This window comes from Camellia sinensis, chromosome 3, assembly GCF_055761805.1.
Source record: "Camellia sinensis isolate YWXY chromosome 3, ASM5576180v1, whole genome shotgun sequence".
NCBI classification, from domain to species: Eukaryota; Viridiplantae; Streptophyta; class Magnoliopsida; order Ericales; family Theaceae; genus Camellia; species Camellia sinensis.
Window position 1 is genome coordinate 48,766,956 of NC_138963.1, and position 72,089 is coordinate 48,839,044.

Sequence of the window (72,089 nt, forward strand, 5' to 3'; positions counted from 1 at the left end):
TTTGGGGTCCCTCCACATGTTATTTCAGTCCCATTTCCATGCTTGTTTGATTGCCTTGCATGCCTCTTTAATGCTTTGGAAGCATGTGTTGTATGCTCCATGTTTTGACCATAGTGCATGCCTTGAAATTGAGCCACTTAGATGCCATCTAAGTAGTCCATTAGCCTTGCTTTAACATGCTAAAAATATGTTTTTTTAGTTGTTCGATGCATGCCGTGATTGTTGTGCTAAAGGTGCTTCAAAGCCCCTTTGAATTGCCTCAGGTATTTGGACCATGCTTGCATGCATTGGCTTATCTTGTTTAACAATGATTTGGCAGCATTTTATAGCATGATTTTAGAGCTTATGTTGCATGCTTTTAGTCCATGAAGACCTCTTTCAAGTGTGCTTGAATGTTGCTTGCTTTGTACCTAAGGCTTGGACCATGACATGTGTATGTGTGCATGTGTGCTTAGCCTTCATTTTTGGGCATTTTGGCTACTGTTTTAGGCCTATTTTAGAGTTGCCTAATTCATGCATAAGTCCATCTTTCCATATATTTGCATCGCCATATGTATGCTTGTATGCTTGCATAAATGCCTTGCCATGCCATGTTGCATTCTTAGCTTGTATGCTTAGGTTGCATTGCATCTTGCATGCATGCCTTGTTCCTTGAATTGGTGATAGGAATTGGGCCTAATTTGTTTGATTGGTTTGCATGCATTTGAAATCAAAGTTGCATACTTGGTTCTTTGGGCCATCATGCATGGAAATGCGTGATTGGTGGTCCGAGAACCGAGGCACATGTCCCATTGAGTCATTACAATGATGAGAGACATGGTTGGTGCATACATGCCTTGAATTGTGCTGCCATGCCTTGTTTTGCCCTCTGTTCCTGTGAGTTGCAGGTTCTGCAGGCTTTCTTTGCCAACCGGCAGTGTAAGGTGCCGGCCGGCAACCTTTTCTCTGCCGACAGCTTCAATTTTGTGCCGATGGACACATACCAGTGCCGGTGATGATCCCACTCAGCCGGTGGTACTCTCCAGTGCCCAGGGATGTAACCCTGAGGTTTTGACAGCCTCCAGAGGAGTGAAGGAAGGAAAACAGAGGCAGCTTGTGCATGGCGGCGCGCTTCTCGAGGCGTTTTACTGTTTTCTTAGTCTATTTAATTTGTTAATTAAATTAGGCAATTTGTAATATTAATTAGCTTGCGTAGTTAATTAATTTGTAATATTTATTCGGTGCCTCCGAGCGAGGGCAAATCTGTAATAAGTGTGCGTGAGTGTGTGTATGTCTTCCAACCTCACGTCTTTCTTCACTTTTATTTACCTGCTTATCATGGTAGATTAAGGCATGTTTAAATTCAGCATACCTTATGCTATGCATGCGTGCATTCATGCATTTTGTATTACATGCATTAGGCTCGGTACATCACGCTAACTGCATTTGTACTTCAAATCAAAAGGTGAATATGTGATAATTGTGCATCTTCACATGACATGTTTAGGATAGCCGAGTCTATTCTAGCAACATTTTGTATGCAATGCATTAGACACTCAACATGGACTTGGATCATGCATGTTTGCTAACGAGTTCTTTGTTTTGGCACGGAGTACGATGTAAGTATTTCCGCTTTAGCATATCGCATGAGTGTGAATGTTGCCATGACAGCATGCTTAACATGTGGCTAGATGCTTATGTGTTATAAACTGCTTGGATGCCTGTGGGTGGAGGTTGGATTGTTTGAGTTGGAAAAACTCATTAAAATCCGTGTTTTTGCCTACTTGCGAGTAGCAAATTCCAAAGCATTTTCAAAACAAACGGATATGCAATGTTTCCTTTCCAAATTAGGCAATCTAGTCTATACTTGTTTGCTGCGCGCATAACATAGTAATTCTAGGCTAATAAATGGAATAAGAACACATAAAGTTTTCAAATACGGATATCACGGTTAGTAGAGGCCGGTCTTCGGACCGGGCGAAGGGGGGTGCTCATAGCTGACCTTCCCCGATCGTACCCAAGCTCCCGAGCCGAGACAACTCCGGTGATGACGGACATGTGGCCTTTGGCACCGAGTCAGGGTTTCCTAAATTCCCCCATTTTAAAATATTTAGGTGGCGACTCTGTATCTGGCAAAGCAGTCCATGTTTGGCACTACTTTTTCGAAAATCTGTTTCTCAAAATGATTTGCCAGATTTGGAGTCTTTGGTTCAGATTAAGAACCGCGACAACAAAAATCGCGAGTCCGAACTGTAGTAGCGTGAGGCCCCTCCGCGGGCGCGTCTACAGTTTCTGGAGACTCTGCTGGGGACTTTTAGAGAGCTTGACTCGAACTCATGATATCCTGTTTTGATTTCGCTTATGTGTTTCTTAGCATTGCATGTGCATTGGTTCGTCTAGGAACACAGTGTTTGCCATCTGCCATTCCTGAACGGTTTGTCGGAGGCTTGCCTTGTCAAGGCATGTCCATAAGGCTGACCGGCTATGGGCTCTGACAGCATGGGAACACAAACCCCGGTTTACCGGGGCACCCTTTTTGACCATTCGACCTAGTGCATGTTCGGATCCGTAGTGACCATTCCAAGTTAGGACAGGTTGCTTACCCGATGCTAAGTTGTTTGAAACCGCTGTGTGCGTAGTGAAACCCTAGCTCCTGACGAAATAGGACAGGGAAACCCTACCCCAACATAGGGGTGTTTTGGCTCTCACTTACTTGCTATGTGCTTTTAGAGTGTATCTCTACAGGAACGCATATACCAGTTTGTGAGTTTGAGTATCGGGCCCGAGGGCACCAGAATCAGTATTGTTGAGAATCAGTTATCAGGAATCAGTTATCCGCGGGTATCAGATTCAGCATTTTGGGAACAAAAATCTGGGAACAGTGATCAGCAGTAGGGTACAGTTGTTTGGCTACGCCCATATTCGATCAGTTTGAGGCTGAAATGCTGTTTATTTCTCCTTTCAGTTCAGAGAGTCGCAGAGTTGATACAGAATAGCCAGTGTCTCCCCTTTGCTGAGGCAGGACTTATGATGGCGCAGAATTCAGAAGAGACTGTGGTTATGACAGCCACATTAGGTCAAGGAATCAGTTTGCAGGGCGAGATCGATGGTGGTGCACCACATTCGCCCAGGTTGCCTGTTGCGCACCCGGTCTGGGCCTCCCAGCTATACCAGGTTCGCGAGCCTACTACATTTGAACTAATGAGGATGATCGAAGATCTTCAGAGAACTGTGGCAGATCTGGCCTTTGGGGTTTTGGCCCCATCATCAACCACATCACGTACCAGGGAGTTCATGTCTAAAGGCTCCCCAACTTTGGGATGGGTTGCATTGGAAGAAGGCCAATCTCTTGACAAAGTGGAAGCGACTGGTAAGAACAAGGTAAGAGCAGGCATTGGTCCTCATGAACACCTTCGGCGGGATATTGAGGCTTTGAAAGCTGAGGGACTGAACAAAGAGCAAGTCCTCGCGGTTGTCACAAAAACTGCGGATGACACTTTCGCCACTCAGAATGAGAGCACTCTGAATCAAGGGCAAGCCGGGAGAAGGGCCTTTGTACCAGGAATGTTCCCTTCAGCCCTAATCCCGTGCTCGGAAACGATCGGCAAACCCAGTCAACACCTGCCAATCCCTTTGCTGGTGCATCCAGCAAAACTCCACAAACCTCAAAACACCCACCTCGAGGTCAGAGGGTGTTCGCACCATTGTACATGTCTCTATCAGCGTCCTTGAGGGTCCTGATTAAAGAGGGGGATCTGAAACCCCTGGAGCCGCGATCACTGCCAGATAGACTTCTTTCCTCCCATGATCCGGCCAAGTACTGTGCCTTTCATCAGCAAGTTGGCCATGTCACTGATAGGTGTTTCCGTCTTCGCCACGAAATACAAGATCTGATTGACAATGAGGTCATCGTCGCACCAACTCAGTAAAGTCTATCACCACTGGATCAGTGAACTCGGAGGATAGTACGAATATGTGATCAGGGAATGAACCACCTGTGGGCGGCACTCAGTTTACTCCAGATGTGGCGTGTGGCACGCACTGTTTTGAGCATTTGCGAATGCTGGTTTTTGTAGCTTCTGACTTGGGTATTGGGTCAGTCTTCTCAATTTGTATTGAGTCAGTCTTTTCATACTGAGTCAGTCGGGTCTGTCTTGTTGTATCGAGTCAGTCCTGTTCTGTTAAAGTCGGGTGATTCCGGGGGTGTCACTTCGGATATCACTATTTTGCTTTGTGTTTGTCCTTTTGAGTCTGTTTCTGCCAGGGAGCCAGTTGTGCCAACAGATTTGAATGAACAGCAGTGATTTTCACACTCTTGTGTTTGCTTCTGCCGTGTGCCAGTTGTGCCAGAAGTATTGAATGGAATGACAGTGCTCTTCGCCTGCCTTTTCTGTGCCTTGAAATCATTGTATCGACCTAAGTTTTTTCAAAACTTTTTTTTTTAACACTGCGGTGAAAACAAAGAGGAAGGAATTCCTCGGGATTTGCAAAATTTTGATCATTTGAGAGAAAGAGAGGCGTGCTAAGCCCTTAATGAATGAGATCATGTTTGTTAATGTGAGTACTGAGAAGGATCCTGGCCTGATCCAGATTGGTCCCACACTGTCTTCAGCGCGAGCGATTTGTCGCTTTCTTAAAAACTTTCGAAAAATGTTTTGCGCAGTCCTGTGAAGACTTGTGTGGAATCGCTCTTGAGATTGTGCAGCCTAGGATCGCTCTCAGCCTCAAGATTCTGTCCATTTGTTTTCAAACCTCGGACTTAAATTCAGAATGTTCAATGGTCAACCGCCATATGAGGCCTGTGTGGCCAGATTCGAAGCAGCCCTCGGACAAGAGGCAAGAAAGTCAGATCAAGAAGATTAGACCTCATCAGAAGAAGCTTGCAAAGCTAGAACAGAAGTACCCTTCAAACTAGGGGCAAAGATGTCAGACGTGCTCGAAGAGCCGAAGATGAGTCCTCTTGCAAATCAACAGCCACTCTCCTGGACACGGATGGCTTCAAAACCCTACAACCATTTGGCATGGACCAAACTACGCTTTTACCCTTTGAGAGGCTCGCTGGGCCGAAAACCCGGAAGGGCGACCCAGGCAAAAGTTAGAGCAAGAGAAAAATACAAAAAAGAACAAAAAATGAAAAAAAAATGCAAAGAAAAGAACAAAAAAGAAAATAAATCAAAAAGGAAATGAAATGAAAAGAAATGAAAAGAAAAGAAATGAAAAGAATTGAAAAGAAAAGAAAAACAAAGCTCGCAAGGTCGAAAACCCGCATCGGGCGCCTTGGAAAAAGTTAGAGCTTAAAAAAAAGAGAGGTTAAATACCCGAGTGTACCTTAACCCGGAACTACGTAAGGCTTGATTCCTATGTTTGGGATACGTAGGCAACTTCATCTTGAAGTCCAGCCACAAGCACTTCAAATTCAACTGTGTCCATGTGATGGTTCTAGTCATCTTTGTCTTTTCTGTATCCGGGAGTTCGGTTGCAATCATCGCTCTGAGGACTGATTACAATACACTACGGGGCCATTCAGACAAGGGGCAACTTTCCGTTGCCATTCAATGCGCTGCGGTGCCATGCAAACAAGGGGCAACTTTCCGTTGCCATGTAGCTCTCTTCGAGCAAGGGGGCAATTTTCCTCCAAATCCGAGGTTGTGCGTCTCAAGAGTGGGTTCCGTGCTTGTTAAGCATTGGCCGTTTGCAAAAGTAGTTTTTGAGAATTTTTACTAAAGTTGACTACTTTTCTCGAAAATTGTTCCATCTTTTCCAAAAACTGGACCATTTCTTGGACCCAAAAAGGAAAATTTTCGGTGCTCATAGCCTGACTTGCATGATTTCAAATCAAAAATCGAACAAGTTTGTTAATCTAACTCTCATATTGGTCAAAAATTGTTTTCGTAGAAAACAAAATAAAAAAATGGTCAAAATGATGAACTAGGGGCACAGTTGAGTCAGGCTTCCTGTCTTTTCCCCATTTTCAACATACTTGCCAAGAAGGGCACTCTACCTGCCAGAAAAGGGCACAACTGAAGTCAACAACAAAGGGCTAAAAGCTCTCTCATCCTCCAAGCAACGAGGAATCAAGTCAAGTACGAAGCACGAACTGGAATGGGGCAAGATATTCCACTCCCTCATCTGGACAGATCTAACCACGTCCAAACTCCCCAGCAGGGCATCAGCAACCGATGTTAACTGCAGATTTGCTACACACCCAGTTGTAGCACAACCCCTCTATGGGAGAAACTTACTGTTGTGAACAAGAGTCTGGTAAAATACCAGGGGCAAGAGCCCACAATTTCCAGCTTATCCATCAACCACCCAGGGGAGGGATGAAAAACGAGAGATTAAAGAATAGAGAGATGTGCGCTGAGAGAAAAAGCGAGAAAAGGGTTTTGAGAGAAAAACCGAGCTTGAGAGCCGAGTGATGTGAGAATCACAAATAAGAAAGGGTGGGAATAATACCCGGTGAAACAGGCTCCCTGTGCACGTCTGTGTGTCGTGTCTTTTGTTTTGTTTGTCTCGATTCTTGCTTTGAGTCGTTCCGAGCGTGTCTCGACGTGTTTAGGTTGTTTACCTTTTGTTTTCCGTTGTTGAGTCTTTCTCGCTGTGTTCAGTCGTAGGCTCAATGCCTGGTCGAAAACTCATCTCTCAATTTCAAAAATAAATCGTTTTGTGCTCAGAGTGCTGTGCCATCCTTCACGTTTGTGCAAAACAAGATTCTTTTTTCCATAAAACTGCAGGGTCCACCCCCGATAAGTGTGAACGGTGAAACCAGGACCTATCTGAAGCTATGATAGTTCCAGACTTCAAAGCAAAAACAAAAGAGCGAAAATCGAAGTATCTGAGTTTGTGTCAACTTCAGAAAATTCCGTGATTGTACTCCGGACGTACCTCTTCAGGGCCTTGTCAATGCTCCGAAATATGAGTGTACCTCTACCTCAAGCGCAAGATCAATCCTGCTTCAAGGTTATACACTCTTCCACTTACATTGTTATGCATCCACTTCACTTGCATTGTAATGCATTATACCTATCAAGTTTCTTCCTCAGTCATGCACGATATTGTATGCACGGTTCAGTCAAAGAAGTTCCGTTTTAAGGACATTCACTTTTGTGTATCAATCACACACACTCACTTTAGTGTATCAATCACACTTCATTGGCCTTAGTGTATCAATCACACTTCATTTGCCTTAGTGTATCAATCACACTTTACTCGCTTTGAGTATCTATCACCCACATTCTCATTTAGTGTATCAATCACACTCTGTTCACATAGTGCATCTATCACACTTTGTGTTCATTTTTAGTGTATCAATCACACTGTGTTCACTTTTAGTGTATCAATCACACTCTGTTCACATAGTGCATCTATCACACTTTGTGTTCACTTTTAGTGTATCAATCACACTCTCTTCACTTAGTGTATCAATCACACTTCTTTCATTTTGTGTATCTATCACACACATTCTCGTTTTTTGTATCACACTTTCAGTGTATCAATCACACTTCATTGATTTAGTGTATCAATCACACTCTGTTCACATAGTGCATCTATCACACTTTGTGTTCACTTTCAGTGTATCAATCACACTTCATTGATTTAGTGTATCAATCACACTCTGTTCACATAGTGCATCTATCACACTTTGTGTTCACTTTTAGTGTATCAATCACACTCTGTTCACTAAGTGCATCTATCACACTTTGTGTTCACTTTTAGTGTATCAATCACACTCTGTTCACATAGTACATCTATCACAATTTGTGTTCACTTTTAGTGTATCAATCACACTCTGTTCACATAGTGCATCTATCACACTTTGTGTTCATTTTTAGTGTATCAATCACACTGTGTTCACTTTTAGTGTATCAATCACACTCTGTTCACATAGTGCATCTATCACACTTTGTGTTCACTTTTAGTGTATCAATCACACTCTCTTCACTTAGTGTATCAATCACACTTCTTTCATTTTGTGTATCTGTCACACACATTCTCGTTTTTTGTATCACACTTTCAGTGTATCAATCACACTTCATTGATTTAGTGTATCAATCCCACTCTGTTCACATAGTGCATCTATCACACTTTGTGTTCACTTTCAGTGTATCAATCACACTTCATTGATTTAGTGTATCAATCACACTCTGTTCACATAGTGCATCTATCACACTTTGTGTTCACTTTTAGTGTATCAATCACACTCTGTTCAAATAGTACATCTATCACACTTTGTGTTCACTTTTAGTGTATCAATCACACTCTGTTCACATAGTGCATCTATCACACTTTGTGCTCATTTTTAGTGTATCAATCACACTGTGTTCACTTTTAGTGTATCAATCACACTATGTTCACATAGTGCATCTATCACACTTTGTGTTCACTTTTAATGTATCAATCACACTCTGTTCACATAGTGCATCTATCACACGTTGTGTTCATTTTCAGTATATCAATCATACTTTGTTCACACTGTGCATCTATCACACTTTGTGTTCGCTTTTAGTGTATCAATCACACTCTGTTCACATAGTGCATCTATCACACTTTGTGTTCCCTTTTAGTATATCTATCATACTTGCTCACTAAGTGCATCTATCACACTTTGTGTTTGCTTTCAGTATATCTATCATACTTGCTCACTAAGTGCATCTATCACACTTCTTGTTCGCTTTCAGTATATCTATCATACTTTGTTCACTTAGTGCATCTATCACACTTTGTGTTCACCTTTAGTATATCTATCATACCTTGTTCACTTAGTGCATCTATCACACTTTGTGTTCACCCTTTGTGTATCTATCACACTATGCTCACCATACTCGTTTAGTGTATCTATCACACGCTCAACTACTGTATGTATCACATGCTGCTTCATATAGTGTATCTATCACATGCTCGCTTTGTGTATCAATCACACACGTTCGCTTTGTGTATCAATCACACACTCTCACTTTGTGTATCTATCATACTTGTTCACTAGGTGCGTCTATCACACTTTGTGTTCACCTTTTGTGTATCCATCACACTTGTTCACTTAGTGCATCTATCACACTTTGTGCACACCTTTTGTGTATCTATCACACGCTCACACTTTGCCTCATATAGTGTATCCATCACACTAGCTTCACCTTTTATGTATCTATCACACTATGCTCACTTTGTGTATCTATCACACGTTCACTTTGTGTATCCATCACACGCTCCCTTTGTGCATCCACCACACACGGTTGCTTAGTGTATCTATCACATATTTGCTCAGTGTATCCATCACACTTGTTTCGCTTTGTGTATCTATCACACTTTGCTTTGCTTAGCATATCAATCACACTTTATTCGTGTTAGCATGTCCATCACACTCTCTTCACTATGTGTATCTATCACGCATGTTTGTCCACTTAGTGTATCTATCACACTCTGTTCACTTTTGTGTATCTAACGCACATGTTCGTGAGAATTGCATAATTCTCTTACATCCTTTCTGCATTGTAGTGTAGTTTGGTGTATGCTAGCTTAAAACTGTCGCATGTTTGCTTCGTTACAGCTTTCTTTGCATGATCATAAGTTATGCTCGGCTTCGTGCATTGTCTTGCATTTTGCCCCTGCCTCCGGGCGCATACCTTGTTTGTCTTGCATGTTTGTCTAAGTCTTCGGCCTTGTCAAAAATGGGTCGTCTCTGGACTTTGACATTCACTCCCGTCATTGTTATGACTTTCGAGTTCTGTCAAAGAGGGGCAACTGTAGACACCCCATTTTTGACCGTCCTCAAGACTTGGACGTCACCGTTTGAACACTCGGTGATCATCCATGTTTGTGTTCGTTTGGAGTTCCCGGAGGTCTCGGCTACGCGCCTTGTCTCAGGATCTCCGAACTCGACCATTTAGTGTCTGGTTTTGCACCAAACACTTGTGTTTTGCCTTGGAAGGGCAGGGTAGGGCTTGTAGACCATCCCCACCCACCATCGGCAGTGGCTAGAGGCCACCGGCTGGTTTTTGTCTCCACCGGCAATGTAGTTTGCCGGCCGGCACTATTTGTTGCCGGTCAGCACTATTTTGTGCCGGTCGGCACTCTTTTTGGCCAAGATGGCATTTTTGGCCGGCCGGTTACTGTGCAGTTGCTTTTTGAGATATTTTTAGGTAGCTGTATTGCAGTGACTTTCCCTCCATACACGTGTATGGAGGGATGGCCCTCTAGTTTTGCTTAACTTGTAAGTTTTGCAAGTTTGGTAAAGGAGGGAGATAGAGGCTCTCTCTTGGGGCTAAGGTAAGAGACTTTAGACATTTTAGAGAGGAAAAAACACAGAGAGAAACTCTGGTTTTAGGGTTTGAGTTGTATACATATCCTATCTCTATATCTACTCTTGTGTGTGTTTTAGTCCATACTATTGCACACAAGCACCAAGTGTTTCACCTTCCTCTTGAAACTAGGGTTCTAAAGGCTTGTTCTTGAGTTTCTTGACTGGTTTGGAGCCAAAGTAGGCCATTGGAGCATCATTTGTGAAGAAGGCTTCAAGGGTGAGAATCTAGTCCCATTTTCCCCCATTTTTGCATTGATTTTATACCTATCTTAGAGCTGTTTTTGTGCTTATTGTATAACATAAAAAAGTTCTGTTTTTAGGCCCTCTTTATTGTTTATTAAGAGTGTTTTGTTGTTTAAGGGTTGTTGACCACCCTTAGGCCTCTAAAGGCCTCATTTTGAGCCATTTTGTGCTAGCTCCGGGATTTTGGTGTTGAGGTCTCTTCACCACTGAAATCTTGAGGGATTTCAGTGGTGAAGATGATGCCTTGAAGTCCCAAGAAGGAGAGGGCCACCCCCTCTCCTTGTTGTCCTTGAAAAGGACATATTTTGGCCTCTTAAGGAAGCCTATGCTTGAGTGTGTGTTGAGCATGTTTGGTTTGTTTTTCATGCTTATATACCTATAATATAACATGATTTTAAGTTGGTTTTGGAACTCCATGCATGCTTAGTTGCCATGTAATGCCTTGTTTATGCCTTAACATGTCTTAGGTTGTTAGCCTTAGTTGGAGCATGTTTTAGGCTTAGTCTTGTGAAGATTATGTGCTTATTTTGCCATGTTTTAGATCTGTCCCTAAGTGTTTGGGTCGATTTTGGCATGCTTGATATAGCTCCTTTGTGTTTGGGTTTGTTAGCCTTGAGTATGTGCATGTGTAACATGACATCTTTGCATCGAATTGGTGATTTGGGGTCCCTCCACATGTTATTTCAGTCCCATTTCCATGCTTGTTTGATTGCCTTGCATGCCTCTTTAATGCTTTGGAAGCATGTGTTGTATGCTCCATGTTTTGACCATAGTGCATGCCTTGAAATTGAGCCACTTAGATGCCATCTAAGTAGTCCATTAGCCTTGCTTTAACATGCTAAAAATCTGTTTTTTTTAGTTGTTCGATGCATGCCATGATTGTTGTGCTAAAGGTGCTTCAAAGCCCCTTTGAATTGCCTCAGGTATTTGGACCATGCTTGCATGCATTGGCTTATCTTGTTTAACAATGATTTGGCATCATTTTATAGCATGATTTTAGAGCTTATGTTGCATGCTTTTAGTCCATGAAGACCTCTTTCAAGTGTGCTTGAATGTTGCTTGCTTTGTACCTAAGGCTTGGACCATGACATGTGTATGTGTGCATGTGTGCTTAGCCTTCATTTTTGGGCATTTTGGCTACTGTTTTAGGCCTATTTTAGAGTTGCCTAATTCATGCATAAGTCCATCTTTCCATATATTTGCATCGCCATATGTATGCTTGTATGCTTGCATAAATGCCTTGCCATGCCATGTTGCATTCTTAGCTTGTATGCCTAGGTTGCATTGCATCTTGCATGCATGCCTTGTTCCTTGAATTGGTGATAGGAATTGGGCCTAATTTGTTTGATTGGTTTGCATGCATTTGAAATCAAAGTTGCATACTTGGTTCTTTGGGTCATCATGCATGGAAATGCGTGATTGGTGGTCCGAGAACCGAGGCACATGTCCCGTTGAGTCATTACAATGATGAGAGACATGGTTGGTGCATACATGCCTTGAATTGTGCTGCCATGCCTTGTTTTGCCCTCTGTTGCTATGAGTTGCAGGTTCTGCAGGCTTTCTTTGCCGACCGGCAGTGTAAGGTACCGGCCGACAACCTTTTCTCTGCCGGCAGCTTCAATTTTGTGCCGATGGACACATACCAGTGCCGGTGATGATCCCACTCAGCCGGTGGTACTCTCCAGTGCCCAGGGATGTAACCCTGAGGTTTTGACAGCCTCCAGAGGAGTGAAGGAAGGAAAACAGAGGCAGCTTGTGCATGGCGGCGCGCTTCTCGAGGCGTTTTACTATTTTCTTAGTCTATTTAATTTGTTAATTGAATTAGGCAATTTGTAATATTAATTAGCTTGCATAGTTAATTAATTTGTAATATTTATTCGGTCCCTCCGAGCGAGGGCAAATCTGTAATAAGTGTGCGTGAGTGTGTGTATGTCTTCCAACCTCACGTCTTTCTTCCCTTTTATTTACCTGCTTATCATGATAGATTAGGGCATGTTTAAATTCAGCATACCTTATGCTATGCATGCGTGCATTCATGCATTTTGTATTACATGCATTAGGCTCGGTACATCACGTTAACTGCATTTGTACTTCAAATCAAAAGGTGAATATGTGATAATTGTGCATCTTCACATGACATGTTTAGGATAGCCGAGCCTATTCTAGCAACATTTTGTATGCGATGCATTAGACACTCAACATGGACTTGGATCATGCATGTTTGCTAACGAGTTCTTTGTTTTGGCACGGAGTACGATGTAAGTATTTCCGCTTTAGCATATCGCATGAGTGTGAATGTTGCCATGACAGCATGCTTAACATGTGGCTAGATGCTTATGTGTTATAAACTGCTTGGATGCCTGTGGGTGGAGGTTGGATTGTTTGAGTTGGAAAAACTCGTTAAAATCCGTGTTTTAGCCTACTTGCGAGTAGCAAATTCCAAAGCATTTTCAAAACAAACGGATATGCAATGTTTCCTTTCCAAATTAGGCAATCTAGTCTATACTTGTTTGCTGCGCACATAACATAGTAATTCTAGGCTAATAAATGGAATAAGAACACATAAAGTTTTCAAATACAGATATCACGGTTAGTAGAGGCCGGTCTTCGGACCGAGCGAAAGGGGGTGCTCATAGCTGACCTTCCCCGATCGTACCCAAGCTCCCGAGCCGAGACAACTCCGGTGATGACGGACATGTGGCCTTCGGCACCGAGTCAGGGTTTCCTAAATTCTCCCATTTTAAAATATTTAGGTGGCGACTCTGTATCTGGCAAAGCAGTCCACGTTTGGCACTACTTTTTCAAAAATCTGTTTCTCAAAACGATTTGCCAGATTTGGACTCTTTGGTTCAGATTAAGAACCGCGGCAACAAAAATCGCGAGTCCGAACTGTAGTAGCGTAAGGCCCCTCCGCGGGCGCGTCTACAGGTTGCCAAGATAATTGCTGGCCTCCCACCCTCCAGTGACCTCCTTGGTGATAAAACAGAGGCACCTGCCAAAAATGAACGAAAAGCAATGCAAAACGAATGCTCAGGGGCCAAAACACGCAGTTCGGGGTCCCGAAAATGGGCTGCCAAGCACCGAAAGTGGCGTTCGGCCACGAAGTGGGTTTCTCAGGCCCCAGTGTCCCTTGAAAGGGAGAAAATAAGATGTATGCCAAAATTTAGAGTAAACGGAGATGGTTAAGCGGTCCCGAACCGAGGCACACGGCCAACGGTCCCGAAAAACCAGAAACCGGACTCCGAAATGGGCAAAATGGCCTGCGGCCACAAAATGTAGCCCACGGCCACTGAGAGATGGTCTACAGGACCTCTCCCTCCCCTCAGGAAAAGAAACAGAGAAAACCGAGTCTGGTTCACAAACCGAGGCAAGGCACAGAAGAGGGTTCGGAAGTCCGGAGGCAGGGCTCGCAGCCAAGACTCTGAAACTTCTGAACGAGCACAACATGCAATATCACCAAGTGCTCAACTGGTGACGTCTGAGTCTCAAGGTCGGTCAAAAATGGGGTGTCTACAACTTTCAAACAAATTCACATGCATACAGATGATCTCGGCATCTTTCAAAACCAAGCTAAATCAAAACAAGACACTATTTCTCATCTCGGGAAGACATGCTGGGCGACTACCAGCTCTAGGCCGAGGTCCCACACCTCCTTGCCGAGGTGTTGCCTCGATGGCCACATTCAAGGAAATGAGGTCAGGAAAAACTGGGTTTCCCTCTCTAGAAGAGCATGAGCATGAAGAATGATGAATGTGAGGAAGATGAATGCAAGACCATCATTTGCTATTACAAAATCTGAGATTTCATGCTATGAATTCAAATACATGAACCTGGGTACCCATATTCAAGGATCTTGCGAAAACAGACACAAAACATGAATTTTTAAGGCAAACTTTCGGATCAAACAAGACTTTTTCTTCAAGAACACATGAACACTATTTCCTCTTTCTAAAACCAACTTCAAATCAATGCATGACGTGCAGAACAGGTTCGATCGTGCAATGCGGCTGGATGATCAATAAGAGCAACAAGAGTGAATCAAGAATCTAGCCTCAACACACGAATCTAATAGTTTGATTCCAGAAATCAAGCTCGAAAGTCTACTCTCACTCTAAGACTTCTTCTTCTTCCTAGAGCCTCTCTCTCTACAAGGCAAAGATGTAATACAGAAAATGTATATTTTTCTGGGTCTGCCGACTGAATTAACACTCAGCTGGGACACGTGGCACTACTGGGTTGGTTCTTCTCAGAAGGTGGCTGAGTGAAAAGACAAGATTATGACAAGGTGTGTTCAACAAGCAAGATGCATGGGCACTCTGGCGGGTAATGATCTCGGCTAAGAACAAGACATCGGCAAGTAAGGGGACAATGATCTCGGCTAGGAAGGACAACACTTGACTAAGCTGTGCCACACCTTGGCCTAGATGTGCCACATCTTGATCTAGGTCACACCACTCCGGGACAAGATCACTTAGGTGCAAAGGTGACATCTCGGCCCAGATACACACATCTCGGCCTTAGTGATGAACACCTCGGCCTAGATAATGACATCTCGGCCAAAATGTCTGGGCGAAGGTGGAGGTCAGCCAAAGTGGTTTCAAGGTGGTTCTGGCTTTAAGGTGGCCTCGGCTAGACTCACCAGAAAGAACAAGGCTCAACAAGTAAATTTCACATACGTACAAACCAAGACAAAAATCTCATTCTAGTTAAGACAAGTCAAGAAAATTCACTACTGTAACTAAGCAAAACAAGATTATACAAATGCTCATGCCCGAGGCTAAGGTGGGGAATGAGGGTCACTACAGTCATAAAAACAAATATACATAGAATCAACAAATCTAAAATGAAATCTAGAAGTGATTATATATTCTTTACCAACTAAAGAAATTGTTGATTAGTAATTTAAAGAACGGAAGTTATATCATACTTACGTTGGATTTCAACTCATATTCTTTAGTACGAAATTAATCCATTCAACTCGTACTTCATCAAGTTCGGTTTCCGTGTAAGTCTTTTTTCCATTGAACCGCAAGAGGTATTTACAAACAATTAGATAATGAAGAAGATGTACAAGTATCATGAGTATAATAGTAATAAAAGTTTAGAATTTATCTCACATTTTGTTTTCTTAGGATGCTTTGATCTCTAATGAGGTCTTTCATATACCGCATTACATAAAACCCACATTCCACGTTTGTAGGTTGTTGCGGGGACTACATAAAAGCATTTTCATTATTATTAGAAGCTATATATAAAGTGTTATGATCAAGCTGAACAATCATTTGCATAATGTAAGTATGATAAAATTAGAGAAAATGATATTGATTACCTGAACTACTTTCCAAATTGGATTGGTCTTCCTCCTCCTTTGGGTAGTTTCATAAATTTTCAAAGCACTTTACAAAAGAAATTCCAAATGTCAAAATATTTTTAGAGTAACTCAAATTCCTTTAAAATGTAAGAACTAGCCAAACTTACGTGTTTATTACAATTTCAAAGCTTGTGTTTATTTTAGAATTAATCGGATCAAGTAAGTACACAATCATCAATGTTAGATCAATGACTAACAATATCCAATGGTACCTACAATTGAACAAGTCAGAAGTATAAGCTTAATAAGTTTTTTATCATTTGAACACATGAAATAAATAGTTTTAGATAATTACCCAATATTATAAGGAATTAAAACCAATTGTTCTAGCATAGCCTCCTCTAATCTTCTTGCAAGCAACACTGATTTTGATTTCTCCCCAGCCATAGTTTTTCCACTAACGACACAAGGGTTAACAAATACAAATTGTTTCCTCCAATTGGAAGCCTTCAACACTTGATGGAGATGACTAATAAAGTAAACAAATTTTAATTAAATTCGTAATTCATAAAATCTGCAGAAATAACTATTGATGTAGCAAATTTTCCTTACCTTATGTACAACATGATACATGTAACAGATAATTCTTTTACATGACATATGTACTCCATGTCTACTCTTTGCAGTTGGATATTGTTCTCCTCCCCAAATATGTCTTTCTCTAGTGGAATGTCTATGGCTTCATCATACTTGATATGCTCAACTAATGAAACAAAAGATTGAATGGACTCTTGATATTTTCCACATTCAACATTAATTGAAGCTCCCTAAGTTTAAAATTTTCAAAATAAACAAATATAAGTCAACTTTAACTTCAAGAAATTGTAACAAAGTTTCTAAGTTTAAATATTTTACCTCATCACCGACCAATACAAGATTTTTGGGCCAAGCAACAAAAAATCCCACTGCTTCTCCAACAATAAACATCTCATCTGGGATAGGTATAGAAAGAGGGGCATCTTTTTGAATAACAACTTCAATAGACACACGTACATTGGATTCTCCTAATGGCACCATATGAATGGCTTCATTGTGTTCAATTCTCTCATACACCGTACCATGAGCAACAATATTTTCAATGGAACCTATCGCGAGTTTACATGGTTTGCCCTATAACACAAAGTTAAAAATGTAACTTCTAATAATATCACTAACGATATTAGAAATTATAACATCAATAGATAAAAACTACACACCTTTCTCTTATTTTGTTTAGGATCTTGAGGTGGAATGTCGTCCTTAGTTCTCACCATATTTTCTGCTAATAAAGAATCATGCTGAAAATTGCCTCTACCACCACTGTTCAATGTGTTTGAACATTTGCTCTATAACAAACACATAGATAACAACAAAAGCACTAATAAAATTACTAACAGTATTAGAAAATATAACAACTTTAGGTGTTCTAAATGCTACACACCTTTATAATCTTTTGGGTAAGAGCTTGGGGTGGAATGTCATCCTTAGTTCTCACTCTATTTTCTGTTAAGAGAAAATCAGGCTAAAAATTTCCTTCATAACCACTTCTCATGATGTTTGAACTAACATGTTCAGATTCTGGTGTATATGGTATTTGTTGTTCCACTGCACTAAGCCTGGCTTGCAATTGTACCACCACTGCCTCAAGATCATTACACTTCTTCTCCCAATGTGGCTGATTCCCACGTCTAAGCAAGTGAAAGTAGGTGCTAGGTGTGACAGAATTTCCTACACCCCTTACTCAACTAGAAGATTCAGGAGTTCCCAATGCCATAGTAAGAATGTCATTGCATCCTTCAATCTTTAAACTCCCATCTCTTTTTTGTTTGGTCAACTCATCTTACAATATTACATTACTATATAAGAAAGATGAACAGTTAAGATAATATAAAATAAATGCAATCAGTACACACAAATAACTTACAATTCTCGCAGTTTGTTCCATAATTGTCTTGTCATCATATTCTCCATTTTTATTTTGACGAGCCTTTTTCCATAGAACGCTTCTGTCCAAATATTTAGTAGATCCGGTCATATGCTTCTGTCAATTAAACATACATCAATTTTTCAAAATAATGATATCAAAATTGTTATTAAATAATAAAATTTATAACCACTTACATTGTCTTCTTGAAAGCGAGCATAGCCCTTTCGACTAATTCTATGGTTATACTTATTTGACTTCGTCTCCATTTCTGAACCTGGCTCAAAATCTTTGAAAATGTAACACACAAAATTAATCCAAATGTATAGCATTTAATATTTTTTTTAGGTGAATAAGTCATAAAATAAAACATAAAATTTACAAGATTACAAGGGGCATGCCACTGTTATTACAGAACTATACGTAGTTTGATGGGTCTAGCATTTAATACTGACATTTTAAATAACTAAAGTTTGATAATTTTTACCTCAAACTCTTCTGATAGTCGCCTTACAAGAAATGAGTCCCAATGTCTTTGTTCAATGAATCCATAAATTGCTGGTGGGTTTGATATGATCTCAGGATTGGACTTGTTTTCACGTATGTACTTGGTAAGTTCTTTCTTGAATGTCCTCCATTTTGAACAAATTGAAGATAACATATTTTTCTTACTTCTTTCATCCACTTTGTATGTTAACTGAGTAGTCAAAAAATATAATGTTATAAAATTCTAATTTTGATTGCACTTAAATACATGTTTAAGTGTCTTACTTACCTCTACACAACTCCATAATTTTTCTTTCAGTTCAGCTGGCACCTCAAACCAATCTTTATAGCATAACGGAATCATTGTGCGAGCCAACACCTCATGATAGCTTGAACATTTGATTGAATTGTTTCCAATCAATTGACCATTCTCGTTATAGTCAATGGCTTTTCATACACCAGAACTCCTATCCTTTATGACATCCGGTAATGTTGTCGAACCTCTGCCTTTCCTTTTATTAGATGTTGGTTCTGCTGCTGGTAACCATGCATCCTCTCCATCAGTAAGCAGGACATGAGAAGTATCCATCCTGTGAATAAAATAAAATAAAAATTTAAGAAAAAAATGTCAAATAGTTAGACAATTAAATATAAAGACATGAAGAAAATGAATATAAGTAAAACATTTTAACATGAAAATACAATACTTAGACATACATTCTTACAAAGACATTTTTTTTTTCATCATGGATTATTGAGCCAAGTTCCCTCAAAATCTCCTCGCCTGTAAGATGACATAGAATCATCAACCACATCTAATGATTCAACTTCTGGCAAAACTTTTGTAAAGCCATGATGCTTTATACAAAAATCATTGAACTCATCGTCCTTTTCACAAGAATATTGTTTTTCGAGGAGGTTCTAGCACAACTGACCATCTCTGATCAAGTTGATCTTGTACATAAAAAACTTGCTTAGCTTGGGAAGCCAAAATGAAGGGATCGTCTTTATGGCCTATCCTCCCTAACACAACTAATGTGAAACCCAACTCATCCACTCTAATTCCCTTTGTGTTGTCAACCCAATCACACTTAAATACCGGAATCTTGAACATATTGTAGTCAAGTTGCCATATCACAATAATAACTCCATAGTAACTCATATCAGTAAACACTGGGTTCTTATCCTTGTAACCTGTCACATGCATTGTTGTTGCCACTAAACTAACTCCACTGTTTTGGCTAACTTATGAGTTATCCCAATCTTTTGTGTGATAACGGCAACCGTTGATGATATAGCCAGAGAATTTTATAACATCCAATCGAGGTCCTTGTGCTTTCCACTTCAGGTTATTTGAGATATTATTTTGGCCGCTTAATTCCTTTGAGACCTGTATATGGTTGAATAGTTAGGTAATTTTTTCTTAATAATATTTGCTATTAGAAAAAGATAAATGTTGAATTACCCCCAATACCTTTTCACAAAGCCAATACATAAATGTTTTATTATGCTCAATTTGTAGCCATTTTTGACTTTGTGATTGATGATGATATTTTAGCTTCAACCAAGCCATATGCTCCCGATCAAATCATCAATAAAGCAATATATTATGAGATAAATCTCTAACTTGTGAGAATACAATTATACAAAAATGTACATGAAATATTCTTACTCAATGTATGGTTGAATGTCACTTGTATTTTCTAACACATAACGATGTGCTTGCTTCCATTCATTACGATCAACAGTAACAACATAACCACTTGATAAAGGCCTTCCAATTTCTATATCATCATCAACTATCATGTTCTTATTAGAAAGAATCCCGATTGCATCCACTCCAGATAAGTACTCTGCACAAAACTCAACAGCTTCTTCTACAATGTAACTTTCAGCAATGCAACCTTCAGGACAATTACGATTACGAACATAACCCTTTAAGATCTTCACGAACCTCTCAAATTGGTACATCCATCTAAAGTGAACTGGTCCACAAAGTCGAACTTCTCTAACAAGATGCACTGTCAAATGCACCATGATATCAAAGAACGAAGGTGGCAAGTACTTTTCAAGCAAACACAATGTGACCACAAGCTCTTTTTGAATCTCATCTAATTTTCCCACATCCACTACTTTGCTACAAATAGCATTAAAAAAGAAACATAACCTGATAATGGCATGTCTCACATGCTTAGGTAACACAGATCGTATTGTCACAGGTAGTAATTGTTGCATCAATACATGAGAATCATGTGATTTTAGACCATAAAGTTTCAAATCTTGCATTGATACACGACTTCCCAAATTTGAAGAGTATCCTTCTGGAACCTTCAATTCCAATAATGTTGTACATACTCTTCTTTTCTCCTCCTTAGACAATGTGTAACATGATGGAGGCAAGTATGTTTGCTTCTCCCCAATTTGTGGTGCCAATTCTTCACGCAAACCCATTTCTATAGGATCAAGGGGAGAATTAATTCCATCCTTCGTTTTTCCTGGAATATTAAGTAACATACCAATGAGGCTCTCACACACATTCTTCTCAATATGCATAACATCCAAATTATGTCGAACATGTAAGTACTTCTAATATTCAAGATCAAAGAATAATGATTTCTCCTTCCAACATTTTGTACCACCAACCTGTAATGCTTTTTTATTTTTCTTTCCCCATATGGTTACAAGCCCTTCAACCTTATTTAATATCTCCTCCCCAGTTAATGGTATTGGGGTTAATCCAAACTCTTGCTCACCATTAAAAGCCTTTTTTTGCCTCCGATATGGATGATAGCGTGGAAGAAATTTTCTGTGGCCAACATATGTGTTCTTCTTACCATATTTTAATCTGTGAGAACATTTTCCTTCACTGCAAATTAGACATGCATAATATCCCTTTACAGTACAACCACTCAAATTACCTAATGCTGGAAAGTCGTTAATTGTCCACAACAATATAGCCTTCAGCCTGAAGTGTTCTTTATAAGCGTCATAAGCTTCAATACCTATCTCCCACAACATTTTCAAATCATCAATTAGTGGTGCCAAGTAAACATCAATGTCATTACCAAGTTGTTGTGGACCTAATATTAACAATGATAACATCATAAATTTCCTCTTCATACATTACCACGGTGGAAGATTGTAGGTAATCATTATAACTGGCCAACAACTATACCTACTGCTAAGGGAACTGTGTGGATTTATTCCATCTGCAGAAATAGCTGATCGAAGGTTTCTTGGCTCTGCAGCGAAATCTGGCCACTTGTGCTCTACTAACTTCCATGATGGAGAACCCACTGGGTGACACATTGTTCCATCATAATCTCTTTCGTGAGCATGCCATGTCGAATCCTTCGCTATTTTTGCTGATTGGAACATCCTTCGAAACCTTGGGATAGGTGGAAAATACCATAAAACTTTTGCAGACACATCCTTTCTTATTTCAGTGGAATTCTTCTTCAACTTCCATCTGGATGTACCACATGTAGGACATGAAGTTGCATCTTTGTACTCCTTTCTATAGAGTATGCAATCATATGGACATGCATGTATTTTCTCATATCCCATTCCCAATGCAGCAAACGTCTTCCCAGCCTTATACATGGATGATGGCATTTCATTGTTCAATGGCAGCGTATCACCCAACAACGTCAGTAGGTCTGAAAACCCAGTGTGAGATAGGCTATTCGTAGTTTTGAAGTTATACAGTTTAACCAATGCAGATAACTTGGTAAACTTTGTGCAACCCGGATACAATGGTTTTTCAGCATCTTCAAGTAATTTCTTAAACACTTTAGGATCAGCCGTGCAATGATCGTATGCATCTTGAACCATTTCTATTGTTTCAGCTACATTGTTTGTGCGAGACGAGTCAAATTGTTGTTGGGAAAAATCTTGTTCGTTTAAACATGGCGATGTCCCACTAGTGACTGCTTCTCCATGCCATATCCATGTGGTATAACTTTGGTCAACACCATTGAAAAAGAGATGATTTCTAATCTCTCGAATAGGTTGGCTTCTCAAGTTTCCACAGACTCTACAAGGACAACGTATGGATTGAAGATCACTTGCACGGATCATAGCAAAATTAAGAAATTGTTCAACTCCATTCTCATAGTCTTTTGATCTTCTATCCTTGAACATCCAAGATTTGTCCATTTTAAATGTATTTTTGAATACCTATACCAACAAAGAAATTAAAATATAAAATAATAAACTAGAGGCTACACAGTTGATAACATCAAAGGAATGTCATTGAGAAGGCACAATTTCTTTGATAGAACATTAAATGCCTCAAGCAAACTTGCAACAAATAAATAAATAAATAAAATACAAGATCTTATAACAAATAATTTATCTCCGGGTTTTATACAAGCACAAGATTATTGTTTTTGGTGGTTTCTATGACACTCTCAGAGAAGTGAGGTTGTTGTTTCGGTCCTTATCAAACAATTTTAGGATTTCATTATTATGAACTCTTTTTCCTTTGTTAATTGTGTATGGGTTGTTGAATATTGCATGTTCTGTCCTAAACATATACAAGGGGTTTAATCCCATTATTTATTTTGGGTACTTTTGTGTGCTATAATTTTATGTTTTCTTTTTTCAAAATTTATATATATTTTACCTTGAAGTGGTTCTGGCTTGTACTTGTTTAAGGTCTTGATGATTGCATGAGATATGTTTTTACTTAAACAAGCACATTCAAATGTTGAGCTAGAAAGTTTGCCAATTCCAAATCAGTGCTAGTTTATTTTTGTTGAGCAAGATACTAATTCTTGACATTTTAGAGGGTACAGCAAGTTGGATCAACACATTCTTGGACAATGATTCAGGATTGAGCAGGGTAAGATATCTACTGAGCCCATCTTCAAATCAAAAACTTTGTCTAGGGAGATGGTCTCAACTCAATTATGGAGTTCATTAGATGATACATATCAGAAATAGTAGTCACTAAATATAGGTGTTTTGAGGAAGGAGACTTCCTCTCCACTTTCTTATTCTTTCAAATAAGTTCTTTACTACTTATTTCAGGAAAGGCATTAAGTACTTAATTAAAAACAAATGATTCTTTTTTCTTTTTTTTTTTCATGTAAAAAAATTGATTATTTGTGACCCATAATACTTAAATAAACTAAAGATTGAAACTGCACAGATGAAATTGATAATCTTGCTGGTTTGATTGTACACAGGAAAATTTACATGATTTCAACAGTTTTGCATTAGAATTTTCTGTAGCTCAATGAGGCATGAATAATGAAAACTAAACCAGATCTGAACCTTGTTTATAGTGGTTCATTTACTTTTCATGGAATCAAATAATTCAACTCTAGTCCAAATCCGAACCTTGTTTATAGTGGTTTATTTACTTGTCATGGAATCAAATAGTTAAACTCTATTGGTGTGATTGTATTTAGATTTTTGGTTTGCTGCAACATGTAATATTTGAAGGTTTCCATGTGCAGGTATTTCAATGATTTGCATGTCTTTGACATGGATCAGTTTAAGGTGAACAGATTGGTCCCTCCCTATTCTATAAGTCTAAAATTATGAAGTTGATAGTGTAAGGTTCATACTAATCTACTAAAATTAATGCAATAATTGCAAAGTCAAAAAAAGAAAAAATAATAATTCCACAAAGTCCAAACAATTCCAAAATAATTCCATAAAGCCTAAACAATGGTGGGATAGGGTGAATCTCAAGATGAAGGAGAGAAAATTTTGGAATACGGTGCCACTAGTGATGTTGTTCAGTTCATGATTTTGTGATCAATTTGAATCAGGTGCTGCAGCTGCTGAGGTGAAGGGTGCTGCAGCTAGTGTGGTTTGTTTACTGGGTGTAACTGCTGAGGTTAGAAGGTGCCTGGGTTAGCAGCTGCAGCATTTTTCTGGAGAGCAGCAGCAGTAGTGTGTAAAAATTGTGGTTGAGTTTTTACAATGCACAATGTATTAGGCTATGAGACATTATAGACCTTTAATAACAGGTCAAGGGAACTGGAGAAGAGAAACTAGTATATCAACAGGATAAACTATGCATGAGCAACAGGACAAAATATGCATTATTGGGCAAAATATGCATGAGCAACAGGACAAACTAGTATATCAAGTAATGGGGGCAACATTAAGTATGAACTACAAGTAAAAATGCCAACATCTTATTGGCAGTCCAATTATTATTATTATTATTATTTTAAAGTTGAATCTGCTAGTAAGGCAAAACTATAGTGCAAAATGTTGAAATTTTTGGATTCTTACATTTGAAGAAACGCTTTCTTTCAAAGCCCTTTCAAATCTTTGATAAAGATGTGCTGAATAGTTAGAAGGATGATACTGAATATACATGAAATAAACACAGCTATACAGAGAGTGAAGGATGTACTTTCCATTGAAATCAAATGGCTTCGAATATTCACATAGATTAACAGAAACAAGAGGGGGAAAATAAATATATATAATATAAAATAAAATAAAAAGAGCTAAGAACTAGATTCAATTCAATAAAAAAATTCAAATTGATTAGAGTGTTTTATTGTTGTTCCTTTAAATCTTGTCAAGGTCAGCTTGTTTTCTCTATTTAAATTGGGTGGGTTTCGTTAAGTTTCACCAACTTCATAATGCTCTTCTAATGCTCCTTTTATAACCATGTTTTGATCCTAATAATATATAAGTACTGTATTGTTCAATAACTATATACCAATTTTTTGTTAGATCAAAAATTATAATATTTTGGGTAGGGATTTAGCAAGATGAATAAAACAAGCTAATAGTGATGGACCCATTTGAACAGAACATTAAGGCATTAAGAAGATCAATCTTTTTTTTTATACAAGGATGGAAAATAGAGAGGAATGAAGGAGTTGAAAATGTAACTACAGGAGAAGGACAGAATATCTTCTCAGGCTGTTTTGTCAAGCCAGTTGCCATAAGAAAAGGAGAAGTACAAGTGTGTTGCTTGATTTGAGGACAAGAAGCAAGGGGGTTTACTTACCATTGTACCTTATAGTTCCCTTACTAGCTTTGAAGAAAATTACAATTTATAGCCACATCAGTTGGTGAGGTTTCACTGAAATTTTACAAAACTAAAATTACAAATTTTAGTCTAGCTCCCTGCTTAAAGATTGGAATCAAAACCTTCAAAAGTCCCCTTCAAACTTCCATAAATTTAAAACCAATATATATATATATATATGACTAGTGAATTTAGGCACTCAACAGAACGGTGGATTTTAATTAGCTAAAAGATCCATAAAGCCTGCCTCTCCCCAGTCCACTGTTTTATATAGGAACTATAGTAGATTATCCAGAAACGAGCTGAAACAAAGACAGGAATTGCCAAAAAAACTTACCTTTCATGTATTATCTATTATCATAAGAACATAAAATTATATCTGGTTATCATCAGCAAATTATTGTATGATAGTTCATACCCTTGTTTTTTTTGCCTGTGGCATTTTGATTTTGTTTCCTAATGATAGTGCAAGTTTGGAATACATTTAGAACTTAGCCAATATGCTTACATAATGTAACAATATTTTCGTTCCTGTTGAGTAATTCTCACTTTCATTAATTCTATTTGTATTAGTGGGTCCTTAGACTAAGAGCATCTTTAGTGCAGATGTTAAAATTGTTGTTTGAAGTGTACATCTAAGTGTAAGTGACATGAGAGAGATTTTAAAACTGAATAATTATAGCACGTTACTAGGGGGAGACTTTAAACAACTAATTCCCAAGAACTTTCAAAGTAAGGCATAACCTACCAAATAAGCAACACCTTGACAGCAAATCCAAAATTCAAGACACATCTATAAATCTAAATCCATATCCATGTCAACCAAAATAAAATGCATATATATATTAGCAAATAAAAGAGCAAAGAGAAACAAATCTGGAGAGTAAATAAGAGAGCAAAGAGAAAGAGAAACTTATCAGTTACCAAAAAGAAAAAGAAAAAGAAAAAATCAGTAAGAATAACCCAATCATGTAGACTCCTCCACCCTCTGTTAAACTTATCAAATACATATCCATACATATGCACGATGAAGGGTACACACTGCATATATTATACTGAGAAATTCTGAAAATCAGTAAGAATTATTAACTATCACTAGTCACCTTTCTTTAATATATTCACTGAAATGAGGTTCTGTGATCTTGTCTCAGCTCTCTGATATCATTTGTTTTACTGTTGAATGGCAGATTAAAAAGCTTGCGCTGATGATACAGAAGGTTAAGGACTTCTAAAATCTAAAACTAATTAATCACATTGTCTCTTACATCTTCAAAAACATCTCTTCTAGATTAATTATTATTTAACAGTTTTGAATTTCTTCTTCTGTACTTGCAGAGTAAGCACCTAGTAGTATTTACAAGTGCAAGAATATCAATATCTTGTGGGATACCTGATTTCCGAGGTCCTAAAGGAGTGTGGACACTTCAGGTGAAATCATGATTTCTATTATGGTTCTGTAATTTTTTGATCTGGAGAAGCCAATCTACAACCCTTGTCCTTGTCTTCTCTTCATCTCATTCTAGGATCATACATCTTATTGTGCATGTTATTTCTTACTTATGGTTACAAGAGGATAAATACACAGACAGAGAAGAAATCTCTGCAAAATTTGTGATTCTACTATACCAACAGAAATACACACAAAAGGGGCATAAAAACCAGTGGACTCACCAGGAATTTCAAGAGATTTTTTATTTGAAAGACAAACTTCAATGGTGGTTTGAGTGAGTAACTTCAATTGTGGTTCGGAGCTATGATGAAGAAAATGAACGGCTTCGTTTCAGCAAGGAGAAGAGATTCAATCTTGTTGGGAAAGGCAATGGTGGTTCAGAGCTGAGATGAAGAAAATGAACGGTTTCATTTCAGCAAGGAGAAGAGGTTCTGATGTTGGGAAAGTCAAGAGTCATTTGCTCTCAATGATGGTACAAAATAGGCGCCAACTTGGAATCAGATTTTATATAAAAAAGAAATAGAAATATTTTATTCAATCACACCTATGATTAAAATACATATATAATCACACTTATTTAAAAAGTGTGATTAAATAAAATGAAATCGATACGATCACACCTATTTAGGGAGTGTGATTAAAAAACATATATAATCACACTGATTTAAAAAGTGTGATTAAAATATATATAATCACACTTATTTAAAAAGTATGATTAAAAATAAATATTATATATAATGACATTTAATTAAAAAGTGATATAAAAATAAATATAATCACATGTTAATTAAAATGTGTGATTAAAAATATATATATATATATATATATATAATCACACTTAATTGAAAAGTGGCACAAAAAATAAATATTATCACATTCAATCAAATCAAATGTGATCAAAATATCAATCTAATTTTTTTAGGGTGAATTACACTAATAGTCCCTATAGTTTGGTTTCTAACTTTTCAATTGTGACACATTTGACCCTGAATTCTGAATTTTGTTCCAAATAAGGACAATTGAAAATATCATTAGATTTTTCAAGGGTAAAATCATCAATTTGATAAAATATAAACTAATTTGAGAAAAATAAATGTCAAACAAATATTTTTGAATTTTTAAAAATTATTTCTGCCAACTAAAAATAAAATTATGTACAATTGATAAATCTTTTAGACATTTATTTATTTATTTACCAAATTAATTTTCTTTTTTTTTTGTTTGGATAATGATCATGTAAAATTAATTTTTAAAAATTAATCATTTAATTTTTATTAATTTTTATCAATTTTACATAATTTTATCATTGGTGGATAAAAAAATTTAAAAAAAATTAAAACATTTTTTTAACATTTATTTTTGTCAAATTAGTTTATGTTTTATTAAATTGATGATTTTGCCCTTGAAATTAAACAATGGTATCTTCAATTGTCCTTATTTGGAACAAGATTCAAAATTCATGGTCAAATGTGTCTAAATTGAAAAGTCAAGGACTAAAGTGACACAAGTCCCAAACTATAGGGACCGTTAGTGTAATTTGCCCTTTTTTTTAATCACAGTTCCATTAAAAGTGAGATATTTTTATTTACCACGGCTTGCATTTACTGTATGTCGTTAATGTGAATCCGTGAAAACCCAATTTTGTTGTAGTGAGGAGAAGAGACCTGTGTGTTTGTGAAATTCAACCTTGTTGGGGATGGAAAGAGTCGTCCTCTGTCATTCATCGGTGTAGAATAGAGGCACAAATTTGGGAATTGTGTATTTTATATAAAAATCAAATTGGAATATTTTATACAATCACACCTATTTAGGGAGTGTGATTAAAAAGTAGTAATGTATATATAATCGCACTTTAATTAGAATGTGTGATTAAAAAATATATATAATCACACACATTTAAAAAGTGTGATTAAAAAGTAGTAATGTATATATAATCACACTTTAATTAGAATGTGTGATTAAAAAATATATATATAATCACCCTCAATTAAAAAGTGTGATTAAAAAGTAGTAATGTATACATAATCACACTTTAATTACAATGTGTGATTAAAAAATATGTTTATAATCACACTCAATTAAAAAGTGTGATTAAGAAGTAGTAATGTATATATAATCACACTTTAATTACAATGTGTGATTAAAAAATATATTTATAATCACACTTATTTAAAAAGTGTGATTAAAAAGTAGTAGTGTATATATAATCACACATTCTAATTAAAGTGTGATTAAATAATCACACTTTAATTAGAAAGTGTGATTAAAAAATATATTTATAATCACATTTATTTAAAAAGTGTGATTAAAAAGTAGTAGCATATATATAATCACACTTTAATTAGAAGGTGTGATTAAAAATATATATATATATATATATATATAATCACACTTAATTGAAAAGTGACATAAAAAATAAATATTATCACACTCAATCAAATTAAGTGTGATAAAAATATCAATCTAATTTTTTTTATCACACATCCAATAAAAGTGAGATCTTTAACTATTTTTGTAGTAGTGACATAGGGTCCAATGAGCTGTGATGACATACATGGGACAGAAGATTTCAAAACTTATATATATATATATATGCACAAGCGTGTCGGTCGGAGGACCTCAATATTTACAAAACATTTACATAAGTGGAGTTCCCAAGACCTGACTTTACAAACATTCAGAAACTAGCATAAGTACAAAAACAGCCATGTAACTAGACTTCGATCGGAACCTCCTCGGGAGGCACAACGGTTGGCTGACAAAAACAAAAATGAAGGCCGTCAACTCTGGCCCTGGTCACACGTTGGCTCACCTACATACATAACATAAACTGTGAGCTAAAACCCAATGAATAATAACAGAGTAAAGGATTTAATGAATGATGTCCATCATAGAGTTAGAAATCAAGTTCTTATCAGAGACAGATTCATATACATATTCATAATCATTTCCATATTCAGGTTTTGCATATAATCATACGTGGCACATCTATTAGCGTTAACAAATCCGATGACCCATAAAGGGATAGCCTTGAAGGCATTTTGATGACTCATGTGCAAAGAGACGTTTCTGATGACCCATAACGGGACCTGATGACCCATAAAGGAGACACATATCATATGATGCTAAGGATGCCACGAATAACTTTCAAAATCTTGGACAACCATTCATTCATTTCAAACATAACATGGCATTTCAGAGAACTAATTACTTCGTATCATAATATTCAGAAAATACTTAACATGAAACATAACTTTTTAAAGTTATTACTCACAGATGATTGGTAGCCCTAACTAGATGGTATGGTGACCCTTCACTTGTTCTGAGGTGTGTGACCTACATGAACACACATACGAACACACACTTGAAACACACGTTCGAATTGTACATAACTTATGTCGTTTGCTCTTAGTGTGCTTCTAACCCTTAATCCTCATTATGGAGTCTTAAACATGGTTTAGAAATGCCTAGGATGGAATGAGGATGCAAGAATGCGTTGGAAAACATTTCTCAAGATTTGCTGAAAATAAGGTCCACGCTCGAGCGTGGCTTTCCTCGCTCGAGCAGACATACAGACAATAAAGCTTTGCTCGAGCGTGAATTTCCTCGCTCGAGCATACGGTATACTCATGAAAAAGTGTTGGATGCATGATTTTCACGCTCGACGGGCGCTCGACCAACGCTCGAGCGTGAGACTCAGACCCTCGCTCGAGCGTGAATTCCCTCACTTGAGCGGACTACAAAACACATGAACTTTTGGGTATATGCATTTCACGCTCGAGCGTAAACATTGTTGCTCGAGCAGAGTGCACGTACCCAGAGTGCACGCTCGAGCATAGAGTTCCACGCTCGAGCATGGATCAAATTTCTGGAAATTCCAAATTTGATCACCAAGCTCAAATTCGACCTTTGAAGCATCAAACTCAATTTTCTGGGTCCAAAACTTTGGAAAACACTTAATAACTCATAGAACAACATGTTTAAAAGATTATTTCAAGAAATCATGGCCCAAAAGGATATCAATTTTGCACAAACTCAACTTAAATTCAAAATCAATTTATGAACATCACATGTGTTAGGTTTTATTCTTGGCAACCCCGTTTGACAAAACTCCTTTCAGTTGTATTTATTTTCATACTTTTTATTGCAGTGAGGCTATGAGTGTTTAGATGCGAATCCAACCCGAATTGTGCTTTTCAGAGAAGTTTGTGATGCTAATGCTTTCAAGATTGCCACTTCGTTGATTATGACGGGGATCGAGCTACCCGGTCAGCTCGCGGGGGTCCAGGGGGCAGCGCCACGGCGGGGTCGAGGGGCAGCGCCCCGATGCGAAATGCAAAAATGCATTCCAAGTTGCCTGTCCGCTCGAGCAGACATTACCCCGCTCGAGTGGAGAATCCCTGGTTCCAGCAGTTTTGGTCGCCTGCAAAAGTACTGAGATGTGTGATTTCGCGCTCGAGTGGGTTCTCTAGCGCTTGAGCGGACCTCTGTTATATCACGCGCATATTTTGCTGAAGACGCTCGAGCGGGCTGTTGGGCGCTCGAGCGGAGATCACGGGACAGATTCTATAAATTCGCGTGTTGGGTCAGATTTTAGGATTACTACTCCAGATCTTCTTTTTGAGTTCTAGGGTTTATATTTGGGGATACTTGGTGAGTTTTCTTTGGTGTTTTGATTGTGTATTCAACTCATGTTTTAAAGAGTATACATCAAAGGTTTTGTTTGTTTTACAAGTTCTACAAAAGAGAGAGTTGTTCTTCGGTGGATTCTGAAGAATTCGAGCCTGAAGCTTTGGTGGATTCCGGGGTGGCTCATCGTAAAGACAATTCCGAGGTGAAGACGGGTTGGAAGAGGCACATAGAGGTTGGTTCAATTAGGCGTGGATTCGCTAGGTAATTGAGAGTATACCTATGTAATTCCTTTAAATCTTCTTAGTGGATTGTTTTGTGGCTATTGCCCGTGGTTTTTTTATCACAGTTGGAGGTGTCCAATTGTGGTTTTTTCCACGTAAAATCGTTGTGTCTCTTTGTCTTGATTGTTTGATTGGGATTGTTATATTCTGCTTAAATTTGATACATAATCACAAATCAGCATCTAGGGGATTTCTAGATTTTTCAACATGCAAGTACATTTTTGAGCTAAGGCTCTTCAAAACATGATCAAATGCAATGTTCAACCCGAAAACATGATCAACTAAGATAATATGACATGGAACATGAGGAATTTCTAAAACGAAGCTTGGATTATGACATGCATGCAAGGATTCTATAGACAGGTAACCCCAAATGTTATGAATTACACATGCATGTATGTAATGAGTTTCAATTCTCCAATCTTAGCTTAATTGACCACCCAACCTTCTTGAGTTCATTTACTAATGCCCTAAATACAAAGTTTAAGAGTGTAGTTCTCACCTAAGGTTGATTGCAAGTGTGATCCTAAACTCAAAGCTTCAAATTATCTTCAATCTTCTAGCCAATTCCCCCATTGTGAAGTTAATTCTTGAACTAGGACCCAAATCTCTCAACTCTCTCTCTCTCTCTCCCGTCTCTTGCATCAGTTGGAAGAAAAGAAAATGAGAAAGGCAACTTAGTGGGGTCAAAAGGCCTAATAAGTGGCAATGGCTCACAAATAAACAAATGTCATTATTTTAATCAAATTTAATCGTTCCGAAACGAATTTTAATTAAGCCTACCATAAAATTCAATAAACTCTAACTAGCACATAAATCAAGTCAATTTCTGATTCGAATGTCGATAAGGCTTTCAATTCACAAACCAAAACTAAATTGTGAACAGATCTTTCTACGCCTAACAGATATAAACACAACAATGCAACACACACACATGCATTTTAATTCAAGATTCAACTAAATTTCTAATTAGGCATAATTAACCATGGATTAGCGTTAATCAGAGGTTGGGGTTGTTACAAAGATTTGTTCAAAAGTCCATTTCTTTCGCAAGGTGGTTTTATAAAAACGAATAGCTAAGTTAAAATGCATAAAGAGGTGCGAAGAATCCCTACCTCAAGCTTAGAAGGTGGAAGAGATGAACTCGGAGAAACTCCACGTCAATGAAATCACAAGCAACTTGGATCAAAAGAAAGCTTTTAACACGTTCTAAAAGTTATCTCAAAGGATCAAGGTGTGATAACACCTCTAGGTGAGTAGATCTAAGGATGTAAGTGGGAAAAAGTGAGTTTTGAGAGAAAAAGAGAGAGCTACGAGTGAGAGATAGAGAGAGACAGGAAAAAAGAAAAGAAAAGAAACAACCAATGAGAGAAAGAGACTTTAGGTCTATTTATAGTGACTAGGTATTAATAAAATAGTAGCTCCAAGGTTAAATAAAAGGAACAAGTAAAAAATCCCTAAAAAGTAGGGCCCAAGCTGAACAAAATCTGAAAAATGAGTCACAAGGGTCGACCTCTACAATAGTGGTGTCGACCCTCAAGAAGAAAAGCTGAGACACTTGAGTTTGGCAGTAGGCAAGGTGTCGACCCTTGTACCGAAGGTGTCGACACTAAATTTCAATAGGCAATCCCAGATTCTGTAATAGACAAGGGTCGACACCTCCCAGACTAGTGTCGACCCCAAAGGCCAACAAGAAGAGGTAAGTGTCGACACCACCAAGGGTTGGTATCGACACTAAATTTCAGTAGCGATCTGGGAACACAGCAGCAAGATGGTGACGACACCTCCAAGGCTGGTGTTGACCCTTGGAGTTGAATAAGGCAAGGGATAGAAGGCAAAGTCGACACCAACAAGGAAGGTGTCGACCCTTGAAGCCAAAACCAAACATGAAGAGAAAGGAACGACCATCACAAGTATGGTTTCCTAGATTCAAAAGTAATAAATTTGTGGGTCTAAATCAGGATCGCTATAAACTCCCCCTTTAAGGAATTTCATCTTTGAAATTTTAAATCAACATTAAACCAAGTTTATACCAAATACAACCATAACAGTATATCAATCATCCCTATAACCCATTCACCGGTCAATCACTCTCATCACAATGATAACCAATTTCTCGAAAGTGGATATACAATTCACATTTCCAAAAATACAGAATGTTTATTCTACGTTAATCATAACAAGTGTTCAATACATGTTCAAACATTAACAAATAAGTCCGGATACTTCTCACGGACTTCCAACTCATGCTCCCAAGTGGCTTCCTCAACCTCGTGATGTCTCCACAACACTTTAACTAAAGGAATTGCTTGCCACGCAAGACTTGGTCTCGGGTATCCAAAACTCTAATCGGTCTATCCTCATACGAGGCATCCTCATCTACCTCTAACTCGGTCTAATCTAACACATGTGATGGATCTGGTTTGTACTTTTGAAGCATATAGATATGTGTAGACACCCCATTTTTGACCGACCTTAAGACTCAGACATCACCAATTGAGCGCTTGGTGATGTTGCATTTTGTGCTCGTTCAGAAGTTTCAGAGTCGCGACCGTGAGCCCTGCCTCCGGACTTCCGAACCCTTTTCTGTGCCTTGTCTCGGTTTGCGAACCAGACTCGGTTTTCTCTGTTTCTTTTCCTGAAGGGAGGGAGAGGTCCCGTAGACCATCTCTCAATGTCCGTAGGCTACATTTGGTGGCCGTAGGCCATTTTGCCCATTTCGGAGTCTGGTTCCCGGTTTTCGGGACCGTTGGCCGTGCGCCTCGGTTCGGGACCGCTTAACCATCTCCTATTGCTCTGATTTTTAGCATACATCTTATTTGCTCCCTTTTGAGGGACACTGGGGGCTGAGAAACCCACTTCGAGGTCGAATACCATTTTCGGTGCTTAACAGCCCATTTTCGGGACCCCGAACTGCGTGTTTTGGCCCCGGAACGTTCGTTTTGCAACGGTTTTCGTTCATTTTTGGCAGGTACCTCTGTTTTATCACAGGGAAGGTCACTGAAGGGTGGGAGGCCAGCAATTGTTGCAGCAGCCAGTTATCTCTCCTCCGGAGCCTTCCGGCACCCGTTTTTCGCACTTCCGGGCTAATGTTGAACACCCTAGGGGTAGTGTTGCCAACTTTCAACCACATATCTGTGATCTACACATCTGGGAGGCCCGTAAAAGTTGGTGGCCGGCCATTAAGGTCACCTGACCCTTTTGACCTCTTTCTTCCGGGCTAATGTTGAACCCCTTGGACCTTTTTTCTCAAACTTTGAACCACATATCTGTGATCTACACATCTGGGAGGCCCCTAAAAGTTCATGGCCGGCCAGTAATTCAACTTGACCCTTTTGACCCCCTCTTTCCGAGCCAATGTTGAACCCCTTAGACCCATTTTCTTGGACTTTCAACTACATGGTTGTGTTGTACACACATAGGGGTACCTCTCCATTATCTGGCCGGCCAGAAAATCTCCTTGACCCTTTTGACCCCTAGCCAGCCGGCTAGGGGGTGTGGCCGGCCGGCCACCTCCAGCAAAAGTATTAGGCCGGCCTGCTTCCTTACACTGTGCACTTTACAGCTGTGGGGCAATATCCCCCAGATATTTTCTGTATCCGGGGGATATTTTGTGGGGGAGTTTTGCCCTCCTTCTCCCCCACCTTTTACACCCCCTTTTGGCCCTTTTAACCAGCTGATGGCCTCCTCTACAAGGGTTAGAAAATTTACTCTTCAAAGCTCCATAGCCAACTCCATCGCCAACTCCATCTTCTTCCTTCTCAATTCTTCAAAAAACCCTAAGTCCCTAACCATCATTCCTTCTACACCACCAAGCTCTACCACCACCATCTCATTTCCAGCAGCAAGGAGGGATTCTTGAAAGCTAAAGAAGCTGCAAATCCATCCAAGAAGCAACAAAAGTTTGAATCTTCAAGGGTAAGTAACACTTTTACCCTTTGACCCTTTTTCTTGATCTATTTCTAAGCCCCACTTATTTTTGGTTTCAAGCTCCGGCCCTAACTGAAAAGGGCCATATTTTGAGCTCATCTTCACTTTTCATTAAGGGCTCAACCCTGTTTGAGCCCTCCATAATACACTTGTTTCATTGACCCTCTTGTATGTCATGTTTTTGCATGCTACTTTTGACCAATGAGAAATTTATTTTCGAGCATGTTGTAAACTGATATAACGCTTATTTTGAGCCCCTCTTCAACATTGGAGAAGGGCTCAACATTTTTTGGTGTCTCCATGTGTCACTTGTAGTTATATCCCTTATTTGGCCCCATTTTTGCATAAATTGGTATCCCTCTTTGCTTCTGTTTTTGGACCTTGGTCCGAACTAAAAGTAGCCTTGTTTTGGCCTATACTTCATATTTCATTCACACTTTTTTTCTGTTTGGTGATTATTTTGTATACTTCATGTTTTATCACCTTTTGAGCCTCATTTTCCATCATATTTTTAGCATGTTTTTATACTGATTTTGAGGCTTCCATATACTGTGAATGTTCATATTTTTGGTCCCTCTTCAATGTTGTAGAAGGAAATTTTTCAGTTTGGGTTTTTCTTATACCACTTGCTTCATTACCCCTCTTTTGGCCCCTATTCTTGCATGCTATTTTTGCCATACCTATACTTGCTGTTTGGCCATGTTTATAACTGTGAAAGTGCATATTTTGGGACTTTCTAGCTTCTGTCTTTGCATTGCATGTCCATATTGTGCATGTTTAGCATGGCTATAGGCCATTTCGGGTACCTAATGTCGCATTTCGGGACATTTCCTTGCATTTCATGTCATTTCGCTTCATTTCGGGACTGTTTTCCCCCATATTTTGTTGCTGAAATTCCATTGGCATGCTTGCATGTCATTTCCATGTCATTTCATTACATTTTATCATTGCCTCGGTTTGCGTGCCCGTGTGCACGCATTTCGAGGCACTTCATTTTCCGCCGGCATCCGATGTGAGTGTGGCTGAGGCTCACTCATGTTGGTATAAGCCCATTTGTCATTTCCATGTCATTTCATTACATTTTATCATTGCCTCGGTTTGCGTGCCCGTGTGCACGCATTTCGAGGCACTTCATTTTCTGCCATCGGCATCTTATGTGAGTGTGGCTGAGGCTCTCTCATGTTAGTATAAGTCCATGTTGCATTTTCCATGTCATTCGCATCGCTTTTGCATCGCCTCGGTTTGCGTGTCCGTGTGCACGCATTTCGAGGCACTTCATTTTCTGCCATCGGCATCTTATGTGAGTGTGGCTGAGGCTCTCTCATGTTAGTATAAGTCCATGTTGCATTTTCCATGTCATTTTCACCACATTTCGCCATCGCCTCGGTTTGCGTGCCCGTGTGCACGCACTTCGAGGCATCTCATTTTCATGTCATTTCATTACATTTTATCATTGCCTCGGTTTGCGTGCCCGTGTGCACGCATTTTGAGGCACTTCATTTTCTGCCATCGGCATCTTATGTGAGTGTGGCTGAGGCTCTCTCATGTTAGTATAAGTCCATGTTGCATTTTCCATGTCAATCGCATCGCTTTTGCATTGCCTCGGTTTGCGTGCCCGTGTGCACGCATTTCGAGGCACTTCATTTTCTGCCATCGGCATCTTATGTGAGTGTGGCTGAGGCTCTCTCATGTTAATATAAGTCCATGTTGCATTTTCCATGTCATTCGCATCGCTTTTGCATCGCCTCGGTTTGCGTGCCCGTGTGCACGCATTTCGAGGCACTTCATTTTCTGCCATCGGCATCTTATGTGAGTGTGGCTGAGGCTCTCTCATGTTAGTATAAGTCCATGTTGCATTTTCCATGTCATTTTCACCACATTCCGCCATCGCCTCGGTTTGCGTGCCCGTGTGCACGCACTTCGAGGCATCTCATTTTATGTCATTCGCATTGCTCATATCATTGCCTCGGTTTGCGTGCCCGCGTGCACGCATTTCGGGACACATATCATCGCCTCGGTTTGCGTGCCCGCGTGCACGCATTTCGAGACACCTCTTTTTCATTGCATTCTGCCATTTTCTCAGTTTGCGTGCCCGTGTGCACGCACTTCGAGGTATCTCATTTTCATAACATAGTACATACTAGGTTATATCTTAGATTGCATTCTGTCATTTTCTCGGTTTGCGTGCCTGTGTGCACGCATTTCAAGGCATGTCATTTCCATAGCATTGTGTATGTCAGGATTGTATATTAGTTGCATTTCATGCATATCATGCATATTGCATTGTGTCCGGAATAGGAGTTAGCCCGGACACGGGAAACGAGGTACATTTCGTACTCCGAGTGACAGAATGTGTCTCAATTCCCCAGTCACCGACACTCCGGATTATCCATGATGGAGTTAGGTTTTAGTTGTAGTTTCATGTGCATTCATCCTATATTGAGTTGTGCATTTCGACTCCTCGGCCATCATGCCTCGGTATGCGTGATTGGTGGCACGAGGATCGAGACATGCATATATCTGTGCAAATACATTGCTATGCCCCTTTCCTGCTCTCTGTTGCAGCAAAATCAGGAATCAGCAACCTTTTGGGACTTGGCACGCATTTCATGAACAAGTGTAAACAGAGGCTAATTGGGGCATTCCGGTGGATTTCCGCGCAAGACAACCCGGACATGCATCATCCATCAGAAGCAAGGCGGTCCCTGGCTTGCATGCCAGTTTTATTTGCTTTCTTAGTTAATTCTTTAATTAATTAGGATTTTTGTAATATTTTGGACTGTAATATTCTTTTATTCGGGACTGTAATATTTGGACTGTATATTTATTCGGACCCTCCGAGTGAGGGCACAACTGTAATAAGTGTGCGTGTGTGTGTTGTATGTCTTCCAACCCCACGTCTTTCTCCCTTTTATTTATCCGCTTATGATGGTTAGATTAGGGCATATTTAAATTAGCATACAGTATGATAGCATGTTTGCATCATTCATCTGTATTGCATGCACCGGGCTCGGCGCACCATACTAACTACATCGTACTTCCAATTCCAAATTGAATACATGTTAGTTGTAGCATTTCATATACCATCTTAGAATAGCCGAGCCTACTATAGTTGCATTTTTGCATGTGTTGCATTAGGCATTTCTGTATATTTAGGATCATGCATGATTTCTAATAAATTTCTATTTTGGCTTGGAGTACTCGGTAAGTTTTATGCTTTAGCATCCTTGCATGCGTGTGAGTGCTGCCATGAATAGCATGTTTACCATGAGGCTAATTGCTTATGTGATATAACTGCCTGAATGCCTGTGGGTGAAGGTTGGGTTACTTAAATTGGAATAAATCATCAAATGTTTTAAAGCCTACCTGCGGGTAACAAACCATTCTCAAAAACAAACATGAAATGTTTCGTTCCAATTCAGGCGACCCGGTCTATATTTGCATGTTGTACGCATCATATAGTAACCTAGGCTAATAAACCGGAATAAGAACTCACAAAGTTTTCAAAACTAGATATCATGGTTAGTAGAGGCCGGTCTATGACCGGGCGAGCGGGGGTGCTCACGAAGTGACCTTCCCCAATCGTACCCAAGTTCCCGAGCCGAGGCAACTTTGGTGATGACGGACACGTGGCCTTTTGGCACCGAGTCAGGGTTTCCTAAATTTCCCAAAATAAAATATTTAGGTGGCGACTCTGTATCTGGCAAAGCAGTCCATATTTGGCACTACTTTTTCAAAAAATCAGTTTCTCAAAACGATTTGCCGGATTTGGACTCTTTGGTTCAGATTAGGAACCGTGACATTTTAAGAGTCCGAGCTGTAGTGACCCCAAATGAACAGAACGGGAGCTAACCCTCCCGGGGCGTTCGGGGACGTCTACAGTTTCTGGCGACTCTGCTGGGGATTTAGAGAACTTGACTCGAACTCTTGATATCTGTTTTTGACTACACTTGTGTGTTTCTTTGCATTGCATTTGCATTGGTGCGCCTAGGACACCGTGTTTGCCATCTGCTATTCCTGAACGGTTTGCCGGAGGCTTGTCTTGTCAAGGCATGACCATAAGGCTGACCGGTTGTGGGCTCTGCCAGTATGGGAACACAAACCCCGGTTTTACCGGGGCACCCTCTTTGACCATTCGACCTAGTGCATATTCGGATTCATAGTGTCCATTCCAAACTAGGACAGGTTGCTTACCCGTTTATAGGTTGTTTGAAGCCGCTGCGTGCGTAGTGAAACCCTAGCTCCTGACACAATAGGACAGGGAAACCCTACCCCAACATAGGGGTGTTTTGGCTCTCACTTATCTGTTATGTGCTTTAGAGTGCGTCTCTACAGGAATGCATGTATCAGTATATGAGTTTGGGCATCAAGCCTGCGGGCATCAGTTCAGTATTGTCAGTATCAAGCCTGCGGGCATCAGATCAGTATATGAGTTTCAGCATCAAGCCTGCGGGCATCAGTTCAGAATTGTTGGTATCAGGCCTGCGGGCATCAGTTCAGTATTATGGGTATCAGGCTTGCGGGCATTAGCCAGTATTTGCGAACGAGTTATCTGCGGATATCAGATTCTGTTTCAGGGAACAGTGATACAGGGATGATAATCAGTGTTTGAGGACAGTGTGTATTTCAGCTTATTGACTGTGTGTTGATTATGCCCGACTGTGTGTCTTGCATTTTATTTTAAGCTGTTATGCTGTCCGTTTATCTGTTTATTTATTTCCTTTTCGCTTTATTTATCTTTTGCTAGGTCAGTTTAGCACGATTGCTTCCGACCCAACAGGCATTCCCCAAGCACCTTGGACACGAGGTCGTCGACTCCACCGATCTGAGGATCTAATCGACGGGCAGCCAGTGTTCTATTCTCTACCCCCTGTTATCAGAAGGAAGCCGAAAAGGCGCAGTGTGTCAGAACAGAGGTTGTCAGGGCAGTGGGTTACTTCATCAGAGGACTATAGGACTGAGGTCTCAATTACTGCTGCAGAAATAGACATACCAGTTAGACAGATGGAGCCACAGAATACATCAGGGATGGAAGCCCTAATGCGCCAGATGCAGGAGAGCATGAAACAGATGCACGATGATGCCGCCCGACAAGCGGAATTCTCCAAACAGCAGGCCGCAGTCATGGCCCAGCAGACTGAGCTGATTGCCAGATTGCAACAGCAGAATACAGCATCTCCTTCACAACAAATCCCTCCTCCGGCAGGAGCCCCAATACCTGAGCAGGCACCTGTTGTTCAGAATATTCTTCCGAATACCCAGAATACTGTACCAACTGTCCAAATTTTACAAGAGGACACGAGTCTTCCAACTGGGCCGGCTCCGCCCCCGCTTCCACCACAACTGTCCAAGGTTCATACATCCAATCACCCGGACTCTCCATTCGAGGTCGAGGTTGATCACACAGCTCTGAAATTGAGCAAACTGGAGAAGCTCTTTAAGAAGTCCCAAGGGGTCAAGGCTATGCCGGATATCGGAGATGGATATACCGAGGAGGCCGTAACACTCCCCGATAGGTTCAAAATGCCACAAATAGACCGTTTTGACGGGACTGGTGACCCCATGGTCCACATCCGATTGTTTGCGGATGTCTTGCGGCCAATGGGCCTTACACGACCACAGAAGCTCTCACTATTCGGCCGAACCCTGTCGGGTGTGGCCTCCCATTGGTACACAAGATTACAAGATGAAGTGAAGAAGAATTGGGACGAAATGGCTGAGGCCTTTGTCACACAATATTCGTATAACACTCAGATCGAGGTCACAACCCGTGATCTTGAAACGACGAGGCAAGAGCCCAAAGAATCCTTCTCGGACTTTGTGATCCGATGGAGGGCAAAGGCGTCAACCATGACTTTAAGGCCCACGGACAAAGATCAAATCCGGATGATTGTGCGCAATCTCCACCCAAAACTGATGCTAAGAATGATTGTAGTCCCCTTTCCTACTTTCGCGGATTTGCATGATATGGGGGTGCAAATCGAAGACGCAATGAAACAAGGTCTGTTTGACCAGGATAGAGAACAACCGAGGAGGACCTTTAACCGTAACAACAATGCGGGCCCGAGTGGCGCCGCAAATACGAGAACCTCGGAAGTTGGTATGGTCACCATTACTCCCCCTCCCCCTCCAAGGCCCATGACTGCCACACCATTCTCCGGCGCGTCCGGAAGCAACTCACAAAACAACCGTTTCCAACCACGAGGCCAAAGAACCTTTACTCCACTATATATGCCTCTGACCAAGGTTCTGGGAATACTGATCAGAAAGAATCATTTAAAACCCCTAGAACCAAAGCCATTACCAAATCCACTCCCCCCCTCTTACGACCCGTCAAAATACTGTGCATACCACCAACAACACGGTCATGACATCGACCGCTGTTACAGACTACGTCATGAGATCCAAGATCTTATTGACAAACAAGTGATCGCACCTCCTGATAAACCCAACGTCACAACCAACCCTATCCCACCACATAACCAAGCTCCTCCTCCCAAAAGAATTAACTTTATCCAGACTGGGGTCGCATCTTACGATCCTAGCATCTATATTACTCCCACCCACCTACCCAAGCCGGAGGTGTTCCTCCCCGATTGCACTGATTTCTTGTGCATGGTGGACATCTCCAAAACCCAACCGGAACCGATGGTGGTGACCAACGAAGACAGGGCAGGGCAGATTTTGGGAGAGACTGAGTCTGTTGAATCTGGGACTGGGCAGAATTTCGCTGGGGGAGTTTATGATCCAAGCAAGTACATCCTATCAACGAGCCGAATTGGGCTAAGTGTAGAATTTCCAAAGACAGGAGAACTATGCATGATCCGGGGGGATGGATCTGGGCTATGGGCAGATGAGCTGACAGCCGTAGAGGAGGACTTTGCTAACTTGCAATTTCTCGAGGACCAGGAACTGGGGGATGCATCGATTAACTGGTATGATTATGAGGGATCAGAGGAGGCCACGGGATGGCTCGAAGATCAACCGGATGCAGTGGGGGAAACCCAACCAGAACGGAGCCCGGCAGGGGCGGAAATATCAGTTGTGGCCGGAACGGCCGAAAGTCAAGTTGTACCGCCGGAGAGCGCCGGTGTAAAGAATTCCGCTCGTGATATGGGCATTATGGATGTGGGAACTGTTGAACAAACAGCTGTACTGACGCAGCTGGAACAAGAAAAGTTTGAGGCTACTGAGAGAGCCAGGAAAGCAAAAGGCCCTGAGGGGACTGAAAGTGCCGTGTGCACAAAGACAGACGATGCCGCGAGCATATGGACAGAGAGCACTGAGAGTGTGAGTAGACTGGAGCCAGACAGGTGTCTGTTGGCTGCCAGTGGAATGTGGTGGGAAGATGACGATTTATGTCTTGCCCACACCGATGAAGACTGGGGGAATAACCAGCCGGATGATACTTGGTACCTCGATGAGGTTGACCATATGACAAGAAGTGGGCGGTACTTCAAGCCCCCACACCTGGACCAACCCGAGGCATCCGGGAAGGACAGAGAAGCAAAAAGACAGAAGGAGAAGCAAATTGAAGATGAAGCTGTGCTGAAGCAGTTGAAAAAGATACAAGCAGACATCTCCATCTGGGGACTGCTAATGGCATCACGAGTGCACAGAAAAGCTGTCCTATCTGCTATGGACAAGTCCAAACTCTCCATAGACACCACGCCTGAACAGCTGGTTGGGCTGGTTTTTCCGGGAGGAGGTTCCCCGGCATTAACCTTTTCAGACAAGGAGCTACCGCCTGAGGGCACAAACCATAACAAAGCTCTCTATATTTCTGTGGAATGTAGAGATAAGTGGATACCGGTGGTACTTGTTGATACCGGGTCTGCGAATAATGTCTGCCCGACCAGAACGGCATATGCAATCGGGTTGAAACCCGTGGACTTCGTCCCAACCACCCAAGTGATCAGAGCATATGACAATACCAGCAGAGAGGTGATGGGGACTGTTAAAATTCAAACCAAGGTTGGTCCAGGACAACACAACGTCGAATTTCATATCCTGGACGTTCCCGCAACCTTTAACCTACTTTTGGGGCGACCGTGGTTGCACCAGGTCAAAGCAGTCTCTTCCACTCTACATCAGATGCTAAAGTACCCCCACGGGAAAGGGGTAGCGATCGTTTTTGGGAATTCATCAATCCATCCGCCGCCGGAAGTGTCCACACCTGTCTTAGAGATCGAGCACGGCACGGAGGATGTGTTTTTGTCGGGGTTCACCTTGGCCGAGGCTCAAATAGTGCAGAATGTCATGGCTGTGAATGAAGGCATGTACGTTAGTGCTCAATCTATATACCTCATGAACAAGCTAAAGCATACCCCCGGGATGGGATTAGGGAGAAGTGGCCGGAAGGGCGTCTCAGTATTGGCCGAAGTGCCACACAACCCCCACGCCTTTGGACTGGGTTATCTCCCCACCAAGGAAGACTGGGTGAGGAAAGGAAAAGAAATGGCCGGAAGGGCCAGGGCAAAGAAGGCCGGGAAGCCATTTGATTTAATGCACAGGCCCATCTGGGGTACCCTAAACGGACGTTTCGTCCGGGAGGGGGAAGATTTTCCATTCTGCGGCTTCCCGGAGCCATGGCTAAACGCGAAGGGGGAGCGCGTGCCTGGTTTTGAAATCTTCTTCGACATACAATTATCTGGGGATGACGTTGCCGAAGCGCAGACAGACCCACCAACTGAGGTTGAGCAATGTGAAACAGTGGATCCTGAGAGTACAGAGCTGGAAATGGGGGTAGCACTGGCGAGTCTACTATCAGATCCTCCGATCGGCCAAGAGTGCTTGGGGGATAACTCTTCGGTTTCTGTGATTGGAGATGAAATAGCTGCGGGCTTTCCAGCGCCAATCTTGGATGCATCTATCGCACCTTCTCTCATCTGGCAATATGAAGAAGGCTTTTTATCTAGCAGTTCCGGGTCAGGTAGTGAGCCGGAATCTGATTCTACCGAATCTTGTGAGTCAGAATCAGATTCCAGCTCGACTGAGTCTGAGTCCGGTATTCCTGGGGGTGATAACCCGGATACCACAGTCCTGTCTAGGTCGTCTTTTTCATTTTCTTTTGAGTCTGTTGTAACAGAGGAATCTGACGGCTTGGAAGTATTTAATGAGAATGATGTGGATGTGGTTTCCGAGTATTTTTCTGTGCCTTTGATTTATTGCTTAAATCAGGATTTTCAAAATTTTGATGAAAACAGCGAGGAAGAAATTCCCCCAGTTTTGCAACGATTAATTGATCAAGAGCAGGAGAGATTTGTTAAACCTTTAATGGATGAAATCACTACTGTGAATGTTGGTACTGAGAAGGACCCGCGGCTGGTCCAGATTGGGTCCACGTTGTCTTCAGAGGAGCGCGAGCGCCTAGTCGCTTTATTAAAAGATTTCAAAGATGTTTTCGCGTGGTCCTATGAAGACATGCCTGGAATCGATCCTGAGATTGTACAGCACCGGATCCCTCTTGATCCAGAGGCCCGTCCTGTCAAACAGAAACTCAGAAGGATTCGCCCGGACTGGGCCCTCAAGATTAAGGAAGAGGTCACCAAGCAAATTGACGCAGGGTTCCTGCTGGTGTCTGAATATCCAACTTGGTTGGCCAATATAGTTCCGGTGCCGAAGAAGGACGGCAAAATTCGGGTCTGTGTAGACTTCAGAGATTTGAACAGGGCCAGTCCGAAGGACGACTTTCCCTTGCCACACATTGACGAATTGGTGGATTTCACGGCAGGACATGCCTTGCTTTCGTTTATGGATGGTTTCTCAGGCTATAATCAGATAGTGATGGCACCCGAAGACCGGGAGAAGACTGCGTTTACTACCCCGTGGGGGACATATTGTTATCGAGTGATGCCATTCGGGCTGAAAAATGCTGGAGCTACGTATCAACGGGCAGCAACTACAATATTGCATGATATGATCCATAAGGAGGTCGAGGTGTACGTGGACGACATGATTGTCAAGTCCAAAGATAGAGAGGGCCACTACACCGCCTTACAAAAATTCTTTCAAAGGATCAAAGAGTTTCGGTTGCGACTGAATCCCCAGAAATGCACGTTTGGTGTTACAGCAGGGAAGATGCTAGGGTTTCTGATCACACAAAGGGGCATCGAAGTCGACCCTTCCAAAATCAAGGCCATCTTAGAAATGCCACCACCAAGGACTGAAAAGGAGGTGCGAGGCTTTCTGGGTAAAGTGCAATTCATAAGACGGTTTATTTCTAAATTAACCTTGACTTGTGAACCACTTTTTGGTCTCCTGAAGAAAGGAAAGAAATTCCAGTGGGACGGCCGATGTCAAGCAGCTTTTGAGCAGATCAAAGAGTACCTACAGAACCCACCCGTGTTGTCACCGCCAGAGCCGGGGAGACCGTTGATACTGTACCTTTCGGTAACTGAGACTACCATGGGCTGCATGCTCGCACAGGAGTCAGAAGACAAAGTGGAAAGGACCATATACTATCTGAGCAAAAAGATGCTGGATTACGAGACCCGCTATACACCGCTGGAGAAGGCTTGTCTGGCCTTGGTATGGGCAACCAGGAAGCTGCGGCACTACCTGTTAGCCCACTCTGTAATGTTGGTTTCGCGTTTGGATCCCATCAAATATCTTTTCGAGAAACCAGCACTTACAGGTAGGCTAGCTCGTTGGCTGCTGTTGCTCTCCGAATTTGATTTGAAGTATGTAACGCGCAAGTCAGTAAAAGGTAGAGCGGTAGCGGAGTTCCTTGCCGACCACCCGGTTGAGGGGGATGAAGCGGTTGAGTATCTATTCCCAGATGAAGCCATTCTGCACGTCGAAGATGAAACCTGGACGATGTACTTTGACGGAGCGTCAAACCAGTATGGGTATGGGATAGGGGTGTTGCTGATAGCGCCTGATGATTCCCGTATCCCTTTAGCATTCAAGCTCCGGTTCAAAGTCTCGAATAATGAAGCAGAGTATGAGGCATGTATAGCTGGCCTGGAAGCAGCCCTAGAACTAGGGGCAAGACGATTGGACGTCATTGGGGACTCGAACCTTGTTGTGTCTCAAGCGAAAGGAGATTGGAAAGTCAAGGAGGAAAGGATGATAATCTACCACCAAACCTTGGATTTGTTAATTCCTCGGTTTGAGAAGCTAAAATTCACCCACCTCGTAAGAGAGAACAACAGGTTTGCAGATTCATTAGCAACTCTATCTTCTATGATAGACATCCCGTCCGGAGTCCGGATGCGTCAAGTCATTATTGATCAGAAGTTCGTGCCGGCATACGAGTCGATTTCCGCCATAGATGAGGTTCAAGACGGCAACCCCTGGTATTACGACATCTGGAACTTCTTGGAAAAGGAGACATACCCGCTAGGGGCAAATGCCAAAGATAAGAGGGCTGTCAGAAGAATGGCTGCTCAGTTCGTTATCTGCGGGGGAAATTTGTACAAAAGGGGTCATCTGGGAATGCATAAGCTCTGTGTTGAAGCTGAAGAGTCAAAACGCCTGATGGAAGCCATCCATGGGGGGGAGTGCGGTGCACACATGAATGGAGTGATGCTGGCCAGAAAGATCCTCAAACAGGGCTACTACTGGTCAACCATGGAGGAGGATTGTATTAGCTTTGTTCGGCGATGCCACAAGTGTCAAATCCATGCAAATCGCATGAACATCCCGCCGTCAAAACTATACAACATGACTTCGCCGTGGCCTTTTTCAGTCTGGGGAATTGATGTAATCGGAGCTGTTACCCCGAAGGGGTCCAACGGGCATGAGTTTATCCTAGTAGCGATAGATTATTTCACAAAGTGGGTCGAAGCCCAATCATACGCGGTGTTGAAGGCGTCGCATGTCGCAAAGTTCATCCGGAACAACATCATCTGTCGCTACGGGGTGCCAAATGAGATAATTTCAGATAACGGTTCCCACTTCAAGAAAGAAGTGATAGACTTGTTGGAGAAATACAATGTGGCTTTTCATAAGTCATCTACATACAGGCCGCAGACCAACGGAGCGGTTGAGGCCGCCAACAAGAATATCAAGCATATACTACAGAAGATGGTGGAAACCTATCGAGATTGGCCAGACAAGCTGCCATTTGCTCTGTGGGGCTACAGGACTTCAATCAGAACTTCTACTGGAGCAACTCCATATTCATTGGTTTATGGAATGGAGGCTGTTCTACCCATTGAGATTGAGGTTCCGTCGTTACGAGTATTGGCTGAATGCCAGACAGCCGAAGCAGATTGGCAGCAAAGCAGATTCGAAGAACTCATGCTCTTTGATGAAAGAAGGCTGAAAGCACTGTACCACATCCAAGGCTATCAACGCAGAATTGCCCGGGCTTTCAACAAGAAAGTTAAGTCCAGGAATCTGAAAGAAGGAGATTTGGTGCTCAAGGACAACCGAGCTCCCATCCACGACCCAAGGGGCAAGTTCAAACCTAATTGGACTGGTCCTTATATCATCAAAGCTATCTGGTCAGGTGGGGCTGTGGTTCTGATGGATCTAGATGGCTTGGAGTTCTCACAACCGATCAATATGGACAAGTTGAAGAAATACTATCCTTGAGAGGCTCGCTAGGCCGAAAACCCGAAAGGGTGACCTAGGCAAGATTCAGAGCACAAAAAAATTAGAAAATATAAAAACTGAGCTCGCAAGGTTGAAAACCCGCAAAGGGCGGCCTTGGAAAAAGTTAGAGCGCAAAAGGAGAGTGAAAATACTCGAGTGAACCTGAGCCTGAACTACGTAAGGCTTGATTCCCATCTTTGGGATGCGTAGGCAACTTCACCTTGAAGTTCAGCCATAAACTTTTCCCCGATCAACTCTGTCCATTTTGATCACCTCAGTCATCTTTATCCATCAGCATCTATCGTGATCTCCGGTACAGTGCTGTTCAAACTAGGGGCAACTTTCCGTTGCCGCAATGGTGCAAAGTTACTCAGACAAGGGGCAACTTTCCGTTGCTTTGAAGTGCCGCATTTGTTCTTCAGACTAGGGGCAACTTTCCAGTTGCGGGGATCTGGGGTTGTGCATCTCAGCGACAGACTCTCGGCGTGTCCAATTATGATCCACATCGAAAATGGTTTTGAAAAGTTTTAATAAAAGTTGACTTTGTTCAAATCAACCTTTTTTACGACTTAGACCGTTTTTGGACCAAAAGCGGAAAATTTTCAGTACCATAACTTTCAATTTCATTGATTTCAAAATAGAGTTCTCCTGCTCTTGCATTACAATCGAGGTTGCTTTTTTTTTTAGTACATTCATAAAGAAAACTTGAAAATGCTAAATAAGCAATAAATTTGGGGCATAGTTGAATCAAGTATCTCTGCGAGAGCTGGACGAAGCATCTGGTGCCAAGCTGGGCCCAACCTGTGCCTCTTCATTGAGCCAATCCACGCACTCATCAGATAAAGTGCAACTGAAAGTTGAGGCAGGGGCCAGGAGCTCTCTAGTCCTCCATGCCGTGGCATATCGGGCGAGTTGTGCACCCCGGATCGGGAAAGCAGCTGGGTACTCAATCCCCTCCGGTGGGCAAGTCTGATCATGACCAAACTGACGCAAGAACCGGAACGGAAAATAGAATACGCAGTGGGTTAGACCAACCAATTGGATCCCGGTCAGCCGGGACATACTATAGCTCATTGCCGGGAGGTTGAGCCAAGGGCAACGCCAAGCAATGCCGTCGGCGGACAAATTGCACATCCAATCGAACCACCACCTTTCGTCAAGAGCATTGACAAGGCGCTGTCGAAAGAAGTAGCCTCGAGCTGAATAAGCCGGGCAAGAGTCCACAACCTGCAATTTATCCATTAACCATACCTAGGGGAGGGATGGAAAATGAGAGAATAAAGAATAGAGAGATGTATGATGAGAGAAAAGTAAGACAAGGGTTTTTGAGAGAAAAATCGAGCCTGAGGGTCAAGTGATGTGAGCAGATATATATGTGAGGTCGGGTGGGAAACATTACCTGCAGTAGCAGTGGACTCCCGGCAAACCTAGTCGCCTCCCGGCGATAGACAGAATCTAAACCCATCAACGTCTCGGCCAAGGTCATGGCAATACAGCTCTTTCCTTCTCTCAAACCTTGGGCGACTTCAATCAGACGGATGCTAGCCCCGCCGAAGCCCGAGGAAAGCAGAAAGTGAGACAACATACACAAGCAGAGGGCGTGTTGCCGGAAACCCTGCCAATAATGGTTGCTGCGGTCACCAACGTCGGAAAAACGATGGATCAAGCCGAGGATGTCCAGCTCCCCACTGCAGATCAGAGATCGAGCGTCATGCGCTGTGAGCCCACACATCCGCCCTAAAGCCTGAGCGTGGCCAAAACGGAGCTGAGGCAAGATCACTTCAGAGCATTCAGACTCCATCAAAACCTGAAAATCTTCGAAAGTGGGACACATTTCTTGACCGCCGAAGCTAAAAACATGCGTCACTGGATTCCAGAACCATGCCGCAGCATGGAGAAAAGGAAGATGTAGCGGAGTACGGCTCAGCGTGAATAGTGCATTCAAGCCGAAACCCCGGAAATTCAGCTTTTCCGAGCCATCCAGAGAAGAGATCCAAGATGTGATATTTTCTGTGAGAAACGCCTCCATCTTTGGCTAAAATTAAGATGAAGTGAATGTTCCCAAAGTTGAGGCTTTTATAGAAGGAAAAACACTATTCACGGGGACACGTGTCAAAAATCTGGTGGCTGCAGGACTGAATGGCCGGCCAGCCACTTTTTCTGGCTGGCCAGCCATTTACTTTTTCAAAACTAGCTGGCCAGCCATTCTCTTTTTCAAAAATGGCCGGCCAGCTCCCAGGGATGACTGGCAATGCTGTAGTGTATCTCATTGGCCCTGTTTTACTCTTCGAGGGAAAGTTCCAAGCATTTTCATACAACGGGGGAGTCAAAGACCTTCATCTCTCTCCGTTTCGGATGCGTTCCGATGCCCAGATCGTCAGAAGTACACTTCGTTGTTGTTGAGTTTTGTTTATCGAGTTGTTGCTTTGCTTATCGAGTTGTTCGTCGAGCGGACGTATTTTGTGTTTTTGAGTCATTGCTCTCTGTTTAAGCAATTTTTGTTAAAGTCTTGTTTGTTTGTGTTGTTGCATTTTGCTTATCGAGTTGTAAACTTGCTAAAGATTCTGTTATATCTTAGTGAGTTGAGTTGTTTAGTTTGTGCGTCGGTTCACTACCTGACTTGGTGATTACACATTGCGCATTACCATTCAATCTCATTTTTGTGCAAAATAAGTTGGTGCGATACGATGCTAAAAGTTCAAAATACAAACACCTTTCCAAAAGCTATTTCATTTCATCATGCTTTACAACCAACAAAGGCACAAGTTTTACAAAAAAAATAAAACTACCTAACAATGTGCAAAGTGCTACAAACTACTAGCAAAAAGAAAAATAAAGCAGGAAATAGCAACATCAAAATCCTTGGGAGCGGGAACGAGAAGCACGCCTCGTCCTCTTTTGCGGGACGACCTCCACGCCATCATCTGAGTCGGAGCTGTCATCCTCAGGATCCTCCTCAGCCTCGCCTCTATTCCCCGAGCCAAAACCGGACCCTCCCTCCTCAACAGATGTCTCGAACTGACGGTCGGTAGCCTCCTCCTCCTCCTCATCAGGCTCCACCTCCACAACATGAGCCCTGCGTCTGCGGACAGGCCCCCCTCGAGCTCCTCGAAAAGGCCTAGATGGCCCGGCTCCTCGGGAAGGCCGAGATGACCCCGCCCCCTGAAAAGGCTCAGATGGCCCAGCTCCCCAATGAGGCCCAGATGGCCTGGCCTGCGACTGACCGGACCATGAAGGCATCTGAAAACAAAGAGTTCAATTCAAATACATCAGTCCAAATATGTACATTAGATACAGATACAAGCAAAGGCTACATGAAGTGGGCGCATGTAAATACGGTGTCCAAATGGGGTGTGTGTCAGATGTGCTCTACACAAGTAGCCTATTGATACAGTAGAAATCAGCATGTCATCAGAAGTATGATAAATGCCAGAAAACTGAAGGGTACCTGAATGCCCGCGACAGATAACTGTGCCTCCCTGCGCAGGACCATGCCCTCGAGTGTGGCCACCAGTCCAACCACCTCCTCTATGTACCCTCGCGATGGCTGCAAAAATGAACTCATAATCGTCAGTGAACAGAAGAGTATCTAAACATCTGAATGATGAATGGAAAAGTGGAGCATACCGGCGGTGAGTCCGGATCAATGGCGTATCGATCACTGGGCATCGGAGGCTCTAGTGGGATCGGAGTCGGAGAGCTAGCCCCATACTGCCACGCCATCAACTCAGTAGGCATATCTGGCCATCCGACATGAGGATGAATCGACGGAGTCGGAGGAAATGGTCTACTCCCACCTCTAGATGTGCCAGCCCTGCTAGAAGAAGGGACGTCTGTAGCTCGAGCCCGAGCCTGGTCCGAGGATGACATACCGGCAGGCCTCATCATCGGGATACGAGCTTTTGTCAATGGAGGCATCAAATATATGTGACGGTAGGTGGCGTAGTCCCCCTCCGCAACATATAGCAAAGCATCACTGCCCAGCATGGCGCCGACTACCTCTGAGTAAGAGAGCCTGTCAGCGGTCCGCATACTAGCTGGAGGTACTGCGGGAACATCCTGAGAAAGATACCCCCGTACCTGGCGCAGAAAGCGCTCCCCCAGGAACCAGGCCCTCCCAACCGGCCCTTCGAGCAGGACCCTATATTGGGAGATGCCTGACGCTCCGGTATACTGAAGTCGGAGATCGTCACCCAGGGGCGCCCAGGGCTGCCATGTAATCTGCGGATGACAAATGCATAAACCGATCAGAAATCAGAATGTACAGAGCAAATCAAAGATGAAAATGAAAAGAACTGAAAGTTCTGAGGTACCTCTGAGTGTCGCACGGTGTCGAAGTACTGTCGCAGGCGAACGAGGGTCTCTCGAGGTCTCGGTCGGTGCGGGCCCTCGAATATCAATGAATATGGGGTCACGGGAATCCCCACCACCTCCATCTCTGGGGCTAATGATGGGAAGTATACATAAACGCATAGCTGAGAAAAGCAGTGCAGAATGTAAGTACGAAATGCTGAGAGCAAAATACAGACTGTAAAAGTGCGCTGTGTGTGCAAAGTACAAGTAATGAGAAGCAGAAATGTAAATCGAGGGGACAGAAAGTACCTCCCAAGCTCTCCAGTAGCCGCCAAGCAAATCGCCCCGCCCGCGGGAGGTCGCGCTCATATAAAAATAAAGGGTAGCCAGGCTGGCGCCACCCCAGTCATATCTACTGACCTGTGATAGGTCGACTAGAGCGCTCAGCAGGTATAGCCTAATGGTGTTCCCTCTGTCGGCGAACAGGGTAGTCCCGAAGAGGAACATCAGGAAACCACGGGCGTACTGCTCCGTCTCCTCGGGACTCTCAGGCACCATCTCCGCCCGCCGGAAATGGGAAGAGAACCAAGTGTATCTGACTCTCCCTGAAACCCTGTCAACAGGTGGGCGAGCCCCCAACAAATACATCCAGGCGGCCTCCCACTCGCCCATATCCTCGTCGTAGGGAATGGACCAACCTCCGACGTCTAAACCGGTCAATACAGCGAAATCGAAAGGGGTCATAGTCATGTCCCCGGTAGCAGAGAAATGGAAGGAATTGGTGGTGTCCCACCATATCTCTACCAGAGCTGCCATCAAGGTCCTCCTAGCAGGACAGCGTGATAACCCGACGCAGAAGGGTCCAAATCCTGCCAGATCCACTAAGTCTCTGACGCCCTCCGGGAGCTCAGCATACCAATCCCGCGCCATGGTGGAACCATATCCTCGCACACTGCGGGAGCAAGCCTGCATTCAGAATGAATATATGTGTCAACAATGAGATGAAATGGGCTGTGTGCCAATGAAATTTGAATGGACTGTATACCGATGAAGTAAAATAAGCTACATGCAAATTCTATCTACCTGGGCTGCGTGTTCAGAAAATTTGAAATTTGGGCTGCGTGTTCAATTTTCAGTTAATATGTGGGCTGCGTGTTCACTATCTACCTGGGCTGCGTGTTCAGAAAATTTGAAATTTGGGCTGCGTGTTCAATTTTCAGTTAATTTGTGGGCTGCGTGTTCACTATCTACCTGGGCTGCGTGTTCAGAAAATTTGAAATTTGGGCTGCGTGTTCAATTTTCAGTTAATTTGTGGGCTGCGTGTTCACTATCTACCTGGGCTGCGTGTTCAGAAAATTTGAAATTTGGGTTGCGTGTTCAATTTTCAGTTAATTGTGGGCTGCGTGTTCACTATCTACCTGGGCTGCGTGTTCAGAAAATTTGAAATTTGGGCTGCGGGTTCAATTTTTAGTTAATTTGTGGGCTGCGTGTTCACTATCTACCTGGGCTGCGTGTTCAGAAAATTTGAAATTTGGGCTGCGTGTTCAATTTTCAGTTAATTTGTGGGTTGCGTGTTCACTATCTACCTGGGCTGTGTGTTCAGAAAATTTGAAATTTGGGCTGCGTGTTCAATTTTCAGTTAATTTGTGGGCTGCGTGTTCACTATCTACCTGGGCTGCGTGTTCAGAAAATTTGAAATTTGGGCTGCGTGTTCAATTTTCAGTTAATTTGTGGGCTGCGTGTTCACTATCTACCTGGGCTGCGTGTTCAGAAAATTTGAAATTTGGGCTGCGTGTTCAATTTTCAGTTAATTTGTGGGCTGCGTGTTCACTATCTACCTGGGCTGCGTGTTCAGAAAATTTGAAATTTGGGCTGCGTGTTCAACTTTCAGTTAATTTGTGGGCTGCGTGTTCACTATCTACCTAGGCTGCGTGTTCAGAAAATTTGAAGTTTGGGCTGCGTGTTCAACTTTCAGTTAATTTGTGGGCTGCGTGTTCACTGTCTATCTAGGCTGCGTGTTCAGAAAATTTGAAGTTTGGGCTGCGTGTTCAAATTTCAACTTGTGGGCTGCGTGTTCACTATCTACCTGGGCTGCGTGTTCAAACAGTCAACTAATGTGGGCTGCGTGTTCACTATCTATCTGGGCTGTGTGTTCAGAAAATGTAAAGTGTGGGCTGTGTGTTCACTTTCGAATTCGGGCTGTGTGTTCGACAAATCAGTGTTTGAACCGTGTGTTCTAATGTGGGCTGTGTGTTCGCAATTAATTGATGAGCTGAGTGTTCAAGAATTCAAGTATTGAAGCTACATGTTCAAGATGTAAGCAAAGTACTATGTCATAAGCTAAATAGCATGTTCAAGCATGGCAAAGGTGCGAAATGTAAAATACAGAAGATGAGGAAAATACCTCTCGGGCATCGTGAGAGAGATGCTGCTCCGGCTCTCTGAGAAGCAGATCCACGGGTGCTCTCTCGTCAAAACTGGTAAAGTGACGGAAAACAGCGCGCGGGAGGACGTGCGCTGCCGGACGGTACCTCTCGGGAATGAAAGGGCGAGTCCTCGGAGGTAGAGTCATAGGATCAAAATCGTCCCCGGCACCCGGAAAACCTCCACCGTGAGGAGAATTGCCCGCCATTTTCAAGAATCTGCAAAAGGGGAGCAAAAATGAGCAAAGTGAGCAAAAATTGGAAAAAGTCAACAAAAGTCAACCCTCGGGAAATAAAAAGTCAACAAAAGTCAACTCCTGAGAAAATATTCCAAATATTAAGATGAACTTACCTCAAGTGGTGAAAATGCAAAAAGAAGCTCCGAAGCCGGAATTTAATCGCTCCAAAGTGTTTAAAACTGAGTGTTTTTGCGAAAACAATTTGCGCGGGGCGTTGGAAAACGCTCGTGAAACTCAAATCTGGAGAGAAAAGTGTTGAAAGAGGCAAGAAATGAAGTGAGGTTCGGCTGCCATTTATAGGCCTCAAGCCTTGGATTGCAAAAGCATCAAAAAGGAGGGAAAAAGACCAAAATGCCCCTGGGAAAAGGGCATGGCCGGCCGGCCCCGATTTCTAGCTGGCCAGCCATCTGCTTTTTGCAGAAATGGCCGGCCAGCCATTAGCTTTTGTGGAAACCGGTTGGCCACCTCCCCTTGGGAAGATAAATGGCCGGCCATCATCCCCACATGCTCACCTAGCTCTCTGCAAATTTTAAGGAAGATCGGAGTTCCCGGGACCTGAAAAAGTTCAAGAAAAGTACACTTCCGGTCGCGAAATTGCTCCGTCGGGACTTCAGTTTCAAATTCTGACATGTGTCTCATCATCATTCATCGAAATCAAAGTGTATCCTTTTCAAATGAGTCGTAACATTTCAAAGAAGCAGATCGGAGGCCGCGATTGAGTTGCCTTCGCCGAAACGCGCATTTCCGTACTCGTTGGTTCATGACAAACGGGCGCCCTGATTCTTGCTCGTGTTACATTATCTTGCATTCTCATGAGCATACTCACATTGTCATGCACGTTTCTTGATATTGGCATACCTCCATGTTTGAGCATGCGTTGTCACTCATATTCCGTTCTTGCATTGCGATGCATTCACTCACCGGCACTGCGCGTGTCGAACTTTCGAAATCACATTAAATATGTGTTATTAGCATATTGTACTTGTTGCAATTTCTCTCTTTTGCAGGCACGATATTGTATGTACGGTTCAATTGAGGCTGGTGCGACCAGACGAATCGCGCAGGTATCGTATCTCCTCCGTGTGAGACGTGGCGGGGATTGAATAATCCTCCGCATCCTTAACTGCATGAAATGTAGTTTTTGCTTTGCATTCTTGGATCAAAAGAAAGCTTTTAACACGTTCTAAAAGTTATCTCAAAGGATCAAGGTGTGATAACACCTCTAGGTGAGTAGATCTAAGGATGTAAGTGGGAAAAAGTGAGTTTTGAGAGAAAAAGAGAGAGCTACGAGTGAGAGATAGAGAGAGACAGGAAAAAAGAAAAGAAAAGAAACAACCAATGAGAGAAAGAGACTTTAGGTCTATTTATAGTGACTAGGTATTAATAAAATAGTAGCTCCAAGGTTAAATAAAAGGAACAAGTAAAAAATCCCTAAAAAGTAGGGCCCAAGCTGAACAAAATCTGAAAAATGAGTCACAAGGGTCGACCTCTACAATAGTGGTGTCGACCCTCAAGAAGAAAAGCTGAGACACTTGAGTTTGGCAGTAGGCAAGGTGTCGACCCTTGTACCGAAGGTGTCGACACTAAATTTCAATAGGCAATCCCAGATTCTGTAATAGACAAGGGTCGACACCTCCCAGACTAGTGTCGACCCCAAAGGCCAACAAGAAGAGGTAAGTGTCGACACCACCAAGGGTTGGTATCGACACTAAATTTCAGTAACGATCTGGGAACACAGCAGCAAGATGGTGACGACACCTCCAAGGCTGGTGTTGACCCTTGGAGTTGAATAAGGCAAGGGATAGAAGGCAAAGTCGACACCAACAAGGAAGGTGTCGACCCCTGAAGCCAAAACCAAACATGAAGAGAAAGGAACGACCATCACAAGTATGGTTTCCTAGATTCAAAAGTAATAAATTTGTGGGTCTAAATCAGGATCGCTATAAACTCCCCCTTTAAGGAATTTCATCTTTGAAATTTTAAATCAACATTAAACCAAGTTTATACCAAATACAACCATAACAGTATATCAATCATCCCTATAACCCATTCACCGGTCAATCACTCTCATCACAATGATAACCAATTTCTCGAAAGTGGATATACAATTCACATTTCCAAAAATACAGAATGTTTATTCTACGTTAATCATAACAAGTGTTCAATACATGTTCAAACATTAACAAATAAGTCCGGATACTTCTCACGGACTTCCAACTCATGCTCCCAAGTGGCTTCCTCAACCTCGTGATGTCTCCACAACACTTTAACTAAAGGAATTGCTTGCCACGCAAGACTTGGTCTCGGGTATCCAAAACTCTAATCGGTCTATCCTCATACGAGGCATCCTCATCTACCTCTAACTCGGTCTAATCTAACACATGTGATGGATCTGGTTTGTACTTTTGAAGCATATAGATATGTGTAGACACCCCATTTTTGACCGACCTTAAGACTCAGACGTCACCGATTGAGCGCTTGGTGATGTTGCATTTTGTGCTCGTTCAGAAGTTTCAGAGTCGCGACCGTGAGCCCTGCCTCCGGACTTCCGAACCCTTTTCTGTGCCTTGTCTCGGTTTGCGAACCAGACTCGGTTTTCTCTGTTTCTTTTCCTGAAGGGAGGGAGAGGTCCCATAGACCATCTCTCAATGTCCGTAGGCTACATTTGGTGGCCGTAGGCCATTTTGCCCATTTCGGAGTCCGGTTCCCGGTTTTCGGGACCGTTGGCCGTGCGCCTCGGTTCGGGACCGCTTAACCATCTCCTATTGCTCTGATTTTTAGCATACATCTTATTTGCTCCCTTTTGAGGGACACTGGGGGCTGAGAAACCCACTTCGAGGTCGAATACCATTTTCGGTGCTTAACAGCCCATTTTCGGGACCCCGAACTGCGTGTTTTGGCCCCGGAACGTTCGTTTTGCAACGGTTTTCGTTCATTTTTGGCAGGTACCTCTGTTTTATCACAGGGAAGGTCACTGAAGGGTGGGAGGCCAGCAATTGTTGCAGCAGCCAGTTATCTCTCCTCCGGAGCCTTCCGGCACCCGTTTTTCGCACTTCCGGGCTAATGTTGAACACCCTAGGGGTAGTGTTGCCAACTTTCAACCACATATCTGTGATCTACACATCTGGGAGGCCCCTAAAAGTTGGTGGCCGGCCATTAAGGTCACCTGACCCTTTTGACCTCTTTCTTCCGGGCTAATGTTGAACCCCTTGGACCTTTTTTCTCAAACTTTGAACCACATATCTGTGATCTACACATCTGGGAGGCCCCTAAAAGTTCATGGCCGGCCAGTAATTCAACTTGACCCTTTTGACCCCCTCTTTCCGAGCCAATGTTGAACCCCTTAGACCCATTTTCTTGGACTTTCAACTGCATGGTTGTGTTGTACACACATAGGGGTACCTCTCCATTATCTGGCCGGCCAGAAAATCTCCTTGACCCTTTTGACCCCTAGCCAGCCGGCTAGGGGGTGTGGCCGGCCGGCCACCTCCAGCAAAAGTATTAGGCCGGCCTGCTTCCTTACACTGTGCACTTTACAGCTGTGGGGCAATATCCCCCAGATATTTTCTGTATCCGGGGGATATTTTGTGGGGGAGTTTTGCCCTCCTTCTCCCCCACCTTTTACACCCCCTTTTGGCCCTTTTAACCAGCTGATGGCCTCCTCTACAAGGGTTAGAAAATTTACTCTTCAAAGCTCCATAGCCAACTCCATCTTCTTCCTTCTCAATTCTTCAAAAAACCCTAAGTCCCTAACCATCATTCCTTCTACACCACCAAGCTCTACCACCACCATCTCATTTCCAGCAGCAAGGAGGGATTCTTGAAAGCTAAAGAAGCTGCAAATCCATCCAAGAAGCAACAAAAGTTTGAATCTTCAAGGGTAAGTAACACTTTTACCCTTTTGACCCTTTTTCTTGATCTATTTCTAAGCCCCACTTATTTTTGGTTTCAAGCTCCGGCCCTAACTGAAAAGGGCCATATTTTGAGCTCATCTTCACTTTTCATTAAGGGCTCAACCCTGTTTGAGCCCTCCATAATACACTTGCTTCATTGACCCTCTTGTATGTCATGTTTTTGCATGCTACTTTTGACCCATGAGAAATTTATTTTCGAGCATGTTGTAAACTGATATAAGGCTTATTTTGAGCCCCTCTTCAACATTGGAGAAGGGCTCAACATTGTTTGGTGTCTCCATGTGTCACTTGTAGTTATATCCCTTATTTGGCCCCATTTTTGCATAAATTGGTAGCCCTCTTTGCTTCTGTTTTTGGACCTTGGTCCGAACTAAAAGTAGCCTTGTTTTGGCCTATAATTCATATTTCATTCACACTCTTTTTCTGTTTGGTGATTATTTTGTATACTTCATGTTTTATCACCTTTTGAGCCTCATTTTGCATCATATTTTTAGCATGTTTGTATACTGATTTTGAGGCTTCCATATACTGTGAATGTTCATATTTTTGGTCCCTCTTCAATGTTGTAGAAGGAAATTTTTCAGTTTGGGTTTTTCTTATACCACTTGCTTCATTACCCCTCTTTTGGCCCCTATTCTTGCATGCTATTTTTGCCATACCTATACTTGCTGTTTGGCCATGTTTATAACTGTGAAAGTGCATCTTTTGGGACTGTCTAGCTTCTGTCTTTGCATTGCATGTCCATATTGTGCATGTTTAGCATGGCTATAGGCCATTTCGGGTGCCTAATGTCGCATTTCGGGACATTTCCTTGCATTTCATGTCATTTCGCTTCATTTCGGGACTGTTTTCCCCCATATTTTGTTGCTGAAATTCCATTGGCATGCTTGCATGTCATTTCCATGTCATTTCATTATATTTTATCATTGTCTCGGTTTGCGTGCCCGTGTGCACGCATTTCGAGGCACTTCATTTTCCGCCGGCATCCGATGTGAGTGTGGCTGAGGCTCACTCATGTTGGTATAAGCCCATTTGTCATTTCCATGTCATTTCATTACATTTTATCATTGCCTCGGTTTGCGTGCCCGTGTGCACGCATTTCGAGGCAATTCATTTTTTGCCATCGGCATCTTATGTGAGTGTGGCTGAGGCTCTCTCATGTTAGTATAAGTCCATGTTGCATTTTCCATGTCATTCGTATCGCTTTTGCATCGCCTCAGTTTGCGTGCCCGTGTGCACGCATTTCGAGGCACTTCATTTTCTGCCATCGGCATCTTATGTGAGTGTGGCTGAGGCTCTCTCATGTTAGTATAAGTCCATGTTGCATTTTCCATGTCATTTTCACCACATTCCGCCATCGCCTCGGTTTGCGTGCCCGTGTGCACGCACTTCGAGGCATCTCATTTTCATGTCATTTCATTACATTTTATCATTGCCTCGGTTTGCGTTCCCGTGTGCACGCATTTCGAGGCACTTCATTTTCTGCCATCGGCATCTTATGTGAGTGTGGCTGAGGCTCTCTCATGTTAGTATAAGTCCATGTTGCATTTTCCATGTCATTCGCATCGCTTTTGCATCGCCTCGGTTTGCGTGCCCGTGTGCACGCACTTCGAGGCATCTCATTTTCATGTCATTTCATTACATTTTATCATTGCCTCGGTTTGCGTGCCCGTGTGCACGCATTTCGAGGCACTTCATTTTCTGCCATCGGCATCTTATGTGAGTGTGGCTGAGGCTCTCTCATGTTAGTATAAGTCCATGTTGCATTTTCCATGTCATTCGCATCGCTTTTGCATTGCCTCGGTTTGCGTGCCCGTGTGCACGCATTTCGAGGCACTTCATTTTCTGCCATCGGCATCTTATGTGAGTGTGGCTGAGGCTCTCTCATGTTAGTATAAGTCCATGTTGCATTTTCCATGTCATTTTCACCACATTCCGCCATCGCCTCGGTTTGCGTGCCCGTGTGCACGCACTTCGAGGCATCTCATTTTCATGTCATTTCATTACATTTTATCATTGCCTCGGTTTGCGTGCCCGTGTGCACGCATTTCGAGGCACTTCATTTTCTGCCATCGGCATCTTATGTGAGTGTGGCTGAGGCTCTCTCATGTTAGTATAAGTCCATGTTGCATTTTCCATGTCATTCGCATCGCTTTTGCATCGCCTCGGTTTGCGTGCCCGTGTGCACGCACTTCGAGGCATCTCATTTTCATGTCATTTCATTACATTTTATCATTGCCTCGGTTTGCGTGCCCGTGTGCACGCATTTCGAGGCACTTCATTTTCTGCCATCGGCATCTTATGTGAGTGTGGCTGAGGCTCTCTCATGTTAGTATAAGTCCATGTTGCATTTTCCATGTCATTCGCATCGCTTTTGCATTGCCTCGGTTTGCGTGCCCGTGTGCACGCATTTCGAGGCACTTCATTTTCTGCCATCGGCATCTTATGTGAGTGTGGCTGAGGCTCTCTCATGTTAGTATAAGTCCATGTTGCATTTTCCATGTCATTCGCATCGCTTTTGCATCGCCTCGGTTTGCGTGCCCGTGTGCACGCATTTCGAGGCACTTCATTTTCTGCCATCGGCATCTTATGTGAGTGTGGCTGAGGCTCTCTCATGTTAGTATAAGTCCATGTTGCATTTTTCATGTCATTTTCACCACATTCGGCCATCGCCTCGGTTTGCGTGCCCGTGTGCACGCACTTCGAGGCATCTCATTTTCATGTCATTCGCATTGCTCATATCATTGCCTCGGTTTGCGTGCCCGCGTGCACGTATTTCGGGACACATATCATCGCCTCGGTTTGCGTGCCCGCGTGCACGCATTTCGAGACACATATCATCGCCTCGGTTTGCGTGCCCGCGTGCACGCATTTCGAGACACCTCTTTTTCATTGCATTCTGCCATTTTCTCAGTTTGCGTGCCCGTGTGCACGCACTTCGAGGTATCTCATTTTCATAACATAGTACATACTAAGTTATATCTTAGATTGCATTCTGTCATTTTCTCGGTTTGCGTGCCTGTGTGCACGCATTTCAAGGCATGTCATTTCCATAGCATTGTGTATGTCAGGATTGTATATTAGTTGCATTTCATGCATATCATGCATATTGCATTGTGTCCGGAATAGGAGTTAGCCCGGACACGGGAAACGAGGTACATTTCGTACTCCGAGTGACAGAATGTGTCTCAATTCCCCAGTCACCGACACTCCGGATTATCCATGATGGAGTTAGGTTTTAGTTGTAGTTTCATGTGCATTCATCCTATATTGAGTTGTGCATTTCGACTCCTCGGCCATCATGCCTCGGTATGCGTGATTGGTGGCACGAGGATCGAGACATGCATATATCTGTGCAAATACATTGCTATGCCCCTTTCCTGCTCTCTGTTGCAGCAAAATCAGGAATCAGCAACCTTTTGGGACTTGGCACGCATTTCATGAACAAGTGTAAACAGAGGCTAATTGGGGCATTCCGGTGGATTTCCGCGCAAGACAACCCGGACATGCATCATCCATCAGAAGCAAGGCGGTCCCTGGCTTGCATGCCAGTTTTATTTGCTTTCTTAGTTAATTCTTTAATTAATTAGGATTTTTGTAATATTTTGGACTGTAATATTCTTTTATTCGGGACTGTAATATTTGGACTGTATATTTATTCGGACCCTCCGAGTGAGGGCACAACTGTAATAAGTGTGCGTGTGTGTGTTGTATGTCTTCCAACCCCACGTCTTTCTCCCTTTTATTTATCCGCTTATGATGGTTAGATTAGGGCATATTTAAATTAGCATACAGTATGACAACATGTTTGCATCATTCATCTGTATTGCATGCACCGGGCTCGGCGCACCATACTAACTGCATCGTACTTCCAATTCCAAATTGAATACATGTTAGTTGTAGCATTTCATATACCATCTTAGAATAGCCGAGCCTACTATAGTTGCATTTTTGCATGTGTTGCATTAGGCATTTCTGTATATTTAGGATCATGCATGATTTCTAATAAATTTCTATTTTGGCTTGGAGTACTCGGTAAGTTTTATGCTTTAGCATCCTTGCATGCGTGTGAGTGCTGCCATGAATAGCATGTTTACCATGAGGCTAATTGCTTATGTGATATAACTGCCTGAATGCCTGTGGGTGAAGGTTGGGTTACTTAAATTGGAATAAATCATCAAATGTTTTAAAGCCTACCTGCGGGTAGCAAACCATTCTCAAAAACAAACATGAAATGTTTCGTTCCAATTCAGGCGACCCGGTCTATATTTGCATGCTGTACGCATCATATAGTAACCTAGGCTAATAAACCGGAATAAGAACTCACAAAGTTTTCAAAACTAGATATCATGGTTAGTAGAGGCCGGTCTATGACCGGGCGAGCGGGGGTGCTCACGAAGTGACCTTCCCCAATCGTACCCAAGTTCCCGAGCCGAGGCAACTTTGGTGATGACGGATACGTGGCCTTTTGGCACCGAGTCAGGGTTTCCTAAATTTCCCAAAATAAAATATTTAGGTGGCGACTCTGTATCTGGCAAAGCAGTCCATATTTGGCACTACTTTTTCAAAAAATCAGTTTCTCAAAACGATTTGCCGGATTTGGACTCTTTGGTTCAGATTAGGAACCGTGACATTTTAAGAGTCCGAGCTGTAGTGACCCCAAATGAACAGAACGGGAGCTAACCCTCCTGGGGCGTTCGGGGACGTCTACAATATGGAACACGTCATGAATCCTGGAAAGCTGTGGCGGTAAAGCCAAACGATAAGCTACCTCCCCAATCCGCTCTAGGATCTCAAAAGGTCCAATAAATCTGGGAGACAACTTCCCACTCTTCCCAAACCTCATCAAACCCCGCTTAGATGATATCTTCAAAAAGACGTGATCTCCTACCTCAAAGGATAACGGTCTCCTCTTACGGTCGGCATAGCTCTTTTGACGACTCTGAGCTGTTACTAACCTCTTACAAATAAGCTCAACCTTCTTCGTTGTTTCTCGAACTAGCTCAGGACCTATCATAGGTGTATCACCCACCTCGGCCCAACATACAGGAGATCTACACGGTCAGCCATTCAAGGCCTCAAACGATGCCATGCCAATACACTACTGGAAGCTATTATTGTAAGAAAACTCCAACAAAGGTAAGTGCCTCTCCCATGATCCCTTAAAGTCAAGGACACAACCTCGAAGCATATCCTCTAGGATCTGAATGGTACGCTCTGATTGCCCGTCAGTCTGAGGGTGATAAGAGGTACTAAAAGTCAACTTAATGCCCAAGGCGTTCTGTAGGCTCTGCCACAACTGAGCCTTGAAACGTGGATCTCTATCCGAAACAATAGTCACTAGGACCCCGAGAAGTCGAACTATGTCTCTAATGCAAAGGTCGATAGGATAATCTACCCAGTCACTTGTGCACATAGGTACAAAGTGTGCTGACTTAGTTAACTAATCAACTACCACCCAAATGGCATCATTACTTCGTTGAGCCCTCAGAAGACCCATAACAAAATCCATCATGACGTGTTCCCACTTCCACTTGGCTATGGACAAGGGTTGCAACAAACCCGCTGGCCTCTGATGTTCAGCCTTCACTTACTGGCAAGTAAGGCACTTTGATACAAACACGGCTACGTCCTTCTTCATACCCCTCCACCAAAACTGACGGCTAACATCGCGATGCATTTTTGTGCCTCCCGAGTGCACCGCAAGGCGTGAATAGTGAAACTCTTGGAGCACTTCCTTTCGACAATACTCCGGCATGAAAAGACGATCAAGATATCTAACACTCGAGTTCGAATACATGTTCAAGCCTTTCTCCAACTTTCAAGTGGAGATCTTCTCCCGGAGGGTTTCTACCTCAAGATCACCCTTTTGTGTTTTTATGATTCGGTTCACAAGAGTAGGTTGTGCAACGACTATAAACAAAGTAGCTAACTCAACAGATTCGCTAAGATGCAAGTCAAACTCGCCAATAGCACCCAATATCTCCCATTCCCGGATGGCAATACTCACTACATTGCTAAAGGACTTCCTACTCAAGGCGTCGGCCATTACATTGGTCTTCTCAGGATGATAGTGCAACTCAAAGTCGTAGTCCTCCATAAATTCCATCCACATTCTTTGTCTCAAATTCAAATCCTTTTGCGAAAATAGATATTTCAAGCTTTTGTGATCGAAAAATACCTCAAATGTCTCACCGTACAAGTAATGTCTCCAAATCTTCATGGCAAAGATCACAGTTGCTAGCTCTAGGTCATGGGTAGGATAGTTTCTCTCATGGGTTTTAAACTGCTGTGAGCCATAAGCTACTACATTCCCCTCTTGCATTAAGACATAGCCCAAACCTTCCCGCGACGCATTACAATACATTAAATAGCCCAAACCCCTCTCCGGAATAGTCAACATTGGAGAAGTAGTAAGTCTAACCTTAAGGTCTTGGAACGACTCTTCACAAGTCTCACTCCACACAAACTTGATTCCCTTCCTCGTCAATCTAGTCAAAGGTGAGGCTAGTCTAGAAAAATCCTTCACAAACTGACGATAAAACCTGGCCAACCCTAAGAAACTACGAATCTCAAAGGCACTCTTAGGTTGCTCCCAGTCTCGCACTATTTCTATCTTAGAAGAGTCTATGTTTACTCCCTCTTTGGACACTACATGGCCTAGAAACTTAACCTCTTCAAGCCAGAATTTGCATTTCCCAAACTTAGCATACAATTTGTGGGCTCTAAGCAATTCAAGTATGACTTGCAAGTGTTCCTCATGTTCCTCCTCGGAGGGTGAGTAAAATCAAAATATCATCAACAAAGACAACCATGAAACGGTCTAAGAACTCGCGAAAGATCTAATTCATCAGATCCATAAACACGACGAGTGCATTCGTTAACCCAAAAGGCATCACTAGGAACTCATAATGGCCATACTGCATACTGAATGTCGTCTTTTGGATATCCTCCTCCCTGACCCTCAACTGGTGATAACCCATTCTCAAGTCTATCTTAGAAAAGTAGCATGACCGCTTCAACTGATCAAACAAATCATCTATACGAGGCATTAGTTACTTGTTCTTAATAGTTACACTGTTCAACTTCCAATAATCAATACAAAGTCATAAGGCACCATCATTCTTCTTAGAAAAAAGAGCTGGTGCTCCCCAAGGTGACGTACTAGGGCGGATAAAACCCTTATCTAACAATTCTTGGAGTTGAATCTTCAACTCACTCAACTCGACAACTGTAAATCTATATGGTGCCATAGAAATCGGTGTTGTGCCAAGCACCAAACCAGTTGAGAACCAATCTCACGATGAGGCGGTAAACTAGTGAGATCCTCAGGAAAAACATCTGGGTATTCACAAACTACTCTCGGCAAATCGACCTGGACTTCATCACACTCATTACTCAAGAAGTTAGCAAGAAGACAACTAAGCTCACTCCGCCCACGCAGATCATACACTGGAGATGAAACTCTATCGGCTCCGTCCCCTATGAAATAAAAGCAATCACCGCTCAAGGTACATACAGTAACCTTCTGATGGTAACAATCTATGAGAGCTCAATACGACGACAACCAGTCCATATCCAAAATAACATCAAAACTAGTTATGTCAATCAACACAAATACAAAAAGAAGTCGGCAACCGACAACCCCTATGTCACAACCTCGACACCTTTGGTCCAAGGCAATCTCACCACCAATAGGTGACACTACACTAAGTGGAGATGCTAACCGAGCCAACTCTAACCCCAATGCCAATACAAATGCAAACGAGATTAAAGAATGGAATGCACCCATATCAATCAACACATTGGCAATAGAATTGTATAACAGGAAAGTACCTCTCACTACCAAAGGTGTTGGCACTAAGTCTAGCGTGGTAATAAAATACACACGTCAAGTAGGTCTCTGCTCCACCTACTCACCCCTCAGAGCATAAGTCTAATGCACTGACTGAGCCGAAGAGGCTCCCTGATTGGCCCTCGGCCTGAGCTAACTATGCTGGCTGATGACTCTATGTCTACCTCTAGCCAAACGCTCTAGATATGCTGCTCGACTGAGGGAAAAACCTCCTCACGTGCCCCGTCTGCCCACACTGATAACAAGTAGGCGGCTGCTCACTCCTCTGACTGTGGCTCTAAGAACGAGCCGACGATGGTGCAGACTGTTGCCCTCTTCATTTCTTCAGGCAAACTATAGACTCGTGAATCAGCTAGCCACACTTGAAACATGTAATCCCTCCCTGTCCACCTCTTCCTGACCCAGAAATCGATACAAGAAAAGTAGACCTAGACTGAGCTCTCTAAGACTGATATAGAGTGAAAACCCTCTGCCTTTTACTGTCCCGTGTCTCCCCCTGAAGCTCTTGACTCTTCGTAGAGCCCCTCATACGTTCCTCTTTGTCCTGAACAACGGTCTCTAGATACGCCGCCGCATTTACAACACATCTGTAGTCCCTAATCATTGACCTGGCTACTTTGAACAAGAGCCTAGTTATCAACCTCTTCTCGAATTCGATACAACGACGTTCCTCAGTCGCCATGAGTTCCGGTGCGAACCTCGACAAGCTAGTAAGGGTAGCCTCAAACTCAGCCACTAGTGTGTTAAGCTTCTTAGCTTTAGAAACTGATCCCTCAGCTACTCCCTAGCAATGGGAGGTAAAAACTTGTCCTGGAAGGCGTTGACGAAAGCCTCCCAAGTCATTCCAATGCGCCAATGCACATACTTCGACCATTGACCTGCATCCTTTTTTTAATTGGAAGGACGTCAAGGTCACCCGTAAACCATCATCCTTGATGCCAAGCATCTCGAATGTCTTCACCATTTGCTCAAGCCATTCATCCTCTTTCAGTGGCTCTTTTGGATCCCCTAAAAACTCATCTAGATTAGACTGAAAAAGCTCTCTTTTCAAAAAGGACAGCCCTGCCTCAGCAACCTGGGCCTAGACCTGGTTCTCAGCTCCAAGAATATGCATAGATTCCATAAAGCCCTGGTCATTTCACGAGCCACAGTGCTCATGGCCTGCTGGCCAACTGCTTCAACCACATTGGCCTGACCGACCACTTCTTTCTGTGCTAGAATTTCATCCTGTAATGGCATCTCATGTCGTCTGGGCCTACCACACCTACCACCGCCACGTCCTCGTCCTGACATCCTAATGAAGGTAATACTAGAGATTAGCGCATTAACAAATGTGACGAAGCTAACTCACTGGCGTCTTAATGCAATGGACAACATTTAATTCATTCCACATAAGCACATAAGCACATAAACACATACGAACTTTCTTTCTAGATAAGGATCATCCCGCGACATTACCAGAGTTCTAGTTAGAAGCGACAGTGATCAAGTGCTCTTCTAACAAGACTTCTAGAAACCCATAGACCTAATCAATATCTTAGAAATTAAATTTCATACCTATATAGTCACATAAACATGTTATCACATAAGCATACTACACACACAGTTATCTCTATCAAGCGAGATAAACCCATCGTGGTAAAGATAACTTCCCACATACCCAAAGTATTTAAACCCCAGTACGCTCGGATACCAAGTTGTAACGCCCCGAATTAAATCCCATCCACAATAGTGATTAAAAGGTGACATATGAAGAAATGAGCACTTCCATTAATTTAAATTTCTTATACAAAAAAGCAACACATGCAACTATACATTCATAAACCTAACCCTGAATCTATAGCATGTGTTATATGGTGAGGAACAAAACGAAAGGTAAACAAATAAGAGAATGCCCTAAAGGCTTACAACTTTCCAAGTTAGCACTTGGTCACAACAAAAATGGATTTAAATCCCAATACATATAAAAGCCCTTGGCATGTACAAAACAAATACATAATTAAACAAAATGAAGCTCTTGCTCTATCTCCTCCCAAGCTATTGCCTTGGTGGAGGCATATCATCTGCACCTGAAATGTTTTTCCCTCATAGGGTGGGCCAAAGCCCAGTAGAAATAATCCAACACAACATATGAATCTTCACAAAACCATAAGGGTAAAATGCATATGCAATTCTCATGACAAAACATTTTATATCTCTTTCAAATCATGCCATGCCAGGTCTATATTACCATTCGTGAAACACTTTCCGTTTTATAGAAAACCAATTTGTGAATACAACTCTGTGAATCTCTAGGTATGTGTCTGCTAGCAGGCTATATAGGCACTACTCATTTGTCATTTTTACCGGTATTAACTGGAAGGCTTGACACCTATCCACACAGGTTTCTGGTCTTTCACCAAGGACACACATGCCAACTTATCATAGTAACCACACCCCCTACCCACCAAGTATTCACCATCTTCTCAAAACAATGTAATTATTACAAATGTGTAAATGTATAACAATGCTCGATGCAATGGATGAGAAATAGTTTTCATTCTCCTAGTTCACATGCAATTTTTACAACAATCATGGCTATCCTCCACCAATAGTCCCAAATAGATATCTCTAAACAAATAAAATAATTTCCATAAAGATAAACTTTCCAAATTTCAAGATGCGAGTGGTAATACATACCTAACTCCACCATCTTAATCAATAATAATTAAATTCCATATTCCTAACATCTATATCATTATTTATACAAAATCAAAATTTAGGGCAAAACCCTTCTTCCAAAATCACTTCCAAATTTCAAAACCAATCATGTTGTCACCTCTACACCTCATTTCCAAACCCCACAATCATTCCCATGAAACTATTTGAAAACCCCTCTTTTTAGTTTCGAATCCAAAATCCAAGATTTGTTCAAAAGCCCATTTCTTTCGCAAGGTGGTTTTATAAAAACGAATAGCTAAGTTAAAACGCATAAAGAGGTGCGAAGAATCCCTACCTCAAGCTTAGAAGGTGGACGAGAAGAACTCGGAGAAACTCCACGTCAATGAAATCACAAGCTACTTGGATCAAAAGAAAGCTCTTAACATGATCTACAAGTTATCTCAAAGGATGAAGGTGTGATGACACCTCTAGGTGAGTAGATCTAAGGATGTAAGTGGGAAAAAGTGAGTTTTGAGAGAAAGTGAGAGTTGCGGGTGAGAGAAAAAAATTGAAACAACTAATGAGAGAAATAGACTTTTGGATCTATTTATAGTGACTAGGTATTAATAAAATAGTAGCTCCAAGTTTAAATAAAATGAACGAGTCAAAAATCCCCAAAAAGTAGGGCCCAAGCCAAACAAAATCTGGAAAATAAGTCACAGGGGTCGACCCCTATAACAGTGGTGTCGACCCTCAAGAAGAAAAGCTGAGACACTTAAGTTTGGCAGCAGGCAAGGTGTTGACCCTTGTACCCAAGGTGTTGACACTAAATTTCTATAGACAATCCCAGATTATGCAGTAGACAAGGTTTGACACCTTCCAGACTGGTGTCGACCCCAAAGGCCAACAAGAAGAAGTAAGTGTCGACACCACCAAGGGCTGGTGTCGACGCTAAATTTCAATAGCGATCTGGGAACACAGCAGCAAGATGGTGTCGACACCTCCAAGGCTGGTGTCGACCCTTGAAGCTGAAGAAGGCAAGGGATAGAAAGAAATGTCGATACCAACAAGGAAGATGTTGACCCCTGAAGCCAAAACCAAACATGAAGAGAAAGGAACGACCCTCGCGAGTGTGGTTTCCCGGATTCAAAAGTAATAATTGGTTTGAGTCTAAATCGGAATCACTATAAATAAATAATCTAGGACGATTTTATCAAAGATGTAATTCAAACTACATTTATACAATCAACAACCGTTCATAAAACAAACTAAAAAGTTAATCCACGAAAACTTACAAAAAAAAAAAAACTCCAACAAGTATAAAAAAATATATATATAATAATAAATAAAAAAACTTGACAAACTTTCATCACTCTTCATTACTCTGCTCTAGCCTTTTCGATAGTCTCTCCACTTGGCTTTTCCAAAGCATCTGAGCACGAATAAGAGATGTTCTTCCTTAGTTCAGACTCCAATAGAACATTAGTAGCTTGAAGTGCAGAAGTCCATTCATCTTCAAACAGCATATTCTCTAACTTGGCAAACTACACTTCATAAATGACAGTGGCTTGATTACATCCCTCGTCCTTGGCAGCCTTGATCGCATCCAAAAGACTTGCCTTTGAGACAGCAAGGGCAGTTGAGAGTTGCTTCTTCTCTTCCTTCAAACCATTGATCTCTTATGCCGAAGACTTTAGCACAAAGTCTATCGTCTGAAGCTTCTTCTCAAGCTCTGCCACCTTAACTTCCGAAGCAGCTAGTCGAAGTTCCAGCTCCTTCACCTTCTCATTTTGCCTGCCACTTAAGGTCTTCAGCTTGTTAGTAGCCTTGATTATTTTGTCATGGCATACCATGGCATCATAAGTAGAGAAGAAACCTTGTAAAACGAAAAGAAAAGTGTAATGTTGACGAGAATTCAAAAAACACCTCGCAGCAGGGTGATTATAAGCACTTACCACTAAAGAAAAGTGCAAGGCCTACGAGAAGATAGCTACATCTGATTATTCAACCAACCAAGCGGCATCACCAGGAATAATGGAGCTTTGGATAATTGTAGAGGCCACTTCAGTATTGCCCGTAGCCATATCAGTAGTGGTTATCTTCTAATCCTTCAAGGCAAGCATGAGGATGATCGGGGAACTGACGACTGTTGTCTCTGAAGTAGAAGCTGGAGAGGAAGAAACAACATCAGTAGAAAAATCTGATTGGATCTTTTTCCAGACCTCTACTAGTTGGTCGACAGGACGCTTACCCGATCTTTGACCTAAAGGTTAGGGAGAAGTGTTCTTAGTAGCAGCTGCAACAGGAGAGGAAAGGGAATCATCTACCACTAAGAACATTTCTATTGCAGCTGCTACTAAGAACATTCTCCAGCCCATTAGGACTGATCAAAGGCATCAGAAACAACCTAGGAAGCTGAGGCTGACTCACCAGGCATTTGATGCTTTCTGGCAGCAACAATCTCTAAGAAATTCTATTAGGGCATGATGTCTGAAATAGTAGCCTTCGAACTAGATGATTCTTCTTGAGGTTCTTCTTCTTCAGGTGATACTTCCTTGATATTCTCCCAAAGATAAGGAAGGATGTAAAAATCAAAGCCAC

At 42.2% G+C, this 72,089-nt stretch overlaps 1 protein-coding gene and 1 pseudogene across 2 annotated transcripts; both read right to left on the minus strand.

Annotated features, from left to right (window-relative positions):
- Positions 1–15,602: 15,602 nt before the first annotated feature.
- On the minus strand, positions 15,603–17,541 carry LOC114298098 (uncharacterized). Of its 2 annotated transcripts, none has more exons than XM_082917625.1 (8): positions 17,311–17,541; positions 17,087–17,215; positions 16,746–17,000; positions 16,443–16,657; positions 16,186–16,287; positions 15,998–16,102; positions 15,849–15,915; positions 15,603–15,732 (listed from the first exon to the last, which is right to left on the minus strand). In XM_082917625.1, exons 2-8 carry the CDS (start codon positions 17,141–17,143, stop codon positions 15,628–15,630), a joined length of 906 nt encoding a protein of 301 aa, XP_082773751.1. In that variant the 5' UTR covers positions 17,144–17,215; positions 17,311–17,541; the 3' UTR covers positions 15,603–15,627. The 2 variants fall into 2 exon arrangements, with proteins under 2 accessions (XP_082773751.1, XP_082773750.1); XM_082917624.1 differs by having other exon boundaries at positions 16,186–16,359; positions 17,311–17,535.
- A 1,189-nt stretch (positions 17,542–18,730) lies between these two features.
- LOC114263220 (uncharacterized) lies at positions 18,731–22,556 on the minus strand (annotated as a pseudogene).
- Between the last annotated feature and the right edge of the window lie 49,533 nt (positions 22,557–72,089).

What these genes read in the sequence shown, in the direction of transcription:
- LOC114298098 (XM_082917624.1), bottom strand. Translation starts at nt 17,143, where the DNA reads ATGGTGAGAACTAAGGACGACATTCCACCTCAAGATCCTAAACAAAAT. An exon ending in CTAAACAAAATAAGAGAAAG is followed by an intron (nt 17,001 to 17,086) that starts GTGTGTAGTTTT and finishes TTTGTGTTATAG; the next exon opens with GGCAAACCATGTAAACTCGC. An exon ending in TGTATCATGTTGTACATAAG is followed by an intron (nt 16,360 to 16,442) that starts GTAAGGAAAATT and finishes TTACTTTATTAG; the next exon opens with TCATCTCCATCAAGTGTTGA.